General features: G+C 47.8%; 1 protein-coding gene and 1 long non-coding RNA gene across 2 annotated transcripts; one reads left to right on the top strand and one right to left on the bottom strand.

Moving 5' to 3' along the window:
* Positions 1–30,428: 30,428 nt before the first annotated feature.
* HLX (H2.0 like homeobox) lies at positions 30,429–35,425 on the top strand. Its single transcript, XM_077886648.1, has 4 exons — positions 30,429–31,161; positions 31,940–32,119; positions 32,915–33,099; positions 34,958–35,425. The coding sequence occupies exons 1-4, from the start codon at positions 30,570–30,572 to the stop codon at positions 35,408–35,410; spliced, it is 1,410 nt and encodes a 469-aa protein (XP_077742774.1). The 5' UTR covers positions 30,429–30,569; the 3' UTR covers positions 35,411–35,425.
* Positions 35,426–41,741: 6,316 nt separating this feature from the next.
* Positions 41,742–44,896, bottom strand: LOC144307202 (uncharacterized). The gene is made up of 3 exons (XR_013374135.1): positions 44,779–44,896; positions 43,781–44,003; positions 41,742–43,045 (listed from the first exon to the last, which is right to left on the bottom strand). It is a non-coding gene; the product is annotated as an uncharacterized LOC144307202 (long non-coding RNA).
* Between the last annotated feature and the right edge of the window lie 17,539 nt (positions 44,897–62,435).

Below are 62,435 nucleotides of genomic sequence, written 5' to 3'. Positions count from 1 at the left end.
CTGCACTCTTCAAAAATGTGTAGGTTGAGAAAAGGGCTGAAGAAATATTCCCAATAAGAGGAGATTAAAGAGGGAGGGCTTGGCTGGCTCCATTGGTGATGCATGCAACTTGATCTTGGGGTTGTGAGTTTGAACCCCATGTTGGGTGTAGAGAAGACTTAAAAAATAAAAGGAGGGGTTTCTGGGTGGCACAGTCTGTTAAGTGACCATCTCTTGGTTTCAGCTTGGGTCATGATCTCAGGGTTGTGGGACTGAGGGCCCCTCCCACCCCCAAGGGCTCCTCAAATAGCAAGGAGTCTACTTGGGACTTTGTCTCCCTCTCCCTCTGTCCCTCCACCCTGCGCTCATGCACTCTCTCTCAGATAAAATAAATAAACCTTTTTTTTCTTTTCTTTTTAAGGGAGCTTAAAGAGACACAAAATGCATCACACTGCATTGGGTACTGGATTGGGAAAGCACAATAGCTCTACGCCATTAGTGGGCCCACTGATGAAATATGAATATGCACTCTGAATTAGATAACTGCACGATATCAATGCTAATATTCTGATTTTGATCATAGAATAATGAAACCTAAGAGTATGTTCCTGCTCTTATTTTAGTATATATGCTGCCAAACAGAGCACTATACTCTTGCTGTTAAAGAAAAAGACACTACAATATTTAGGGATAAAGGGGTCTGATGACATCTCCAAACTTACTGTTAAATGCTTTAAAAGCCCCATACATATAGAGAAAATAGATAAAGCAAATGGGGCAAAATGTAAATAATTGGTGAATCTGGGTAGACTCTCTGAGAGTGCCTTGTGCTTCTCTTTCAATTTTTCTGTAAGTTTGAAATTATATCAAAATTAGAAATTAAAAACAAAATCAATAAGGAAAGAGTTGTTTAGTATGAGGAATTGAAATAGTGGAGAGCTAAAGGCAGTCATCTGTCCGTTCTTAAGGGAATGGGTGAGTCTAAGATGGTCTATATACACAAATAATGGAATACAGCATGGTAGTCAGAAATAAAAATACATATATATGTATAGCAATATGACTAGATCTTTATCACATACTATCACATGACAGGAGATCCACAGCCAAATACTATCCGTGTGAATTAAACACACATACCCAATAATACCATAATATTTACCAGCGTGCACATAAGTAAGAACATACATTAGATATCCTGGGTGGGTGAGGAGAGAGGAACGAGCGTCGGGCTGGAGGAGTAGGGGAAGAGTGATTAACGTAAAATTTAACTAAAGAAGGAAACTTTCAAAGACTGATGATGATGGTGGAACACAGACAGAGAAATAGGATTAATTTAAATATTTGCCACTGGTGTCTAAACAACAATAACAGCAAGAATAAATCAGGGAGTTGATGGAAAAAGGGAAAAGAGATGCTAAGGTACCTCTTAGACTCAGGTTTTTATTAATCAATTGATTCATACAACACATACTGTGCACCTGGCACCTTGCTGGGCTCTGGGTGAAGTTTTGACTCATGTAGGAACATTCCCGGCCCTCACTTTACCGTCCAGGACACTACGTACGCCAGATGAGTGAGTGTTGATCACATGCCAGTGGAGAAGGCCAAGGGTGGTGTTGGAGATGAAGAAAATCCGGAACAACCACATCTGGCTAAGTGGGCACTAGTCATTCTGCTTCTGTGAATGGATCTCAAAAGAACCAACATTATTCCCTCTCAACGTACGCTTCTTTGCCATCTGCAGTATTCTCTCTTCATTTCTGGTGTCTATAATGTATTGTCAGTTTTGTTTTGATGAATTTGCTCTGTGAAGCTAGCTGCATGTATGTTAAGAGCAATCTATGGAATTGTGAGGCTGGAATTGGGTCTAAAATCCACTTGAACTTCACACTCGTCCACACCATTCATTGGCCTCCATTACCGTCCATTTTTCTAGAGTCTGGTGGATATATCAGGCCCTTCCCATGAGAATCTAGGCTCTTTCCACTCTCCTCACACCAAACAACACTCAGTTATACTGAATTAATAATTAAACAAAGATGTTCTAACATTAAGTCTAGAATAATTTGCATGTGACCTCTGGCCCTTGGTCTCTACTGATGCCCGCAGTGAGGTCTAATCAGTGCTACCGTATGTTACAGTAGGAGAAAAAAAGAAGTTAAAGCCTTTTGACAAATCTTTTTTTTTTTTTTAATTTTTTATTTACTTATGATAGTCACACAGAGAGAGAGAGGCAGAGACATAGGCAGAGGGAGAAGCAGGCTCCATGCACCAGGATCTTACCATGAATTACTCTATCATTTTTGTCAGTCATAGTGGCTCAGGATGCAGCTAATGAGAATTACATTTTCCCACAGACGTTCTGGGATGCAAAACACATTGTTCATACTTTTGGGAAAAAAAAAAAGAAGAAATAATAAAAATAAGATCTTGTGAGAGCTTTGAAGTGCTTGGGGCACAATGGCAGGTTCCTTTGTGGAACAGCGGATTTTCCTAATGCCACTCGAGGAGATTCTTATCAAAGGTTTCTGAGCAGGAGACAATGAGAATGAGCCAGCGTGAATAAAAGAACAGATGAGGAATGTGCTGTGATAAAGGCAGAAAGGAGTCCAGCCTGGGTCCTCATTGAAAACAAATACCTCGAGGTGGGGAGAGAGGCACACTTTATCTTCAGCATTCTTTTTATAGCTCTGATCCAGAACTGTTTTGCCTTGAAAATGAATGGAGTGCTGGGGAGAGCTGCTCAGCCTCGTTCTCTGGCCTTTGTTTTGTACCCTACTGCCATTTTCATGAGTTATTTCTCAGAGTCACCCTACCAGGCAGGTCATCATCAATATCCCTGCTTTAGAAGCAGGGCTGAAGTGATGCAAGGGTTGAGGAGTGACTCAGTCATGGGGCCTTAAATATGTGAGGGTCATGTGGCTGAGGATGGGGAGCAGCTGTCCTGAGAGTCTCTCCTGAGTTCAGAGGAGAGGATGTGAGCAGAGCGTCAGCAGGGAGCCAGGAATAGAGAGGGCAAGAGTTTCCAGTCTAGAGGGTAGTGTTCTCTGTGATACCAAGAAGCTTTCTAGGGGCAGGGATCTGTCTCCTACCCCTTGGTTTGCACCACTACAGCATCTACGAGATGTATGTTCCCAGAAGCAGATGCTTGATTGGTTGATTTTTTTTTTCAATTGGTTGATTAATGAATGGTATGGACAGCTACTTATGTATGGATCGTTTAACCAGGACTGGAGACACATTGATCTTGGCTGACTCAGTCTACTAAGAAGAAGGATCAGATGATCCTACATGGTCACCACAGTTTCTTGGGTTCCATAATTAGCCCTATCTGATACTGACTCTGTTTAATTTAATTGAAAAGTTGATCGAGTCACTATTTCTTGATCATTTGCTAGGTGGAGGGCAATGGGCAAAGCTTTGTGTGTCTTGCAGAAATGAATTAGTCATGGCTCCTGTGCTCGAAAAAGCAAAAGCTAGAATGGGAGAGAAAGAAATGCGTATAAATTATTACAGGACATGTGTTGCAGAATGTGAGGAGTGCGATCTTAGCAATCAGAGTTCATGAGATCATGGAGCAGGACATGGTGCACTCCAGTTTGGGAACTGGGAAACGGGTGATAGAACACAAAGTAACATTACGGTGTGCTGGGCAGGTGATAAGGGCTTTACTTCGATTATTTTCCTGAATCCTTACAATAACCACGTACAACAAGTACTAGTGCTATTTTCATTTTACTCCTCATACCTTGGAAGCACAAAGCTAATTGATTTACCAGCGATCAGCAGAGGCAGTAATAAGCTGGTGATCCAACAGAGCTCAAGCTAAGTCTTGGTGAAAATTAACAAATTTAGCACCTGTGGTAGTCCAGTCTCCGGGCCAGGTGTTTCATCTAGATCATTCATTTACTACTTGAGATAACTCTGGAAATTATATTATCTTCTCCATTTTCCAAGTCCAAGACTCAATGAGATTAATCGAGTTGACCAAGTTACATGGCTAATTAATACCAGGCAGGACATTTAAACGCAGGTGAGTGTGGTCTCACAGTGTGCCATTTCCCCCACTAGCCACAATGGTGCCTCAAGAAAAAAAAAAGTGGCCAGTGGTCCCTCAGGGCCTCAGGAACTCCAAGAAGGCAGGCATGTGCCATTGAAGACAGTTGAGAGATCTCAGACCCTGAAATGAGACATAGGTACATCCCCATAGAGGAACCGCCACTGGTAGACCTGCAGCAATTGCAGATTTCCCAGGCAGAGCTTCTACCATTTAAGAACTGGTCAAGGAAAAAAAAAAAAAAAAAAGAACTGGTCAAGGGCAGCCCGGGTGGCACAGTGGTTTAGCGCCGCCTTCAGCCCAGGTCCTGATCCTGGAGACCCGGGATTGAGTCCTGCATCGGGCTCCCTGCATGGAGCCTGCTTCTCCCTCTGCCTGTGTCTCTGCCTCTCTCTCTCTCAATCTCTCTCTGTGTGTGTGTGTGTGTGTGTGTGTGTCTCATGAATAAATAAATAAAGACTTTAAAAAATAAATAAAAATAAAAACTGGTCAAGCGGTCCATATGGCAGTTGTATTAGTCATCTACTGCTGCGTAACAGATCACCACAAATTTTGTGGCTTAAAGCAATACCCATTACTATCTCACAGCTACTGTGTGTCAGGAGTTTGGACATGGGTTAGCTGGGTCCTCTGCTTGGGGTCTCACAATGCTACAAGCGAAGTATTGACCTATTGCATTATCATCTGGAGTTCAGGCTCATTCTTCCAAGCTCATTCAGGTTCTTGACAGAATTTGGCTCATTGTAGTCGTGGGCCTCCTCAGCTCCTAGATGCTGCCCTTCTCCATGGGCAGTTCACAGCATAGCTTTTTGCTTCTTCAAGGCCAGTAGGAGAATATCTCTTTTCTGAGGAAGGATTGAGGCTTCCTTTTATTTTTAATTTATTTATTAAGATTTTATTTATTTATTCACAAAGAGAGAGAGAGAGAGAGAGGCAGAAACATAGGCAGAGGGAGAGGCAGGCTTCCTGTGGGGACCCTGATGCAGGACTCAATCCCAGGACCCCGGGATCATGCCCTGAGCCAAAGGCAGATGCTCAACCACTGAGCCACCCAAGTGCCCCTGAGGCTTCCTTTTAAAAGGTGTTCTCTTGATAAGTCAGATCCACTTAAGATAATCTCCCTTTTGATTAACTCAAATTTGAGAATCTCAGTTACATTTGCAAAATCTCTTTATCTTTGCTAATATAATTACCTTAATGCCAAGAGTGATACCCCACCCTCCTTAACAGGTTCTGTCCACACTCAAGGGGAGGGGACTGTACTGGACACACACACCTAGGACACACACTCACCTTGTGTTGGCCTCCTTCAGGTTAAAACAGGATCCCATTCCATTGTGTAGGCAGCACCGGAGGAGAGTGAGTCTCTTTGTAAGCTACACACACTTTGGACTTCTGTGTGTCCATTTCCTCTTGTGTAGAGCTCACCTACCATCATTAGTCACTTTTGGTCACGAGTCAACATTTCCAATGAACGATTTCATGGGAAAACAGCGACATTTATATCTAAAGTTGATTTGGTGATTAGCTTTGGTCATTATCTTTTAATTATCTCTGCTTCCCCTCTTCCCCCATTGTTGTTGACAGTTGAGACTTATTGTACATATTATTTATTGAAAGAGCTAAAGAGGAAAAGGCCAAGGTTAAGTCCAAATAACTGAAAGGAAGCGAAATGTCTGAGGACATCTAAATGCCAATTGATAGAATCAGCTTCTAGACTTGAAGATTTTATCTTTAAACAGTCTTGGGAAACTGCTATTCAACCAAGGGACTCTTATAAATGAAACTGGATTGCCTTTCCAAAGGTTGTCTATTGAGACCCCACCTTAAGGTTGGGGTTTTTTTTTTTTTGGTTTTATTTTGTTTACCGATTTCATGTATTCCCGCTTAGCCTAAAAAAGGCTTGAGTAATGAAAGAAGGCCAAGACTGTGACAGTAAGCAAATATGTAAGAAAGCAATTTAGGGATTTCATTCCCCTTTAACAATGTCCAAGGCTTCAATATCCTTAGACAGTTAACGCAATAGTATTGCCAAAATAGGGAAGACTTCTGCTCCAAAGTCAACTCTGATGGTGAGCCAGCTTTTACTGAATGAAAGCAAAGACAAAAAACCCAAACAAAACCCCACCATTCTGATCAAAGGCTGATCCTTCGGATGCCCTCAAGACTGAAAAGGAGTTTATTCCTACCCATCCTCCATGGCTTCCATGGTGAAGTCTGCTCAGGACACAACTAGCTCTCAAAGGCTCAGTTCGTACAGCCGGGTGAGAAAGGTCTCACTGAGGAAGCAGGGCTGAGAGACTTTTGTGGACTTGACATCTAGGTCCACACTAGGACCAGGGTGAGCCTGGAATAGGCCTTCAGGCCCTGTCTCCTCCTCCTCATCCACCCATTCCAAGTTCAGCCTCAAAGGCCTGGTGACTTTAAATATCTTTCTGGGTCTGTAATGAAGATGCTTATAAATATTACAAGAGATTTATCACTTCAGTGTGAAATTCTCTGATACCAGCAGGGAGTTTTTAAACACAACTGGCAACAAGAAGCATATGGTCAGAGATTCAAGTTACAGCCCTTTTTTTTTTTTTATTGTTGTCTGCCAAGGACAATATATTTTTTTCCCTTCTTCAAAATAAACATTGTGCAGGAATGTGCCTCAGCAAATGGCTGGGGTTCTATTATATTTCATGCAGCTTTCTAAACAATTTCCAACCCTGGGCTGGCCTGGTGTCAAACAGAAGGCAACCAACAATAGCAAAATCCCATTAAAGCCGAGAAGGTTCCTTCCTGAGGTGAGCCTGGCCAGAAATAGTCATCTTGGCTCATTCTCCAGTTTGGCACCGGGGACTAATAATGCACGGTCTCCTAATGGAAATTATCTAATTTCATCCAAAAGCTCCTCCAGAGAGAGCCGGGCTGACGCACTAGCAGTCAATATAACAACATTCTTCTTGAAGTGCTGAACAATGGGCCTTTGGAGAGACCGTGATAAACCACGTCAGACTCCGGACAAACATGAGTGTAAAAATAGGCATCAGAGGCATTGACCCAGCCACCTAATTTCTCAGGAGGGAGGCCCACAGAGGAGGGTTTGTTCAGAGTGCTTGCTGGGAATACATCAGACCTGGAGGGAGAAGGATAGTGGGGAAAGAAAGGAAAAGGAGTGGGAGAGAGAGAGAGAAAGAAAAGATGGAAGGAGACTAAGAATGGGGGGGGGTGATTAAGAAAGTGGTAAATGAATGAAAGCAGAGTTACTTCTCCATCTGTGGTCCAAAGTATCAGCCACTGTATATGGTCGGTTAATATAAATCATGCTTTGGATGTGATTCCCATAAAAACCAGAGGGTTGTTTTTCAAATGCTATGTGCAAGGAATAGCCGGCAGGAAAAATGCTCCATTTAAAGATATATATTGGATTTCTGTGAAATATTTGTATATACACACATATACACACATAGGACTTCTATAATACTATATAATATATATTATATATAGAATGTACCTATAACTGTGTGTAACTAAACTCTATTATCTATCTATCTATCTATCTATCTATCTATCTATCTATCTATCTGTCATCTACCTATCAGTTATATAAACTATCCCAATAGCATTTTTCTCAAATCAACAAAGTCATCCTGAGGCATAGAGCATGTTTTTCATGTTATTTTTTGTTTCATGAGTATTTTTAGCTCCATGTAAATTTTAAGCTCCCCAAGGGAAGGAACTAGCTTGCATCTATAATGGTTATGTTTATCAAGACAATAAGCATCAAAACTGGTGGTTGATTGATCGGTTAATTATTGAGTCCCATAGTCTTGAAATATCAGAAAGTCTCTCATGTATGGGCATTTCAGGAAAAACTGGAAAACTTCAAGATGAGCTAAGTCAAGGCTCAAACCTATGTCAGCGTTTCCATATCCACTACCCCTTATTCTCTCTCCTGCCACCAACAAACTAAAAACAGTCTAGGTCCTAGAATATGGAAGGGGTGCCTTAGACCACCAAGCCCTGAGGTAGAGAGATCACAAGAAATTCTCTTTGTGTATGATGTGAGAATTTGCAACTCTAGACTTGATTCAGAGACTGAATCAAGATGGCAGGTTGAGCTTGAGAACTGGCCTTTCTGGCCCCTTCCTAAATCTGGGTATCTATAGTTAATAGACTGAGAACATTTGTGTCTGGGGAGAGAAACTCTGTGGCTAGGGAAAACCAGAGTGAAAAGGCAACCTCTTGGAATATGCTTTTGTTCCTGTTTGGAATATGTGAATAAAACACTATCAAAAAAAATTTTTTTTTAAGAGAGAGCATGATGTGGATGAGGGGCAAAGGGAGGGGGACAGAGAGAGGGAGAATCTCAAACAAGCTCCACACCCAGCGTGGAGCCTAACCCAGGGCTTAATCTCACAAGCCTGAGATCGCGATCTGAGCTGAAATCAGGAGTCAATACTTAACCCACTGAGCCACCCAGGTGCTCCTACACTATCAAAAATTTTTAATGAAGTTTAAATTAGAGTATTTCTATGGGATAAAATGGAATTTAGGACCAAAGTTTAAAGGAAAAGGAAATGGTTTTACATTGATTAAATGTACAGTCCACCAAGAAGTTATTAACCTCAGTATCTAACAACCTAAAAAACAAAAAAAAAAAAAAACAAAATAAAACTAATAGAAATGCAAGGAGAAACTGATGAAGATACACAAAAAATCAGATTAAATATACAAAAATAAGTAACAATATAATAATGGCTTTTGAATAACATGTACATACCTAATAGATACGTGTAAAACTTGGCGTTCACCAGAGTCAGATTATTTTTTAAAACATTACACAAATGAGAACATATGTTGAGTCACAGAGAAAATACCAACACGTCCCCAAATAAATGGAATCATACAGGTTGCATTTGCTGTGTGAAATGCAATGAAAATAAAGGTTAACAAAAATGACCATCACATAACATATTAATATTTCCATTTGGAAATTTTAAAATGTTTCTAAGTTTGGGGGGTTAAAAGTAAATCAAAACTATTTAGAAATAAGTGATAAGAAGAAAAAATATCAAAAAAATATTACAGCCAAAGCAAGATTCAGGAAGTTTTGGAGTTTTAAAATATTTTTTAGGAAATAAGAGATTAAAAAAAATAAAGCATTCAACTCAGGAATAAAAACAAACACAAGGTTAAGTATAAAAGAAGAAAATCATACAATAGAAAAATATTAATGTGCATATACATATTTGACCATTTTAAAAGGAACCTATTGTGTTTTGCAGGGATTTCTTCTGTTGACTATATTAAAATGGTTGCTGTCAAATATCTATTTAAAGAAAGTATCCATGATTTCTACTGAGAAATCAGTTATTTATTCTGAGAATTCCTTATGTGTTGAATACTTCCTCTTGCTGCTTTCCAGATTTTTGTCTGTCTTTCAACAGTCTTAGTATGATTGGTCTGGGTGTAGATCTCTTTACATGTATCCTACTTGGAATTGGGGGAGTTTTGGGGTGTGTAGATAATTGTGTTTTGATTTGTTTTTTAAAGCAAATTTGAGAAGTTTTCAAAGATTATTTCTTCAAATATCTTTTTTGCTGTTCCCTATTCTCCTTCTTGGACTCTCATTATGCGTATGCTGGTGCAGTTGGCCATGCCCCCTACGTCTCTGAGTTTCTGTTCATTTCCTCTGTTAATTTTTGTTTTTGTTCCTCAGACAGAACCTCAGATAGGTAACCTCAGTTGACCTATCGCCAAGTTCACTTTTATTTTACAACTCAAACCTGCTATTGAAACTCTGTAGTGAATTTTATCTTTTTATTATGTATTTATTTATTTTAATTAATTTTTTTTTTGAGAGAGAGATAGTGCAAGTGAGTGGGTGAAGTGCAGATGGAAAGAGAGAATTCCAAGCAGGCTCCACGGTCAGTGCAGAGCCCAACTCAGGGCTTGATCCCACAATCCTGAGATCATGACTTGAGTCAAAATCAAGAGTTGGACGCTGAACTGACTGAGCCACCCAGGCACCTCATAAAACTATGTAGTGAATTTTTAAAAAAAGTCAATTATTTTATTTTTCAACTTCAGAATTTACATTCAATTCTTTAAAATAATTTCAATTTTTTTATTGACATTCCTTATTTTTGTGACACCCATTTCTCATATTTTCCTTCTGTCCTTTAAACATGTCCTATAGTTCTTTAAACACATTCATAATCACCAGTTTTGAGTCTTTGTCTAGTAAGTCCAAAGTATGACAGTTTCTATTGACTACTTGTTTTGCTTGAGTATGAGATATACTTTTAAGTTCCTTTACATGTCTTATAATTTTTTTTTCAAAATTTTAATTTATTTATTTATGAGAGACACACAGAGAGAGGCAGAGACACAGGTAGAGGGAGAAGCAGGCTCCCTGTGGGGATCCCAATGTGGAATTCCATCCCAGGACCTCGAGATGCCTCAGGCATGCCCTGAGCAGAAGGCAGATGCTCAACCACTGAGCCACCCAGGCATCCTGTCTTACAATTTTTTTTTTAACTTGACACTGAAAAAAATATAATATGGCAACTCTGGATTTCAGATTCCACTCCTCAACAGGCTTTGCTGTCTTTTATGTTTGTTGTTGGAGTTGTTAGTATTTAGTGACTTTCCTGATTAATTATGTAAATTCTTTATTCTTCATCACGAATAGTCACTGAAGTTTCTGCTTGGTTAGCTTAGTGGTCAACTAACGATTGGACAGAGATTTCCTTATACGCCTTATACCAGTAAGTGTTCCTGCCTTTGCCAAGAGGCTCTGTGTATGTGTTGGGGTGCATCTTTAATGCCGTGGCAGGCAATTAACAATCATATCTTAGCCTTTATTTCCTGCCTTTGCACATCCTCAAGTTCAGCCAGAGATGAGAGATTAGGGCCTCAGATTTTCCTGAGCATGTGCCAGCCCTTGCATGTGCGCATGACCTTCCAGAATCTCAGGATTATGTCAGAGTTACAAAGCCCCCTGTAAACATCTCATTCCCCAACGTTTTTAAAACATTTTTTAGTCAGGTTCTTGTTTGCCCAGTCTGTTACTGCGGACTCAGATGGCTGTGATGTTAAACAATTGTTGTTGATTGTTTTAATAAATGCCCCCAGGAAAAGGCTGTTCATGCTGCTTAAACTCTGAATCAAGTATAATAATGTTATCCCCATAAGTGGAAGTTTTTAGAGAACTGCCAGAGAGGTCAAATAGTGACAATTCTCTGGGGATAGGACTTCTGGGGAATGCTACAGTTATTTAGCTTAGTCTAATGACTGCCAGGCTGCTGGTTTTCATGGTACTACAATTGCAAAGCTGTTGGTTTTCTCCATAACTGAGGGGAGGAGGATCAGAATGGGGCAAGCTGAAGTGTCATAAAGCTCACTATTATTAACAAGATTCAGCCCATTTCTTTTCTTTACTTTTTTCTCTTCTCTTCTCTTCTCTTCTTCTCCTCTCTTCTCCTCTCTTCTCCCCTCCCCTCCCCTCCCCTCCCCTCCCCTCCCCTCCCTTCCCTTCCCTTCCCTTCCCTTCCCTTCCCTTCCCTTCCCTTCCCTTCCCTTCCCTTCCCTTCCCCTCCAGTATTGTTAGCATAATGTTATATTAGTTTCAGGTGCATGATGTAGTGATTCAACAATTCTATACATCACCCAGTGCTCATCAGGACAAGTGCATGCCTTAATCCCCATTAGCTATTTCACTTCCCCCTCCCCTCTGATAAGCATCAGTGTGTTCTCTATAGTTAAGAGTCTGTCTTCTTCGTTTGTCTCTCTCCTTTTTCTTTCTTTTGCTCATTTGTTTCCTAAACTCCACATATGAGTGAAATCATACAGTATTTGTCTTTCTCTGACTGACTTATTTCACTTAGTATTATACTCTAGCTCCATCCAAGACTCAGTCAGTTTTCTCAAATAAATACTACTCAAATTGTTGTGAGGTTTTGGTTAATTTCTAGAGTTCTGAAAACATTGATTTTGACCATTTTTGACAATGTTCTTGTTGTTTTTTATAAAGGGGTGGTTTTGGAGGCACCTGGGTGGCTAACTCTTGATTTTGACTCAGGTCATGGTCTCAGGTCCTGGGATTGAGTCCCACTTTGGGCTCCTCAGCAGGGAGTCTGTTTGAGGATTCTTTCTCTCTTTCTGCCCCTCCTCCCACTTGTGCATGCACTTGACTTCTCTCTTTCTCTCTCTAAAATAAATAAATCTTTAACAAAAATAAAGGAGTGGATTTTCAGAGGTCGTTATACTATCATTTTGCTCTGTTTTTAATTTTTCCATCGGCTTCATCTGATAGTCCTTTTTAGCTTTTTCTGCACTGCATATTTGGTAAGGTGCCTTCTACATTTCCATCTAAATCATAGATACTGTGGATCAGGACTGGGCCAGGCATATTCCTCAGCCAACTTGAGTCTATGTCAACTATTGGATGTCAGAGTTGGAGACTTCAATCAACTAACATCAGATCAGTAATTCACATTTTAGTGTCTTGTCCTGAAGTATATCATGCAGCGGCTGCTGAATGTTCTGCTTATATCAAAATATAGTTTTACAGTGCTATTCCTCTTATTTATTATCCCTTTATTCTGCTAGATATTTCTCTATAACATTTATCACTATTAACATATGATAGATCTATTCACTTTTTTGCCAGCTTCACCTCTACAATGTGTGTTTCTAAAAAAGCAAGGACCTGGCTATTTTGTTCTGCTATGTTGTCTGCTAAAGTTATCTAGTTGTCTGGGAAAGTTCCTGGCACAAAGTACCTGACTTAATAGATATTTGTGAATGAATTGAATTAATTATTTATCAACTTAGGAAAAATAAATGTCATTAGTTTGACACAACTTATTCTTTAGAAAAAATCCATTTGCAAATCTTGCCATTTGCAACGATGTGGATGGAATTAGAGTGTATTTTGCTAAGTGAAATAAGTCAGTCAGAGAAGAACAAATACCATATGAATTTACTCATATGTGGAATTTAAGAAACAAAACAGATGAACTTAGGGGGAGGGAAGGAAAAATAAAATAAGACGAAAATAGAGATGGAAGCAAACCATAATAGACACTTAACTCTAGGAAACAAACTGAGGGTTGCTGGAGGGGAGGAGGGTGGGGGGTTGGGGTAACTGGGTGATGGGCATTAAGGAGGGCGCTTGAAGTAATGAGCACTGGGTATTACATGCAACTGATGATTCACTAAATTGCACCCCTGAAACTAATAATGCAGTATATGCTAACTAAATTGAAATTAAAGAAATAATTTTTAAAAATCCATTTGTTTCAAGGAACCCTATATGCTTTTCAAAAAATCAGACAGATTATCTGCTTAATATTCCAGTCTAGGATTTCTAGAGAGTAATATCACACTTAATAGTCTGAAATTTAAAAATCCTTTACCATTTGGCCTAGTTTTTGCCTCTTGGGTTTGGCACCTCTCCCATTTCTCACAAATTCCCAAAAATATCTTTAACAATGAATCTAAGATTATATATGAATACTTTTTAATATTTTGGGACATAGGGAATCTGAGCTCAAGGACTAAATGTATTTAAAGTAATTACTTTTTGTTTTAGTATCTTCAATACTATTGTTATTATTTTTTAAAGACTTTAAAAAAAAAACTTTATTTTTTCATTCATGAGAAACACAGAGAGGCAGAGACATAGGCAGAGGGAGAGGCAGGCTCCTTCCGGGGAGCCTAATGTGAGACTCAGTTCCAGGACCCCCGGGTCACAACCTGAGCCAAAGGCAGATGCTCAACCACTGAGGCACCTAGGTGCCCCGGTATCTTCAATATTAAAGGGGGTATAGAGGAGTGTATTGTATTGGAACTCCAAAATTTACATTAGCTACTTAAAAATTATTTGCAATTTGAAACCCATTCTTTCTTAGAAGACTTGAATAAAGAGTTGAATAACTCTGACTTCTCTGGTGTCTGCTGACATCATACAATTTTCATGGAAGCCTGGTGCTTTTCCACTTTTCTTTTTAGACATAGATTTAGAAGTCTTCTTTGCATTCTAGAAAGTTTCCATGGGCTTTAGGTATTATGCAGCTACACATAGAGGTTTCTGCCACTCTTTTGGATTTGATCTTGGTGACTTGATGTGATTTTTAAAAAAATCAAAGCCTATTGAAGAGCCCTCACCTCCCTGTTTAGCCATATTGGCTAAACTTCCTTTCTATCACTGAGGTTATGTACAGTTGTTAAGTTTGGAGTTTGCTTTGGGAATCTTCTCTCCTCTCTGAAACATATTCCTTCTTACAGTCTCTGTCTATATGATTGAAGTTACATTGCTCCCACAATAGTTCCATAAACACCTACATGCTTTTCTAGCTATTAGGTAATGTCCAAGTTAACAAAGCACTGAGATATTTCTGCTTCGAACAAAGAAACAAATAGCCCTCATCATGGAGCTTATATTGAGAGTATTAAGAAGGGGAATTTCTTGAGAGTAATTTGGTAAACAAATTAAGAATAACGTTACCACCAAATTCACTACACAATTATGCTAAACATATATTTCAAGGCAAACTATAATGAGCTGTGACCAGCAATCCCTGTTGATCATAGGATTGGCTGTAGATTTTTGGTTGGGTATATATTAAGTATCACCGCCTCTTCTCTCTTTTTTTACATTCTTGGTGTGTTTAGCCTTGAGAGGGTTAACTGAGAAGAGCTGAAACAGAAAGTAAGCAGTCTCAGCCACCGGGAAAGAGAGGTGGGCAAGGAGACTGGGCGGGCTGTTGCGGTGCGCAGAAGTTGTGACCTTGGACTACTGGTGGCGGCACAGGAAATCAGACGTCACTGGAGACAGTCTGACACGGAGGGAGGGAATTGTGTCCCAAGTGTAGGGAGTACAGCAGTGGCTGTAGGGGTGACATGGCACTTTAACATCCAGGCCTATAGAGCAAGGCCTCAAGTTCTCCTGGAAGTTTAGAGACAGAGCCCAAATAGGTCAAGGCAAGCCACAAACTGAGAAAAAAGAAATATGACCATAAGTCATAATACATCTTCAATATATAAAAGTTCACAGCCAGTAATAAGGAAAGCATTAAAATGTTATCAGAAAGAAATGAGTGAGGACCAAGAAAAGGTAATTTTGATAAAGGGAATTAAAAACAACCAAAACCATGTGAAGATGTCAATTGTATGCAGGGCCAAATACAGAATTAAAATAGTGACCTTGAGAAGCATCTTTACCCTAATAAGACATGTTTTGTTTTAAACCACTAAATTTGTGGTAATTTGTTACTCAGGATAGAGAACTAATATACCATAGATTCATGGCAAATCTCAAGTGGGTACTGAGGTAAATATAGGGAGAAAACCAGATCTGACTTCATTAGTTAATATTTATAATCTAAGAAATAACCATACCAAGTTAGAGAAGTACACTAGTAAGTCCTATAAAATTATTCTTATGTTGACACTGAGCCCAAGTATCTGTTGATACTAAGTTTGGTATAACCATTTACACAATCACCTCTCAGCTCTATACTTACAAATTTTCTCTGGGAAATACTGAAAGATTGTTTAACTGTTGAATATTTCTTGGTAAAATGATGAAACATGTTAGTGGAGCACAGCTATCTCCCCAGTGTTTCCTTTTTTTTTTAATTTTTATTTATTTATGATAGTCACAGAGAGAGAGAGAGAGAGAGGCAGAGACACAGGCAGAGGGAGAAGCAGGCTCCATGCACCGGGAGCCCGACGTGGGATTCGATCCCGGGTCTCCAGGATCGTGCCCTGGGCCAAAGGCAGGCGCCAGACCGCTGCGCCACCCAGGGATCCCTCCCCAGTGTTTCACTAACTCAATGTAATCCCTTAGATTTTGGAATTACCTGCTATTGACATTGGCTACAATGGAGGACCAGTGACATTGGGGCCTTCTGCATATTCTGAACATCCGCCACCAAAGACTGAGAATCAGACTTCATAGGAAGGAGGGGCACTGCGGGACCATTAGGATAAACTAATAACGTGTTAACTCATTTTTCAAATAAAGTGCTGAGACTGACAGTGTTTCTTGGAGTGTGGAATCAAAACTGTGGGCAAACTGCTTTGACGACTATACTTATATTTTCCTTTTAAACTGGTATGGCTCATCTCCTTGGAATATTGGAGAAAAAACTCCCACAGAAATAGAGTGCATGAGACAAACAGTGGCACATATGGAATAGCATCAGAAGAGCAATAAGACGTGAGGGATGTAGTTAGGTGTGAAATGAGAGAGTTTCTATAGATTTTTCAAAAAAGGACTCTGAGGGTACCTGGGTGGCTCAGTCGATTAGGTGTCCAACTCCTGATTTCAGCTCAGTCTCAGGGTCCTGGGATTGAGCCCTGGCTTGGGCTCCACGCTTACTACAGAGTCTTCTTCTCCCTCTTCCTCTGCTCCTGCCCCCACTCACTCTCTCTGTCTCTCTCAAATAGCTAAACTTTATTATAAATAACTTTATTTATAAATAAATAAATAAATAAATAAATAAATAAATAAATAAAATCTTTAAAAAAAGAAAAGGGGCACTGAACAGGTATCACAGGGAGGAACTAATCAAGATGACCTTCACAGCGTGAGCTTGGTTTGAATTGTGAAAGAAACAGCAAATGTGGATTTGGCAGGATAGAACTATTTCAGCAGGGATGACAAAATGAACAACAGGCTGAGATGCTTTCTGGTTCTCAGTCAAACCAACAAATGGTTATTGAACACTGATCATGTGCCTGGTGCAGTTTATGAGAGAGACAGTGGTGATCCTGCAGATGAAGACTTGATCTCAGAGAGTTTCCAGGCTGGTGGGGATAGACAGACAATAAACATGTGTGAAAAATTAATCCCATAGTTCCAGGTATCTATAAATGGTCTGAAGAAAGTAAAATAGGGTGGTGTTATAGAGAGTAACAAGTTGGTTTCAGGGATGGCCTCCTTTTTTTAAATTTTTTTTGAATTCTTTTTTTTAAATAATAAACTTATTTTTTATTGGTGTTCAATTTGCCAACATACAGAATAACACCCAGTGCTCAAGGGATGGCCTCTTTTGAAAAATAACATTTAAGTTGAACTCTGAGTGGCCCAAAGTAGATAGCCACACAAAATTCAGGGAAGGGTGTTCTAAGTAGAAGGAACAACAAGTGCAAAGCCACTGAGCTTAGTATGTTGTAGGGACAGGAAGAAGGCCAGTGAGGCCAAAGTGCAGCGAATGGTAGAGAATGGAGGGAAATGAAGTCAGAACACTAGATCATGCACACCACAGTATTCCCAGGCCGGAGAGCAGAGAACAGACTTGATGAAGTAGAGGGAATCAGACTCAGTCAATGAAGATGGAGGATTTCAGATACAAAAGGCTGGAAAAGACTCCTGATCTCTGGATACTACTGTTCAAGGGGCAATGGTGTCTGGGAGAGGAAATTCTGGCTCCTTCTTCAAAGAAAGAACAAGAGCAAGGATGGCTGGAGAAAGGATGAGCCAGGGCCCTAGTGACCGAAAAAGTAGTTTCAAATCCAGCACACATCCCTTTCTAACCGTGAAGGCTGGCAAGTTACTTAACTGTTTAAAATTCTGTTTTTCCAAGTAAATGGAAATACTAAGGAAAGCTCTTTTCTAGGGTTGTGTTTGAAATCAACTGGGGATAATGTCTTTTAGCTTAGCACAGTGTTGGGCTCTCGTACTCACTGTTTGTATCTATCTAGGCATGAAGCAAGGAGCCTCTGAACCAAAGAGGTTGGCAATAGGTTTGGAAACTTTTAAGAGCAATTTCAGCAGAGTCTCCAAGACCTTAATGACTAAATTGTATGTGTTACAGGGGAGGGGGAAGAAGGGCAAGGGGGAAAAAGGATAGCTAAAACCTTTTTACCTCCCAGCAGAGTGGGATCACTGGCCAGGCCATGTGTGTGCGGAACCTCCCTGCTGTCCAGGACGCCTGCTTCTGGGCATCTGCAGAAACCTCTTAAAATCCACTCCGCCTTCTTGGGCTCCTGCCCCTGGAGCATCTCAGATGCCCCCTGTCCTATGGGATTCTCCATTGGCTGCTGAGGAAAGAAGGGGTGGGGGGGTTAGGGGAGGGAGGGTGGGTACTAGAGAAAGGAAGACACATCTGAAGCTGAGAAGAATTTTTAGGTCCAGAGGGTCATGGAGGTCAAGTTGGGCACTTTGCCAGAAGTCAGAACTGACTCCACTCCCAAGCTGCAAAGGACAGAGGTGACCTGGATGTTAGGATTGAGGGCAACAGTGGAGGGTGAGCCAGTTGGGATAAATGCCTTCCGTGGCCTGTTTTCCAAACCGTACCTCATTGGTTGACTATTTTAAATATTCAGGGTGGTTCACTTTTCATAAGGCACAGACACCTGAAACTAAACAGAGGGATTTCTTTTCACTTGCACACATGAATTGGACAGTCTTGTGTCACTCATTGAATTCTGATCACAGACAGCCTGGATACAGAGGTGGTAGGTAGGTAGGCAAGGAAGTGTGTGCACTGAATGCTGGGGAGAGGAGATGTTTCAGGCTAGTGGGAGGAGCTGAAAACGGGAGAGCAATTGAAGAGTCATTGAGTCTTTATCACGCGGAGCAGCAAACGTTAAAGACTGTTAGAGAGCGGGAGAATCATGAAGTCTTGCCACAAGTCCGGGAAATGCAAGGTGAAATGATAATGAGATACCAATTTATGTCCATCAGATAAGCAGAAGTTAGAGGGATCAATGGGATCTATTGTTGGCAGGGATGTGGGGGAGAAGATGAATGTCATAATTGGCAGCAGAAGTATGATTTGTTACCGCCTTCTTAGCAATTTGACATCTCCTTAAATGTATATGTATGTATATACATATTTATTTATAGTATATATACATATATAGAGAGAAATTTACACACACACTATCTCTCCATATACATATAGAGAGATAGAGGGAGAGAGAAACCAGTATGTAAGGACCAGCACACAAGAGTGCTTATGGCAAAAAGATACCACAGATGATGGTGAAAAAACCCCTAAACCCCCCCCAAAATGACCATCAATATAGGAATGATATATTATCATACATTCACATTATGGAATATTATGCAAATACAAGCAATGGACAATGAAGGAAAAATTAAATTAGAGCCCATAATTTTCAGCAGGGAGGAACAAAGGCCTGGAAATAAATGGAACAGTAGTGAAGTTTGCAAGGTCATGAGCCTCAGCCGGGCATACGATGCCAGATGTTGATATCGGGACTCTCTCTCTCTCTCAGTTCTTCTTTGCTCTTCTCTTAGACAGGCTTTGTCCTCTTGAGGACAAGATGGGCACCCAGGCATATAATTTCCTCAGAACCAGTAATTCCAGGGAGAGGGAGAGATCCTCTCTCTCATTCACCTTCTCCACAAATCTTAGAAAAGGAGTCCGGTTGGTTTTGCTCTAGCCTCGTGCATCTGGTGGCATGTCTGCTTGTGACATACTCGTCCTGTGCAGGGTCCCATGATTTACCACCCACAGCTCTTGGGATGCAGTTGGGCCAGTTCCCGAGAGGAAAAGGTGTTGGGCAGGTCAACAAGATAACCTGTGTCCACAATTTCTCCCTAATCTTTTCTCTCTGCACGCGTATGTATAAACAATTCAGCTTAAATTGTTGATGAAAAGATTTTAACATGTAAAGCATATTCCTATACTATTCATAAAAGTTCTCACAACCTTCTATTTCTCATGATACTGATTGCATACAAAAAAGGGGGCCTTACCTATTGTTTTCCATTTTTTCTGCCTTATATCAATACTATTATCTAAAGCCAGATATCTTGAATAAGGGGAAGACCCTTGTGTGAGAAAGCAGGCTTTCCCAGTAAATAAACAGCCCCATTCAGAGGCTGGAATGAAGGAAATTATCAAATTACAAGTAAAAGGAATGGAGGGAACATTGTTCCTTTTCTCTATTGATTCAGTTCTTTGTGTGGCCCATGGAAGATAGACAAGAGGATATGAAGACATCAGATGGATCCTAAGACGAATCAACTTAGATATGAAAGCCATGAGCCAGTCTGTTATGTGAACCATTCGTTACTCTGGCACTTTACTAGCTTCACAAACACAGGCCCGGTCCTCACACAGTTTATTTATTTTATTTATTTTTTTTTAAGATTTTATTTTTTAATTCTTATTTATTTATGATAGTCACAGAGAGAGAGAGAGAGAGAGAGAGGCAGAGACATAGGCAGAGGGAGAAGCAGGCTCCATGCACCGGGAGCCCGACGTGGGATTCGATCCCGGGTCTCCAGGATCGCGCCCTGGGCCAAAGGCAGGCGCCAAACCGCTGCGCCACCCAGGGATCCCCCTCACACAGTTTAGAGTTTGTCGTGGATAGGTGGAGGACAGGTGGTAAACATGTGATGGGACCTAATTCAAAAAGGTGCTTAGAACTACAGGGGGCAGCCAAGAAGGTGCAGACCTCGCTTAGCTGGAATCAAGAGGGGCTGCTTTACAAAGTGTCCTGTACATCTGACGGCTGGAAGAGAAGTGAGAGTTGGCTAGATAGAAGGAATGAGAAGGAAGCCCTCTCCAGCATCAAAGGCTTCACAGCAGAGAGGGTGCTGTGTGCTCACGGAGTCTAGAGAAGGCCGACTCAGCTCTCATAGTGTAGAGGTGGAGTCAGATGGGGTTGCACAAAGGGACAGAGCCTTAATCATGTAGAACGTTTGTAGCTGATGTACAGGCTTAGGGCCTATGTGCTGAGGCTGGTGCAAAGCCACTGCAGGATTTTGGACACAGGAGTGCTATGGCTGGAAGTGAGTTGTTAATAGGACCATGGGTTTGTAGAATATGGAACAGATTGATGGGAGGCAAGAGTGGCTGCAGGGAGGCTGGTTAGGAGGCTGCTAGTTCAAAGGAGGGCTGAGGGTGGCCTGGACTGAGATGGTGACCAGGGGATAGAGAGAAATGGGAGGGTTCTAATGTCTTTGAGAGTTGGAAGACTGGTTGGATGTATGGAATGAGAGAAAGAGTCCAGGATGATGATCAGGTTTTGGTCTGAGAAAATCCAAACCAAACCAAACCAAAAAAAAAAAAAAAAAAAGTAAGAAAAGTGTCTCTGAGGGGCGTGGGTGGCTCAGTTGGTTCAGTGTCTGTTGATTTTGGCTCAGGTCATGATCTTGGGGTTGAGAGTCTGCTTCTCTCCATCTCCCCCTCCCCCAATGTGCACCTGCTCCCTCTCTCTCTCTCTCTCTCTCTATAAATAAATAAATAAATAAACAAACAAACAAATAAATAAATAAATAATTTCTTAAAAAGTGCCTTTACAGGGGCACTTGGGTAATTCAGTTGGTTAAGTGCTTGATTCTTGATTTTGGCTCAGGTCATGATCTCGGGGTCGTGTGATGGAGCCCGGAGGTAGGCTCCAAGCTCAGTGGAGAGTCTGCTTCTCTTCCTCTCCTCCTCCTGCAATGTGCAACTGTTCTCTCCCCCTGCCCCTCTCATATAAATAAATAAATAAATAAATAAATAAATAAAATAATTAAAAAAATTTCCTTTGCTGGGGCACCTGGGTGGCTCAGTTGGTTGAGCATCTGCCTTCAGCTCAGGTCATGATCCTAGGGTCCCAGGATCAAGCCCCACATCGGGCTCCCTGCTCAGTGGGGAGTCTGCTTCTCCCTCTCCCTCTGCCCCTCTCCCTGCTTGTGCTCTCTCTCTCTCTCTGAAATAAATAAATAAAAATCTTTAAAAAATAAAAAGAAGATGTGCCTTTACCAAGAACCCTGGAGGGGAAATAATTTGGAGTGGGAAATGGTGAACTCCACTTGGCACAAGTTCAATGTGAGGGACAGATGAGACCAACAGGTAGAAATTTTGAATAGGTAGATAGACATACGTGGAGAAGTCAGGGAATCATTCACATGAGCTTATCACACTAAATCAGTTCTTTCTGAGAGTTTGGGCTTGAATTACATGGATAATTGTCAACCATTCACCCTATTCCATGTGTGAAGAGTCACATGTTCATGTCAGCTTAATTTTTGTGTTTGCTCCTTCTCGCTCACGTGATTACTCAGCCAAGGTAAGTCTTCACTTAGTAATATAAGTCCTTATCTGAAATGTTAGTATTCTTATTTGAGAGATAGAGAGAGAGCGCGCGCACACAAGTGCACAAGTGGGAGGAGGGACAGAAGAAGAGAAAGACACACACAGCCTCCCTGCTGAACAGAGAGCCTGGATGTGGGGCTTGATTCCAGGATCCCAAGATCACGATCTAAGCCGAAGGCAGACACTTCAATGACTAAGCCACCCAGGCGCCCCTGAAATGTTAGTATTTTTGAAATAAAATTTCTTTCTTTTGGAGATGTTGAAAAACCCAATGAGCAAACAATCTAGTGAGGCCCATTAGGGGATTGAAACTAATCTAGAAACTAATGTCTTAAAATGGCAGTTGGTTTTGTGATGGTTTTCTTTTCCATCACCTAGAGGTCTCACATTCAGAGTGATGCGATTTCTCATTTTACTGGTAAAGTGCTATTAAAGCTAACCACTAAATGAGAAGTAAGGTCAACCCCCTGAAGATTAAATATACCCTACTTGTGTTTTATTTTCTAAAAAGCGAGGGTCTTGTGATACTATTATATTCCAAACTTTGTCTTCCTTAACAGGCTAACGGCCTTCCCAACTCACCAAATGGTGCTTTTGTAAATATTTCTGTTTAGTAAATACTTTCTGCGTTTTGTAAATACTTCTGAATCTAACAGCTTATTTAAGTGTGCCCGATGACAAATAAACACAACCATCAGCCCTGAGCTCAAAAGTACAAACTCCCACACAACTGATCACTTCGAAGAATCATGCGTATTTTGTTTGGCATCTCCCATGAAGGGAAGCAGCCCTGCAAGAGAAAAATCATAAAGCTTGGTGCTAACTTAGCATCAGCTTCTTCACCTACAAATTTATGATTGAGCATGGTTATATTTGTGGTTAATACAACCTGTTCTTTAACAGGAACTCTTTTTTTTTTTTTTTTAATGATAGTCACAGAGAGAGAGAGAGAGGCAGAGACATAGGCAGAGGGAGAAGCAAGCTCCATGCACCGGGAGCCTGATGTGGGATTCGATCCCGGGTCTCCAGGATCGCGCCCTGGGCCAAAGGCAGGCGCCAAACCGCTGCGCCACCCAGGGATCCCCTAACAGGAACTCTTTAAAGATGGTCTTTTCTATTTGTCCATTCTACCTCCTAAGCATCTTTAAATTCTTCTCCTGATCTCTAGCTGTACCCATCACCTCGGCTTTGGTTCAGGCTTTCCCTACGTGTGGTGGGACCAGAGCTCTTGGAGCCAGGGTGAGCTCGGGAGACACTCGTTAGTAGGCGGATCCCAGCTCCATTGACGCCTTCTGTAAACCCAGGCTTGCCTTTCTGCTTCTCTAAGACTCTGATTCTCTTTCAAGACCCATAGAGACTAGAATCATAAGCATTTGTAACAGCGATGACTCAGACAAAAGAGCTTTCAGCCAGAAATATGTGTATCTAAAAGAAATAACTATACAATGCAGTTATACTCCTATATAACTGTGGGCTTCAAAAGTGAAAGATTGGGGACGCCTGGATGGCTTAGTGGTTAAGCGATTGCCTTTTGGCTCAGGACGCCATCCTCGAGTCCACATTGGGCTTCCTGCGTGGAGCCTGCTTCTCCTCCCTCTGCCTGTGTCTCTGCTTCTCTCTCTCTGTGTGTCTCTCATGAATAAATAAATAAAATCTTTTTTTAAAAAGTGAAAGATTATTCTTATTGTGCAGTTCAACAGGGCATGGAAATCCCACAAAACTGTTTAGTGCTGGTGGGAGAAAATGAATGGCGAAGTTCCAGCCTGTGGAGCACCCATTTAGAGCATGTTTAGACAGAGGACAGACCCTAGACAAACTGAAATGCCATCCTCCCATCTCCCTCTTCCGTGCCCTGCAAGGAGCCCGTGTCCAACGCTCCCACGCTGCTCCCTGGGTGCCCCCCAAAGGCCTGTGTCCTTGCTTGAATCTCATGCTCAGAACCACCTCCTGGCTTCTCTTGGACAGAACAGCTCCTTGCCCTCAGGTATTCGCACGATGAGAAGGGTCAGAGACCTGCAGTCATAGAATGATGCCTCCTCTCCAAAGAAGGAATCCTCCAGAAGCAGAATTTCAGCTACTTCGAGAGGAAGGGGAGAAAAACATTGTGAACCCACGGTCTTCCTGACATGTGTTGTCACAAATCCACGATGCGTCACCGGTGTGCCCGTGCTTGACAGTGTTCCAGTGCCAGACTCCCGGTTAGACCTAGTTCTATCCTTCAGCCTCTGCCCGAAGCCAATGCACATTCTGATTGAGGGCAAGAGTATTTCCTCTAAAGGAACCGTTTCCCCTAAAGAAATTGGCTGATGAGTCAGAAAATGTAGCCTCTGCTCCCTGCAACACCATTTCCTAACGATGTAACCTCGGGCCAGCCACTTAACCTCTCTGAGGAGCAACATCCTAAACTCAAATCAGGATAATAATACCTCCTCTGCATCCTTACGACTGGTTATTTTAAAGAACGGGTGAGATAATAAATGAGAACTGGCCTTGAGATCTGTAAAATGTAAGATATTAGTACTGAAGGGTGACAGCTCCCCTCACCCCGTCCGGTTATTTTAAATATATAATACAGGATCTTTCCATATTGCTGGCAATATGGAAGGAAACAGCTGCTGGTCCGAGCCAATTTTAGAAACCCGTGTTTTCGGAAAAGGAAGAGTCAACTTTCATCACAACAACGTCGCTGGCATAGGACGGGCACTGCCAGACGATGTAGAGCTGGCCCAGCAGGTGTCAGCAGAGAACCAAGTTTTGGTGCTCTGCAGGCTCACCAAGGGGTGGAGGGGACCCTGGGACCTGGTGGGCCGAGGCGGGGCTGGCAGGAGTCACTGTCCCAATCCCGGCGGGGTGCAGGTGGCCAGACCTGGACCAAGAGCTGGAGACAAGCCTCCAGCTCTACCTAAGGAGCTCTCGTTGGCTTCTGAGGATCCTTCCCATTCCTGCCTCTTAGTTCCTCTCAGTCTTCAGAACCTGTGCTATAACTTGGAAAACTTGTCTCAAGGGAAAGAGAGGTTTTGTTTGTTTGTTTAGAGAAATATGACTTTGGGAGTGATTTCCTTTTTCCCTCTCAACACCAGACTTGTTTCAAGTGTATGATTTTCACCTACACCTCCTTCTCCTACCATATTATTACTCAGCTTACTCACTGGACGCCAAACCCCAGCTATTCGGATCTGATGATTCAGATAATCCCCCCAGCTTCCACAAGGCAAATGCCCTGAGAGTGGGCCAGTGCTGTTTCGGTTACCAGATACAACCTGTTGGAGGAAGCACCAAATCTTAGGTGTTAACAGATGGTTTCTCAGAGTTTACTCTTATGGGGACATGATTTCACTGCAAATATAGGTGAGTCTGCTACGGTGCACATGCTGAAATGGATTCTACTATTAGGTTTTATGAGATCCGAGATCTCTCTTGGTTGGGTGTGCAGAAGGTGACTTGGAGAAACAGCAAAGTAGCTCTTTGCAACAGGAGAAAACCCCAAACTGTTGGCTTGCTCTTCTGTTCAGTCTCTGAGATCCACAGTGAGCACATGAGTGTGTGTGTATATGTGCGTGAGGGGGGCATGGTACACGTGTGAGCAGTGGTATATCCTAGTAATGGAGGGAAGGACATATGTGAGAAACTCTGTGAGAGCCAAGGGCAAATGCGAGCAGACCCAGAAGGTCATCTGAGGCTCTGAAGCCACATCTGTGGGCAGGAGGTCAGGGGCACAGCCATGAGCACATAAAGAGTTGGCCACCTGCAAGTCTGTCACACCTGGGGGACGAGGAAAAGGCAGAAATCAGTGGCTATGGACCTGGTTTTCCTATTCCATTGTTATTTGTCTTTTCTAACCCGTATCAAAGTCTAACTATCTTCAGGAACATTCAGGGACTCTATTTAGTTCTGGAATAAGTAAAAGTCTCCAGGAAAAGGGAGTTGGGGCCTGCTTAGAATAATCCAAGGTGTGTGTGTGTGTGTGTGTGTGTGTGTGTAGTCTGTAGAGTCCTCAACTCCACAAGATACTCCAAAGTATCTAGCATCCACACAAGGAACAGAGGTCCCATACCTACCAGTAAATGTGAGCGCTGAGCCCCGCAGTCTATAAATCTTCGGCTGGCAGGCTGACAGCAGAGTATACGCAGATTCCAACACTACTGCAAGTCTCTCATATCCTTAGCTAGGGAAGTTGTTTCCTTCTCTTTCTGACTGCGAATATTTAATTATTTCCTTCTTTTTCTTTGAAACCAGGAGGTACTGCGATTGAAATAATATTCAAAATAAAGGTGTTGGGGGGAGTCCCAAGTCCACAGAGCCGCTGCCTTGCACATTATTTTGCCCAGTGTGTACAAGAAAACAAAACAAAACAAAACCAAAAAAAAAAAAAAAACCGCAGATAGCAGATCTGGGCAGCTTAAACCCTCGTGGAGTTATGTTACTGCAATAAACAACGGTAAGCATTCACTGTCTTTGACTTTTTCTGCTCTGTGGGTGTTTATCTGTGTCCCCAGGTTTAGGACAAAAATTTGCACTGGTGATTTCAGTATGGGGGCTGTAAAGACAGGGGCAACCAAAAAAGGGCTGCTTGGGTCCATGCATAAACCTCTGATTTTAGGCCCCGTCTTTCAATCCCAGATTCCCATAAACGAAATTGTTCTATTATAAAAGGGACCTTCTCTGGCATTATCCACTCGCAGTATAGTGAAATAGTTTTTGGCCGTGTCTACCCAGCAAAAGAGAAGGAGAGAGTTGAATGCATTAAAGGCATCCCTCAGAATTGATCAGAAACCCCTGCCATTGTGGCTTTAGGGTAGAAACAACCACCTCTGTTGCTCCATTGTCAATTGTGATTTGCCAGCACAGCTTTGCGGCCTCAGAAATTGTCTTTACACTCGAGCTTCCTCAAAGACAGCGGGGCCACATTTAAGCTCGAGGTGATTTGGTTACAGGAGGCCCTCTCGCTGCTCCTGGAGCCCGAGCCTCGTGGCTCCCAGGCCCCGGGAAGCCCTGGCCTCGGCCCCCAGGGCCTCCCCGCCCCGGCTCAATTGCTCTGGACCAGTTCATTTCGCCACAGCCCGGAGCCGCTCGGAAAGCAAAGATTAAAGGGGAAAGTCGCAGCTGTATATTTATATTTTCATTGCTAGAAGGGGATTGATTTCCGCGCATTTATTTTGGTGGTTGTAATACACAAGGGCGGATTTGCGTCACCCGAGCAACTTGTCGGTGGAGATAAAGTTGCACAAATATTGAAAGGGGAAGTGCTAGGAGTCATTATAGAGTTTTTCTCCGGAAGAAATAAGGATTTCTGCAGTATCCTAAAATACTAAGGCCGCTTCTATTTTGAGACCAATCTCGCAGGCACATCCGCTCATTTAGTACGGGTTGGAGCCCATCAAAAAACAGGAGATGACCTGAACTCCGGCGAGCCCGGGGTTTCCTGCTGCTTTCTTGGTTCTGAGGGGTGGGCAGTAAGGAAGAGGGGAGTCAGCGCGCCCAGGACAGGGCGAGGGGCCCGCGGCCGCGACACCTGATCCCGGGGAAGGGGTGTGAGCTGGCGGGAGGTCCGGGGAGCAGGGGGTCCTTGCAAAGGTTTCCTTTCCTGCGCTTCGCTCCAGGAGCTCGGGGTAGGCCGGGTGGCGCTGGTGCGGCCGCCCTGGAGCCGAGCGCCCGGGGAGCAGAGGGACGCGCGCGAAGTTGCGATCCACGTCCCAGGCGCGGGCCTTTCGGGGACACCGAGGAGCGCGCGGCGGGGCGCAGAGTCCGCGGGAAAACCGCCTCCCGGCCACCCCCCAACCCCCCCACGCCTGCCCCGCGCGCTCCCGGGCCTTGAAATGCAGCAGATGCGGGTTGGGGACGCCTCGGGACACCCCGAGGGCCCGCGCGTTCCGCCCCCTGTGCACCCTGCACCCCCCACCCTCCTAGGGACCTGTCTTATTTGGGGGCGGCTGGCAGCAGTGAGGCCTAAATACGCCTCCTTTAGAACCTTGCGTTTGAAAGTAGGACGCAAGTCGGGATGTTTGCAGTCAAATTGCAATTAGAAGGGACACTGGGAAAGGGGGTTTAGGGCCGTCCCTGCACGCACTGGGGCCGGCGATGGTCCCTGGGAGCTGTGCAGTTACAGAGGGGGCCGCGCCCTGCCAGCCCAGGCTCGCCACCGTCCCGGGCCTCTGCCCCGCAACACCTCCCCTGGAACACCTCAAGGAGGCTCCAACGCCCCAGGCCGCCTTATATCTGTCACTCTTTTGAGTGGCTAGAGGTCCGACTGGTCTTCCCTGTCTCTGTAGCCCCAGATGCCTGCCTCCCCAGGCGATCCAACACTCCATTCCATCTCTGGAAAGAACACCTCTGTCCTTGCTGCAAGGAGCAAGCTTTGGAACCCTTTAGTAAAAGGAGAGAGCGACCTAGAGAGGGAGAGAGAAAGACAGGGAGAAGGGGTAAGGGCAGGTGTAGGGGACGTTCTAGTGCTGCCTGGCGGGAAGTGATTGATCAGTGATTGATTACTTTCCAGGAGAAAGTCAAAAGCTTAAAATGACAGCATTGGCAACAAGAGGCTAGAAGCCACCAGAAATATATTTTAATTAGCCCAAATCCTGAATTTGACATAGGCATGGCAAGTTCAGTTGCCTTTCTGGGTTTATTTGGTAAGACCTGTTAGTTGGAATAAAAAATGTCACAGAAGATTTAATGCAACTGTATTCAAAGTTTTTTTTTTTTTTTTTTTTTTTTTTTTGAGGGGAGGGAGAAGTGCTGAAGAAGCACAGAAGTTCAATTAGGAGATGCTTATTAGGGCAATCGAAAACAAAAGATTTCGTGGTTTCATTATTGTTATTATTTTATTTTCTTCCTGAAAATGTGCAAGAAGAGCTCATCTGGGTGGCCTGTGGTTTGTTTGGGAGAGGGGTGGGGAAATCCATTCTGACTGTAATTTAAAAGAGAACGAATTCTTAAAATAGAGATGTTGATGTTGCAGAAAACCCCCACTACACCCACCCTGCGCTCTAAAGATCCAAAGCACCAATGGAAGAGGGTGGCCATCACTGCAGCTTCTTTTGCGACCAGGCCCAAGGGGTTCCTGGGGAAACAGTCACTGAATTGAAGTAGCATTTAACCCCAAGGAAATGTGCTCTTGAGGGCACTTGCAAAACAATGGCCCCCACGTGACGCGGGGATGTGGTGGAGCCGGGAGGGTGACATTTCCTACAAGGTGCAGCAGAGGAGCGCACGCTCGTGCCGCCTCCCCGGGTTTCGGACGGGGCGGCCTGTTTTGTTGTCGCCTGAGGTTCGGGGGAGGGTTCGGCCGCGTCCACGGGAGACGTTCGGAGACATCCATCTTATTTTGTTTGCAAGCTTACTCGTCCAAGTGTCACCGTGTGACAGCTCGGGGACTCAAGCTAATTTGCGACCGCCCCTCCTGTCTTCCCCGAGGGTGTCCGAGGCAGCGCGGCGGACGCGGTGCTAAAACGTTGGGCGGGGACTCTGGACCGCAGCTGCCCCGCGCCACGGCTTGGCGGCGGGAGCCCACGGGGGACGCGGACGCGGGCTTTCGGGATAAAGGCCGAGGGAAGACAAACCAGGCCCGAGCGAAGCCAGGAGGAGGGAACCCAGGGGGTCGCCCCCGGGTTCCAGGGGGAGGGCTCTGCACCCGTGAAACTACACCGGAGCGTCAGCGCCCCCGAGAAAGCAGGCCAGGAGCTCCGGGACCACCTCTGTGCGTCCGATGTCGCTTTGGAGCCGCAGAGGCTCCGCGAGGCTCCGCAGCCCCGGGAGCCGCCGCCCGGGCCCCTGCGCTCCGGCCCCTGCGCAGCCCACGCGGCAGCAGCAAACACTTTGGCGTGGCCGGGGCGTGGCCCGCCGCCCAGGCCCCGCCCACCTCCCAGGCCCCGCCCCCTTTCCCAATTCCCCTCCACTCCCCGCTCCCATTGGCCAGGAGGATGGCCAATGGGCGCTCGGATCGAGGTCCTACCCTGGGTCTGACTCCGAAGCTCCTGCCAAAACTTTGGGAGTTTTTAGAGAGGAGTTTTTTTTTTTTTTTCTTTTCTCTTATTACCTTTTTTTTTTTTTTTTTAAAACTAACGGATTATTATTGTTGTTGTTTTAAATTTAGCTCTTCGGGCTTAGCTGTTTGGGTTTTCTTTCGGCGGCCGGCCCCTGTCTCCCCGGCTTCCCCGCGGCCCCCGCCCGCCCGCCCGGCCGCCCCGGGCCCCTCGCTCGCCTCCAGCCCGCGGGGAGCGCGGGCGCCGCGCCGCCTTTAAAGTGAGGCCAGGGGCCGCGGCTGGACCGGCCGGGATCCGGGCCTCGCCTCCTCCCTCGGGGGCGCTAGGGCTCCCTGGCCTGTCTCCGGTGCGGACGGAGAAGCGAAAGCGGATCGTCCTCGGCTGCGCTGCCGCTGCCCCCGGGACCCCGCGCGCTCCCCTCCGCGCACCCATCCACCCGCCCGCTCGGCCGGGCCGGGCCGCGGCGGCAGCTCGGCGCTCCCAGCCAGAATGTTCGCCGCCGGGCTGGCTCCCTTCTACGCCTCCAACTTCAGCCTCTGGTCGGCCGCCTACTGCTCCTCGGCCGGCCCGGGCGGCTGCTCCTTCCCGCTGGACCCCGCCGCGGTCAAGAAGCCCTCCTTCTGCATCGCAGACATCCTGCACGCGGGCGTGGGGGAGCCGGGGGCGGCCCCGGACGGTCTGGCGGGGGCCTCGGCCGCCGCCCTCACCGCGCACTTGGGCTCGGCTCACCCGCACGCGTCGTTCCAAGCCGCCGCCAGATCCCCGCTCCGACCCACCCCGGTGGTGGCGCCCTCCGAGGTCCCGGCTGGCTTCCCGCAGCGGCTGTCTCCGCTCTCAGCCGCCTACCACCACCATCACCCACAGCAACAGCAGCAGCAACAGCCGCCGCCGCCGCAGCAGCCTCCGCCGCCACCCCGGGCTGGCGCCCTGCAGCCCCCGGTCTCCGCGGCGCGGGTGCTCCCCAACCCCCCGCATAGCGGCTCGGCCCCGGCCCCCTCTAGCAAGGACCTCAAATTTGGAATTGACCGCATTTTGTCTGCAGAATTTGACCCCAAAGTCAAGGAAGGCAACACGCTGAGAGGTAGGTCTTGGGCGGGCGAGAGGCTGCAGGCCTCTGACCAGGGCCTTGGCGCACTCCCCCGTCCCAGGGCCCTTTGGGATGCCTTTGCGTATTTGCGCAATTAAGGACAAACCGGTAAAACGAGGGAGAAGAAGGTGAATTGTAAGAAGACTGTGAAACGTTAGGTTTAAAACTCACCTGCTCCGCGTTTAAAAAAAAAAAAAAGGAATCCAGGGATGCTTTAAAAACACACGTCACAGAGTCATTATTCATAAAAATCGTTGGGGGTCAATATTTGCTGAAATGATTCTCATCTGTCTCTTGAATCCCGTATCTAGAGAGAGAGAACCATATTAATTTTGACAGGGGGGGAAAAAAACCCTCTGGGGGAACACTTTCCCTTCCATTTATCTGGTTTCTAGTGAAATTCCACTCGAGGAATGTAGATAAACAAAAATAGACCTTCGGCTCCCAGGAGACAGTGGAGTTGGGGCTCCTTCTCCGGGGAGGCGGTAAGTTTGTGGAATTCGAGGCAAGCACCTGAAAGTGCTTTTGCCCGTTTTCTATAAAGCCCTTCCTCGCTTGTATGTGTAGACGTGGACGTGTGGGCCACACACAGGAACATTTTGCGCATCACCCCTTGGCCACAGTCGGGAGAGAGGGGGTTTCGGCGGGGAGGCCAGGGTCTCTCCTCACTTTGCTCCAGGAAAACCGAATGGAGGAGGTGGGAAGGCACAACTCGGCCAGGGAGTGTGGGTTTGCCCGAGGTGTAACCAGCTCTTCTTTTCCCTGTCTGCAGACCTCACGTCGCTGCTGACCAGCGGGCGGCCCGCAGGGGTGCACCTCCCAGGCCTGCAGCCCTCCGCCGGCCAGTTCTTCGCGTCTCTAGATCCCATTAACGAGGCGTCTGCCATCCTGAGCCCCTTAAGCTCGAACCCGAGAAATTCAGTTCAGCATCAGTTTCAAGACACGTTTCCAGGTACAGAAACCCTCACCACCCCTCCACTCCCCGAGAGCGCCGGCCTAATGGGGGGCAGGTCTACTGATGCAAAACTCGGGACTGACGCTTCACGTGGCCACCTCGGTGCAGCGATCCCGGAGTTGGTGCGGGAGGCTACCAAGTGCAGAGACAGAAACCGAAAGAGTCCTCAGATAGCTAGCTCACTCTCCGGGCGGCTCCCGGGGGGGCAGGGGGTGGGGGACCCAGAGGGGGTGCCACAGAGAAAGCCTTTGCGTGGGCGCCTGGGCTGGGGTGAAGGGGCTTTCCCTAGTCTTTGCGCCAGAAAGTGGCTTGAAAATGCTGCAAGAAGTGTTGCTTTTTTAACATACACTCAGTTGGGAATGACCTCAAAGGCTTTGCCCAAGGAGGTTTTGTCTGTGCACACGCTTGCAGGAACGTGCACACACACACACACACACACACACACACAACAGGAGAGTCAAAGCTGTCATCTCTGCATCCTTCAGGCCCAAGGGGCATTTTCGCCTCCTTCTTGCGTGCCCGAAGGCCATGCATTAGGTTGAGGTTTCTGCTTTGGAATTAATGGTCGAACTGCCCGGGTGTCTCCACTCCACTCTCCTGTAGGCCTTATGCCTAAAGTCCTCGGAGATGTGGGATTCCTCCCTCGACAGGCCATTCGGCATGTGCGTCAAGGGCTTTTGGAATGGGGGCAGAGCCCACGGCTCACACAAAAACAGTTTCAAGCAGACCACGGGTGGGACACTAATGCAGCCCCCCTGTCTTTCTCTTGCTCCTGCTACTGCCCGGTGGCAGGTCCCTACGCGGTGCTCACGAAGGACACCATGCCGCAGACATACAAGAGGAAGCGCTCATGGTCGCGGGCGGTCTTCTCCAACCTGCAGAGGAAAGGCCTGGAGAAAAGGTTTGAGATTCAGAAGTATGTCACGAAGCCCGACCGAAAACAGCTGGCCGCGATGCTAGGCCTTACAGATGCGCAGGTAAAGCGGGATCCGGCTCGTGGCGGGGTAACGGGTTGGTGGGGGCACAGCGCGGCCTAGCCCCAGGTCTCCCTCCACCCAGGCCCACTGCCCGTTTGCAGGGGAAATGCCAAGTCCCGAATTTCTGGAGACCTTGTAGGCGTCGAAACTTGGGGCAGGCAGACAGGGTGGAGTGGGGTGGGTGGGGGTGGGGGAGAAGGATGGAAAGAAGAGCCCATCCCCAAAGATGTATGTCAACAAGCGCTGCGTGTTTATTTTGGCCAACAGGCCAAAGAACCGCGGAGAAAGCAAATAGGCCGCAGGAGATAATAATTATGTACTCCACTGTAGTGCAATTCGCTGTAGGAGGCAGTTTATTTCAGAAGAGATAAAAAATCCAAAGTCAAGAGATTGTTGTTGGGTTTTTTTTCCCCTCCTCCTCCGGTCCTTCCTCCCTCCTCCTCCTCCCGCTGCCGCTGGATTGTGAAATCCCCATTTGTGAGGAAGTGAAAACATCATTTCAAACGGAATGACTTAGCCCCAGCAGGGCGAGGAGTGCACTCAGCAGCAGTCAGAGTCAGGCCGATTTTCCAGCGGCATAAACTCTCATGAAAATCTCTGGGTGGGGAGGAGCGGGGAGGGGGAAAGAGAGAGAGAGAGAGAGGAAGAAAAGATTTTCTTGTAATACTCGAGGGCATTTCAGCAGCTTCTGCCTACTTGGATTTTATTCAAGACCCCGGTGGATCTATCGTGTTTGAATTCGATTTCTGAATTCAATTTTTTTTCTTTTCTCGGATTCAAGAACTGGACTTTCTCTGGACTTTCTGGGGTGGGGGTTTGAACATAGAAGAGTCACCCTTCGTCCACACCCCACAGCAGTGGCCTTTCCTCCCTGGGTTCTCTGTCTTCTGAGTAGGGCTTCTAGAAGCCAAGGCAGGCCACCTTTTGAGAGCTCTGTTAGGTGCACCCCTGCCCCTGCCTCTTGCTGTCCTCCATTACACAACTCCCCTCCCCAACACACACTGGAAGAGCCCAGCCGGTTTCCACCAGCTGTGGATGTTATTTTTAAAAGGGAAGCTGGAACTTGTGTGAACAGCATTGGGTCCCCCAGGGGATTGTATATATTTATATAGATTCTCCACCCCATCCCTACCCCCTTCCTCCACTTAGCACAGGTTTAATTCCAGCATTTTCTAAGCCTGCAGAAGGATTAGTTTATCCCTGGCAGGGGCAGGGTCCTTATCAGCTTCTGAGTACACACGCTGCCAAGGAGATGCTCTTTTTTACCATCGGTCCGGCAGTGCCCCCACCCCACTGGGATTAACTCTTTGAACCCTCTTGCCCCCCCTGTACTTCCCAGGGTTTCTCCTTAACAAGAGTTGCCTTTGTAGAAACTTGCCTTGGGTAATGGCAGTAGAGGAAGGGACCAGCTTAGCTTAGCAGAGATTCTTATTAACATTGGTTCTCCCAACCCTTGAAATCCGGGCTATATATATATTTTTCTGGGCCAGGGGTCCACAGTTAAATCAGATACTCGGGGAGTCCCGGCTCAGGTGGGGTTAAGAAACCTTGGTTTAGAGCAGAAATCGTCCTTGGCGTGAGGGCAAGGTGCAGGACTCCGCCTTGCAACAGGCATCTGGGTCATTTCTGGGTCAGGTCTGGAGGGCCACGTTTTGAGGAGCCGTCCTCGTGGGTTCCTAGGCCCGGGCTTCGCTGGGCCGCCGTGGGGCCCTGAGCCGAGCCCAGGGCCTGGAGGTGCTGGGGGGGGCCGCGGCTGCAGGCTGCGCGCGGGGCCCAGGGGCGCGCCCCCACCCTCCACCCTCCACCCCGGCTCATCTCGGCGTCCCCTCTTGTCTCCCCACGTGCTGCGGCGGCGCAGGTGAAGGTGTGGTTCCAGAACCGGAGGATGAAGTGGCGGCACTCCAAGGAGGCCCAGGCGCAGAAGGACAAGGACAAGGAGGCGGGCGAGAAGCCGTCGGGCGGGGCCGCGGCTGCGGACGGCGAGCAGGAGGAGCGGAGCCTCAGCCGCTCGGAGGGCGAGGCCGAGAGCGAGAGCAGCGACTCCGAGTCCCTGGACATGGTCCCCAGCGACACGGAGCGGACTGAGGGGGCCGAGCGGCCCCTGCACCAGACCACGGTCATCAAGGCCTCGGCCGCGGGCGCGCTGCTCCCGGCGGGCGGCGGCGGCAGCTTCAGCTTCGCCAGCATCGGCGGCGGCGGCGCGGGGAGCGGGGGCGGCGGCGCCTCGGAGCTGCCCCCCGCGCCCCAGCCCCCGCCCAGCGGCGCTGCGCAGAGCCCCGAGCCCGCCCCGGCGCCGCTGGGCGGCCTGTAGACTGCGCAACGCAAGGGGCCCGGGGCCCGCGTGCCGCCCGCAGCCTCCCAGGTGGGCCGGACTCTGCGCCTGCTTCGCGGCGGCGGCGGGGCCCCCTTCCCCGCGGTGCCACCCGCCGGTCGCCGCCGCGCCGCGCCCAGAGCCCGGGGGTGCGCAGGGCCCCCGCCCGAGGCCCCCCACCCCGCGCCGCCGGCCCAGCATCTTCTCCCGGGCCGCGAGCAGTTCACACTGTGACGTGTTGGACGAATCCGTTCCTCCCCGCACTCGGGGTCGTGGCGCAAAGACGAGCTGCACTTAGGACGCCACAAACTTGTAAATAAAATGTTTACTACGGTTTGTAAAGGCCGCTTGGCTTGCTGGGGGCCGTGCGGCCCTTAGGGCCGGGGATCCCCGCTCCCGGAGCGCCGCTGGAGGGGGTCTAGCGCTTTCGGGGAGGAGAGCGCTACGACCTCAGAGGCGCCTCGCTGCGGAGACGGAGATCGCGTCGGGGCTCAGCGTTCACAGGCCTCCTTGGCCACACAGCCTGCGCCCCGGGCGCCTGAACCCGTGCTCCGCTCCCCTGAGCGTGGCCAGGGGGCCGAGGTGGCCACAGAATCTGCTAGGCCCCTGGGGCAGACGGCCTCCCCACTCCCAGTCACAGTGCTCTGAGTGTGCCTGTGGCCTTGCTTCCCCTGGAGAGGGAGTTGGAAGTGGAGAGGATGGTGAATTCGGCAAGGTCTGTGGTCCCTTTCGCCACAGGCGGTATTTGAAGGCGGCCGCTCGCTAGATACATCGGGAGTGGAGGCTTTGAGGCAATTCCTACACAATCTGCCCCTTGCTCAGGGACGCCTAAGGGGGGGATGTCGTGTCCTAGAGGAAAAGACGGAGGAATGAATCACAGTGGTTTAGGTCGAAAGGCCTGGCCTGAGAAGGCTTTAAAGGTGCCCAAAAGGGCCACAGCCAGGTAGAGCCCAAACCAGAGCTCAGACCTCCTAGCTCTCCTTGGGCCAGTGATGGGTCTACAAAAAACAAAAAAACAAAAAAACAAACCAAAAAAAAAAAAAAAAAAAAAAAGGCGTCTTCCAACCCCACCCCCCACCCGCAGGCACACTCGCAGTTAGCAGTTAGGCCATGGCTGGGGCCCGGTGAGTCCACCCCCAAGCAGCCAGGAGTTGAGAGGCAGTTTCCCCATCACACTACAGCTGGAATACCTGTTTTGCCTCGACCCTGCAACTGGGACAGGCTATTTTGAGTTTTTTTTTTTGTTGTTGTTGTTGTTGTTCTGGCTTGGTTTTTTTGTTTCTTGAAAGGCTGAAGCGTCCAGCCTCTCTCCAAGACCTGGCCTCTCAAGGCTCTCCTTTCCTCAAAACGATGCAATGTCCAGAGTTTGCAGAGAGCCCTGTTGAGAGATTTTTAAACAGACTTCCGACAAAGCTGACCACGCGGGGCTGTTTGGCACCGAGCTCCTTACAGGCCTACTGTCCATGTCAAGAGCTGGTTTTCTGGGAGGATGCTCTGTAGAGAGTGGTGCAACCCTGGAGATGCTCAGGTCAACAAACCCAGGACACATCCCAGTCCCCTGGCTGGAGTGACAAGGCTCCTAGCAGCTCCCTGATTCGGTGTAGCTGCTTCTCCATTTTGACTCGTTGATTTGAGCACATTAAAAGACCTCCGTTGTGGAGTAGAGGCCCCAGATTCAGCCTTTGCTGGCCTGGTGCAGCGTAGGGGTGCCAGGCTGACCATTCTCCGCCCCCAGTCAACCTCCCAGCCTCCAAATGGAGCTGAACTTCTAGAGGAATGTGCACAGTGGGGAGGAGAGTGGGAGCAACGAGGGTGGTCCAGAGTAGGAAAGAGAAGAGAGGGGTAGAGGGCTCTAGGAGGGACTTCAAGCTAAATGGGAATGTGAGCCAGCTATTATCTTTAAATGTGCCCAGAGTTTCTGGGCACAGCAGTCTCCACACCTGCTTGGGTTCTAGCCCAGGGTGGGAGTGATCCCTCCACCCTTCCGCAGGCTCTGCTACCCAAATAGCATTTTCCCTGTACTTCAATTTTGCCTTCATTATCCAGATTAGTTTCGTCTGACCTCTGAAATATTGAAATTCTGTAACCAGAACATTCCAAGGACATGGGATTTTTGGAGGCAATTAAATCCAGTGCTGGCATTAGGGAGAACAACGTGGCAGCATGTATATCTAGAAGAGGAGCTCAGCTGGAGAGGACAACTGGGGAGGAGTTGGTGCTTTAGGCACAGGGCAGCTATTCCGTCTCTCGCCTCTCACAAGGCCCTTGAGGTGCCCGCTGCCCCAATCCCCCCCCCCCACCATTTCTTCCTTTAAAAAGTAAAGGAAATAATCACCCAGGGACTGTAATGATATGATTTCTGTACAGTTGGGCCTTAGCACGGCCAGGATCCGTTAGCCTGGAGGGCACAGCAAAACTGTGGTACTGGGATACTGGGAAGGAGAAGAGCTGGGCTGCGGGCCCCTGGGGTGGCATTGGGGATGCTCCTGGAGGGTTCCTAGGAGGCACCCCTTCCTGCGCCACCCACCTTCTCTCCTTGAATATTTCTCCCGGGAAACTATAGCAGGGCTCTGCCCTGGGCAGTGGAGTTCCTTCGCATTTCCAGCAGGAGCGAGGTGTCCCAAGCCCAGGAGAAGTTTAAAAGTTCGTTTGGAATAGGAGCAGCCGCAGGACAGAGAGTCCTTTCTAGGCCGGGCTGGTGCCGGGGAGCAAAAGTCGCATTGCGGGCCGGGTCGACTCGCGCCCGGACGGCTCCCTTGGGCCAGGGATCGCGTATTTTCCCGGTGGCGCCCGAGGCTTCCGAGAGCGGCGGGGGAGGCTAGGAATTCCCGAACGAAGACCGAGATTTCTAAGGCTCCGAAGAGCAGGCCGAGCGCGCTGAGCCGCACACGCCAGGCCCGCCGAGGCCCGCGGGGCCGGGGCTTGCAGGCGGCGGCGGGTGCGCGCGGGCCCCGGGGCCCAGTCCAGCCCCCCGCCCCCGCCCCCCGCTCTGGCCGCGCGCGGCCCGGGACTCGCGCTTCCCGAAAAGCAGCCAGAACTGGGCCGAGCCGGGCCCTGCCTCCCCGCCGCGGGGCTGCCCGCCGCGCCGAGCCCTCGGGGAGGCTACGAGCCCAGCCCGGCCGTGCCGACCGGTGGCGATCGCGCGTCTCGCGGGGGACCGGAGGGGTCGGCTCCCCCCTCGGGGGCACGCGCGCGCACACCACGGTTGCACACGTAGGATGCACAGCCACAGGCTCACAGAGGCGCCGGGAAACGCAGAGCCAGACGCACACAGGAGAGGCCCGCAGGCACTGGCCGTGTCCGCCTTTTCTGAGCAAAACTACGCAGAGGTCTCCCTTCTCCATCCCGCAGAGCGCCTTCTTCTATCAGGATGGGGGGTGGTGGTGGGGGGCGCTGGTCTCCAGAAGTTTCCTTGCGCCAAGCCTCGCCGACCCAAGCAGGGAAAGCCGGTGCAGCTGCACGCGTGGGCCCCGGTCCAGACTGCGCGGGCACCCGGAGGCCCGAGTTGCTGGGAGCGCATTGCCATCGCTGCCCTGTCCCCTGTCCACGCCGTCCCCCCATCCACCCCCCCACCCCAGGCCAAAGCTATCCTGGCCCCGACACCCTTCGAGGCGAAGTCTTCTCTTCTCACCCCACTACCCAGCAAGGATTCGTGGGTACCGCGCGCGTGGAGGGGGGAGCTTGCTCAGACTCTATGTGTCCCAAATCCCGCTGACTCCCTCGCACCTCAGAGGGCATCAGTGGCTCTGGATGTTTCCTGGGCCTGCTCCCTCTGGCTGGGGTCCCAAGCGGGGTGTGGTCAGGGGTTCTAGTTTGAAGCCCGCTCCCGAGCAGGTGAGCTCTGAGTGCCCCGCCCACTGGTCCCTTCTGTTCTGGGTACCCGAAGTCAATTCAATTGGAAGGCGACCCCAGATTCCCCTGCGGTCGCAGTCCCAGGCAATTTAAGTGTCCCCAGGGCAGGGCAGGAACCAGGACCTGCAGGGGGGGGATATTGGGAGGGGTTCAGACTTGAGCTTTATCCAGACAAGTTTTAATCTATCCTCCCACCAGAGCAGCAGAGCGCGGCTTCCCCTCCAGCACGTGCAGACCTCAAGCAGACACCCCCCCAGGGCGCGGGTGGGAAGGGGGGCTGGGGCAGCTCTGGAGCAGGACGTGGGGGAGAGAGGCAGGAGGCTGAGGTCTTGCACCCTCCTCCCGGTTCTGCCCCTGTCTCCTCCACCTTTGTCTTCCTTTGAGGAGGAAAGGCTGGTTCTCCCAAAGGACATGATGACCCTACTTTAAAGAGGTTGGGGGGGAGAGGACCCCCAACATGCAGGGCCCTGGCAATCCCCCTTCTTTAGCCTTTGGGGAAGAGGTTGAACACTCCGTGGTCTTTGTGAAGATCCAACTCTTGGGGTTCATGGAGAACTTTAACTGCAGGTATTCCAGCTAGGGGAGATACACCCCGATTTAACTGCTCATGCATGCATCTGGCTCGCAGTCTTCCTGTCGGGGTTGTGAGGGGTTTGGCTGGTGTCCTAAAGACAAATGAACAGTCTTCTCTGCGGGTTCTCCCCACGCATGTGGGTATTAAAACTTGCAGCTCATATCCCCCCCGTGAGCCGCTCCTTGGACTTCCTGGCTGCTATGCAGGGCAGGGTGCACTTTCTAGGCTGTTCCCTCCCCTCCTCCCGGACTCTAACAGGCACTGACTGCGCCTCTGATAGGTGAGCTCAGAGAATTGTTAGCCCTTGGGTCCCTTAAAGGTTCTGCCTTCGGCCATTTTATGAACAAGCACAGATGTTCTCCCAAGTGTGATAACTTCGGACTTCTTCATTTTAAGGATGGGGTGATGGAGTCTGGGTTCTTGACACTTGCCCAGCGTCCCCTGGAGAGCGAGGGCCAGGCCTTGGATAAGGCTGTGGGGTTAGTGCTTCTGGAGGAGCAAAAGGGGAGGGGTCCTCTGGAGCCAAGCTGGTTCCCATCTGGATGGTTACACTCATTTGCTTTCTAAAAAGGGCTTAAGAGATGCTGAGCCTTCCAGAACTGTGAGCTCCATTGGTCGGTCCTCTTGCTCTTCCTCTTCGTCGTCCTAGAGAGGTGTCCCTTCAAGGTTGATACTCTGCTCTTCAGCCTGTGCCCACCTCTAGCTTTACTAATATGTCTAAGGTTGAGACCACACCCTGCTCATGAGATAGGGCATCATCCTTGCTGTTTTTCCTCTCCCCTCGGTGGTTGCTGACACGTGGGGTTCTGGGCACCACAAGGGGTTCGAGGCTTCGTCCCTCTTCCCCCGCAGCCACTGCACTAGGTGCTCTCTCCCCCTGCCCTGGGACCTAGTCCCAGATACTGAGCCTACTGCTTTTGCACAGTTCTCTGTGGGTGACAGACCAGGAATAGAAGGCCGTGGAGGTGACAGCGGCTATACCATTTGACCCATGCCCAGAGGGCAATGCTTTGGTGACCCCAACGACTCCTTCTGGGGGCTAGGTATGAGAAGAGGCCGGCAGGTGGAGCTCAGAGGGCTTCCGAAGGAGCATGCAGGACCCTAACCCAGAGGAGCCCAAGAAGCATTCATTCGTTTGCCAATTACTAAATGTGAGACCTTGGAAAATGTAACCACTTGGCTTCAGTTTCGTCATCTCTATAATAAGAAATAACCAAAATCACCTAACTTAGAAACTGCCGTGAGAATCAACTGCATTGTAAAATGTGAAATGAGAAAGCAGATGGCATACAAGCAGGACCACACACTTATTATATTCCTCCTTCCTTCATTCATTAATTGCAGCATGTATTACCTTATTAGTATTTGCACAGTTGAAAAAAATGCAGGAAAAGCCTTACTCTCTCCAAAATTAAATCCTTAGATGGAGGCTCATGAATTCAGGGCAGTCACAATGTCCCTAGGGAAACCTTTCGAAGAATACACCAGAGTGTTTGGAAAGCGCATCCACAGAGGTTGAGCTCAGACCCACGGACTCCATGAGATGCCCCATGGCACTCCTTCCTCTTGGTCCTCCAGGCACTGCATCCAGTGCCCTGTGCACACAGCAGGTGCTCGGGATGGTGCTTGTAGCTATGGCTCAGAGTTTTCCTTGGGAGTTGGAAGGAGAAGGAGCTAGAGTTTTCCAATCTTTCAGGCTTGAGGAAAACTTAGGCAAGTATCTGGGGTCCAAGGAGGGAAAAATATGTGCCCACTGCTGAGATCATGTCAGGACAAATGGCATTTCGGGAGTTTTATTAAGTTCTTAACTAATCGCCTAGAGGGAAAATCTTCAAAACGGAAACAGAATATCAACTGGCCATTTAGCTGGGAAAAGGCACCCTCTGCTTCTTGAGGGCAGAGTTGGGCTCTGCTTCATGGTGAGATTAATTCTAGCACCAAGCACAGCGCTTGGTACAGGGAAGGTGCCTCAAGAAGTGTTTATTGAATAAATGAGTAACACATTATTGTGGTCCTTGGGGTTATTGATAGTCCCAGGGAATCCTCAGGAAGGGTGTGATGGGGTGGTAAGCGCTGCGAACATAGGAGGAAGCCGAGCAACAAGGCACCGGAGCTACTGAGGGGTGACACCTGGGGGGAGACGACCTGGAAGTCCCAGATCATCTGGATGAGGATACACACAAGGGTCCTTGATACTAAGTCCACTGCAGAGCAAGAAAGTGGGTTCACAAGCAATGCCCCACACAGATGACGGGCACACTCGTTCACGCACGTGCATCTGTACGATGTCGCCCGCAGCGGATCTCGTGACTGTCCACAGTCATTTCGGAGCAGTCGACGTAAGGACCAGAAAAGCAGCCAGAAACTTCCTGTGCTTCCCTGATGACCGGCTTGGGGTGTTAAGATCAGCATGAGGGTATCTCGGCACAGGGGACAGTGGGGAGCTGGCTGCTGAGTCCGCACCTTGCCTTCTCTGCTGCACAAAAGCCTTGGGTAGTTTTGCCGAGTTCCCGAGCTACCCTTGCCTCCCACCCCCACTCGCCTCCCGTGATTTCAGGGTCAGCAAATTTCAGCAGGGCTTTGATTCTTTGATTCATCAGGGCTGTTTATTTTTGTTTGTCGGAATGGGGTGAAGAGTGCACCCCGCACTTTACAGCACGTGAGACGAGCTCAAGAAAAGAGCTAATGAATGAACGAAGGAACGAATGACTTAATGACCGAGTAGGATTCCTTATCTCGCAATCCCCACAGGCATCTGTTGATCATCTGGCCATTTTCTGGATCCGTCTATGGAGAGACTCACAGGCCGTGCTTGCGCTCCAAAGAAGCGTCCCTGAGACTCGGTGTGGCTGGGCTCTGGGCTCCCAGCTCAGGCCGTGCTTGAAGCCTCAAGCCTTTAGGGGGACGCCCACCCCTCACCCTGTTCACCGCTCCTTTGGGTGGTGGAGGGTCCCGAGTCCTCCGTCTTCTCGGATCCCCAGCGGGTGGCCCAGAGCCCAGTCCAAGGTCAGCGAGGGCCCGCAGGTCGCGACCTCGCTCTGGTTGATCCCAACATCAGCCCCCCCGCGGGTGCGCAGCACCCAGAAAAATCGTCCCATAAGGTGCCTGGGGTCCTTCGCGGGTGATCTAAGCCAAATCCCTTTGTTCTCGTCTCCTGCAAGGTCGCTGCCTCCTCTGTTGACTTCTCTCTTTCAGAGTGCAGTTTCGTGCTTGAAGAAATAGGCAAAAAAATAGAAAAGAGTCAAACCCAAGACGTTTCTGTGGCACACAATTTTAAAATGGAATGTCGACTGGAATGTACATGTTGGGACTTCCTTGGGTCTGGACTCTCCCCTGTCTTCCTTCCCGATTTGGGCATCCCTATCCCTTCCCATTTTTTGTTTCCCCCTCCACTCCCTGAGCCCGGCTCTCCCTTTCCCTTCGCGATTGTGCAAGCTTCCACTTAGGATTTTAAGGGGAGCTGGGCCACGGTGGCGGGATTCGGGGCAGCCAGGGCAGGCGATGTGGATGCGGTGCCCCTAAGGTGTGTGACTTGAGCTCTCCGGCAGCCAGCCAGGCTGCTCTAGAGGTGGTGGCCTCCAGTCTCCTCTACCACCCAAAATGAAATGAAAGGCAGTTATTTAATAATTATTTAATTATTATTTAAAAAGTGAATGGCCTCGTAAGATTAAAATTTAAAAAAAAGAAAAAAGAAGAAGAGCCGGAAAGATGCCATCCTCATCAGAAACATTGTTCAGGAGCCAAGCGAGATGTGCCGGTGCACAGGGGCCCCCAGAGCCTCGTGTCACCCATCAGCACACGCATACACCCTTTGAGCCCCTACTGCGTGCTGGCGGGTTCCGGGTTAGAGACCATCCGCGGCTGCTGGCGGGAGCCAGAGGAAGGTACCCTGAGGCGCGTGGTCTGAACCCACAGTTTTAGCCACCAGAACCTTTCTTTCTCACCTCTTTCCCCCTCTTTGGGTTTTCCCATCGCAGAGGAATGGTTGAGAGGAAACCCGTGGCTGCCTTCTGAGTCCTCTCCAGCTCTCCCACCAAGCCTTGCCTTTTGCGTCCCGGTGGGTTTGCGCAGCAACCTGCAGGCAGCTCAGCCTCCGGTCTGCAGAGGTTGGGGGACCTGATACCGCGCACAAGCACGGGTGCAGGCACGGTCTGGGGCACGCGCACCCTGGCAAACAGAAGGCGCTCACTAAGCGAGAATTGTTTAACTGTCACCACTATTACCACCATTACCTCGCTAATTTCTTCCGTCCCGGACGCGTCTTTGCTTGGAAAGCACCCAAGCTGGGGGCGGGGTGGGGGAGGCGTGCAAGGGAAAACGGAGGAAACAAACTCAGTCCCTTCCCACTTTGAAAGCAAGAATCGAAAATCCTGTATCTCATTTAACCTTCCCTGCACCCGGGGCGCGAAGATCCCATTTTTCCAGACGTACAGTCGCAGGAGCAGCGGGGTGGGGTAATCGGATCCGGGTACTGGCTGGCAAGGGGCGTGGCTAAGCCTCTGACCCCCCAAGCCCTGGGGTCTCTGGTCCCAATCCTGAACTGGTGGGTTTCCCCGACTCTCCCTCTTCAAAGAAAAGATCAAAGTTTGAAGAACAGCTCTGCTCTCTCTCTCTCTCTCTCTCTTTGTGAATCACTCCATTCCTTATTTCAGATATCCACTTAACGTTGTGAGAGGAGACACCCCCACAGAGACATCCACGGAGAATCCTCTGGCTGCACCCCCAGGGAGAGCGCATTCCCGGTGCGCCCTGGCTGGTGCACAAGGTTGACGAGCGAAGGCGGGGAGAGCTCGCTACAAACACATCTGTAAGGGAATGGTGGCCGCGAACACTTGCTGTCCTCCTCCACCCCAACGTGGAAAGATCTGAGGGTTCTAGAAGGCTCAGAGGCTCCCCCCCCTCCCTTGTGCTCCTAATCGCTCCTTTCTCTTTCCATCCTCACCTGGCCTCCCGACGTGCGCATCCCTACAGGCCTCGCCTGCTTCCCGCTCCGCCCCCCCTCCCCGCCTCCTCCTCCTCCTCTTCCTCCTCCTCCTCCTCCTCCTCCCCCGCCGCTGCCGGGGAGCCTGTGACCCGAGTCCCCAGGCTGCCGGGGGTGCCCCTGCAGCGGCGGGACGGATGCGACCGGCCTGGAGCTGCGGCGGGTCCCAGCAGCGCTTTGCAGCCGGCCGCAGCTCCCAGGGCCGGAGCGAGGGGCCCGGCGCCGGGCGGGGCAGGAGATTTATGGTCTGTGTACACTTTCTGGCTCCAGAGCCCCGCGCACCAGCAGGACGGGGCCCCGCGCGCCCCGGGGCCGCGGCCTAGTGTGGTGCCCACGAGTCTCTCCTCTCCGCAGCGCCCAGCCCGTAAACCTCCCCGGGAGGGCGCGGCTGGAAATCAAAGTCCTGGGGGGGTGGGGGGGGGGGGAGGCGGGGGCCGCGACCCAGCTCCGCGAGTCTAGCCTCCCCGCTCCGGGGCCTGCGTTCCGACGCGCGGTGAGCCAGGCGTGTCTATACCGCCAGCGCGGCCTCGGTGCGGAGTGGGATTGGAGGCCCCGAGTGTGGACAGGTGCCCCCGTGCGCCCACCGCGCCGTCTCCTCCCAGCTTCGCGGTCGGGGCCAGGGCTCGGTCCTCCGCCCGTGCGCCCGGGCTTCATTCTGTTCTCCAGGCTGCCGGCGGCCGGGTTAAGGACCCATCAGGAAGTCGGGGCGAAGGGACACAGTTCCCTGGGCCTGGGGTCCTGGAGGGGGCGCGGGCAGCGGCCGGAGCAGAGCAGGAGCTGAGGTTCCAGTGCTCTTGCTTCAATCCTGCTGGCTTAGCACCAGGCGGGTCCACACGGTCTTTCCGGGGGCCGGGGAGCTGTGAGTTAAGCCAGGCACCCATACATAGCAAGCAGGTCCCTTTATTTTTTTTAAATTTTAAATTTTTATTTTTTGCAAGTCCCTTTATTTATGTTGTCACCAGCACTGGTGTCGTCGTGGAGTAACCACCTAGCCCTGGAAGGCGGGTTCAGCCTAACTCAGTTTAATTAAATAATAGCGGGGAACACCTGTAAACCCCACTTAGCGGTTGGTGGGGTGCCTATGTGCCAGGCACTGTGGCAAAAACTTTCTATATCTTGACTTGCTTGCTTTTTTCCCCCAAATTCCAGTTAGGTGATTGCTGACATTATCCCCATTTTACAGATGAATAAGCCTCGGCAAAGAAAGGTTAGTTAAGTACCTGAAGGACAGGTAGCTGGCAAGCGGAGTTTACATCTCCCTCCCTCCGCGGCCTACAGTCATGGAACTAATGAAACCACTAGTTATTTCCGATAACCACGTTATTTCCAGAGCGGCTGAATTCCCGCAGAAAGCCCCGGGTGGGTGGGTTTACCCCCTCTTAATCCTCCTGGGAAGGATCGGCCCCTGGCCCCCTTCCCTAGGAGCCCGAGCTGTCCAGGTCCTCACCTCGGTGGCCCAGCCCTTAGAGACGGGCCATTCAGCGATCCCCCCTCCCTGGGGCGGTAAGTGCTGGGTGGCAGTCACTGTGAGTCTCTCTGACACCCACTTCATGCCCTTGGGCCCGGGTGCTGCTCTGGGTGCGCTCCTCGGGAGGCTTGGCCAAAACGCGTCTGGGGCGCACCGGGCCCCTTTGGGCAAGCAGCGCGGTGCCTGGGCCCTTAGGGCTTCTCTCCAGGGACCTCAAATGACTTCTGTGGGTGTCCTCCCTTTGCACGGGGGAGGTGGGCAGTCGTGTCTCCGAAGCGTTAGCACCTCTCCGTGGGGTGCATCCAACCATGGAGGTGGTGATGCATTTGAAAATAGCAGAAGAGGTGGTGGGGGGCGAAGAAAATGGAGCAGGGTGGATTACGAAAGAATGGGGTGAATAAAGAGGAAGAAGAAGTAGGAGAGGGAAGATGGGGATCATGAAAATGAGTGGAATTTTGAAACATTTCTCACATTTTTTTTTTAAAGGCGGTGGGCGGGGTTGACACAACCGGTTTGGGGCTGGGCCATAAATTAATAGATTTATTCCTCAATCAGGAAAAAGCCATTAAGATATTCTTGGCTTCGTCTGTGGGAAAATAATTTCTTTGATTGAGTTGCCCCAGAAGACCCTCTGAAGCCCTCTCCTCTCCCCCTCCAACGGCCTCCTCTTTCCTGCCTGCCGGAAGGAGGGGAGAAGCGGGAGACCCCAGGGAGAAGAGGCCTTTCCATCTTTTCCAGCATCTTGAATTTCACTTTGCAAGTTTCTTTCTACTTCTTGATTTGATCCCCGCTGCCTTGGAGGCTTGGAACCTCTGAGCAGAAATGCTCCCGCAGCAAAGCTGTGCCACCATCTATGTTCTCCTTACTGCCAGCTCCCCCTCCTCCGCTTTGGGGGTGACAGGGCGCTTCACCCCTGGCCAGCCCCAGCACACCCCGAGCCTGGGTCTGTCAGGGAGAGAAGTCAAGCTGCGGGGCAGGCAGGACTGCCCCCAAATGTGGGGAAGGAGCCCAGGGCAGAGTGGGTGAAGAATGGATCCTCCTGAGCAGGAAGGAGCTGAGCGCCTGTCGGGCCCCCTTAAGACTCTGAGTGTGGTTCTGGGACCCCTCCGGGTCTCTAGGACTCGTTCAGAGGATCCGGGAAGTCAAAACCATTCTCACAATAAAGGGTCATTGACTTTTCCACAAGGGTGCAATGGAGTTTCCCAAAGGTCACATTAGGCGTGGTGATGTCATGGCTCTAATGGCTGATGCAGTGTGTGCATATTCTAGTAGATTCCAAAAATACGTTTTGGCTGTCCATGTGTATCTGTGCAGTGTGGTTATTTACATTGAAATTAATTAGAATGAAATGAAATGCTGATTTCTTCAGCCACACTAGCCACATCGCATTGTTCAATAGCCACGTGTGGCCAGCGGCTGTCACACTGGACAGTACAGATGTGCTGATGTTCCTTCATCATAGGAAGTTCTCCTGGATAGTGCTAATCTGAGGTAAATGTAAATGGACATGATCACACAAATAAATGTCCTTTAGCTCCCTCAATACTTTTTAAGGTTGTTAAGGAGTTGTTTTTTTTTTAATCAATTTATTTTTTATTGGTGTTCAATTTGCCAACGTATAGACCATCACCCAGTGCTCATCCCGTCTGTTAAGGAGTTTTGAGGCCAATAATGTTTGAGATTCTCTCCTGAGAGCATTTTCAAGGTTACACCTTGGACATAGACAATGGACGTAGAGAGGCTAAATTTGTGTCGGACTCTGCCCTTGTTATCTTCATGATGGTGGACCATTTTCTTAATCTGTGTCAATTTCTGCTTCTGCAAATGAGTGTGATAATTTCTGACAATAAACTATGGACAAGCAGTATGGCTGGTGGTGGGGAGCTTACGCTCAGGAGAAACTGAATGGGCTCATATCTCAACTTAGCCTAGAGGACTCTGGGTTAGTGTTGCAAGTTCTTCATGGCTCAGTTTCCTTATCAGGAAATTGGAATAATAATAATAATGATGATAACAACACCTTCTTTATATGGTTACTGTGAGAATTAAATTCGATCATAAGTGAAAAATGCTTGAGTACTTAAGTACTGGCATGTTGAAACTGCTAACTACTATATGCATTACATACTGTACATATGTATGATTATTATTATTGTTATTATTATTACATATACAAATACAAACCTTACTGGGTGAGAAGAAAATTTAATTCCCCTCCCCTTTCAGATATTTATCTGTATCTATCAGTTTGTCTACAAAATTGTGGGTGAAATAAACAAAACATTAATTTTTTTTTCAAAACATAAAATTTATCATCTTAAGCATTTTAAGTGCACACAGCTCGATAGTGTTAAGATACCCAATCTCCAGAACTTTTTTCATCTTACAACACTGAAATTCTGTAGCCATTAAATAATAACTCCCCTTCAGTAATATTTTTATGTTGATGGGAATGGGATTCCAGGAGTTAGAATTTTAGTCCATACTTTTGTCTCCTGTTAACCATTCCAGTTAAGAAATCAATTAGTCAGTCATTCAAAATAGCTGAACTGGTTGGGAAAAGACAGCCGGAGTCCTCAAGATGTAACCAGGCTCCACCACATATGCCATTTCCACTGATGCCTCTGTCTCTAACCCTTTGGGTTCCAACAGCTGGCTGCTGCCTAAGCGCTGGATGTCCCCTGGGGTTGAAGATGATGTGATGTCCCCTAAATGCATGCTCATCATACATTTAGGGAGTTAATGATGGCTGGTGGGTTAAGTCACTGCATCTTTGAAATGTTTCCAGTGTCTGAACAGTTGTTACAATAGCAGATAAAGAAAGATAAGCTACAGATTAGTCTCTGGTTTCATCTAAAACCCTGTGTTGGGCAGCTATCATGAAGAAAACAAAAAAGTCAGAATTTTTAGTAATGTTTTTGGCACAGTGCAGCAGGAAGAGAGAAAACATATTCCCTAAAATAATTGTAGTTACCAAAAAAAAAAAAATCAAATGCTTCCTTTTGGTGAAGTTTATCTATCTCCAAGAATTTAGTTTTTTTTTTTTGTCATTTTTAATTGAAAAAAATCATCCATTGGAAATATGAGGTAAATACAATAGGTATACTACATATGCGTTCAGAGGTAAGTAAAAGAACTCAACGTAAGATGGCACATCTGATGAAGAAAACTTTATTGCTTTGCAAGATCAAAAAAGTATAGTGGTGGTGTGAGTTTCAGGCATGGTTTGATCAGGGCTCTGGCTCTGTTTTGTGTGGGTTTCTCACCTCTGTGTATCCGCTTCATGTTCAGCCTGGCCTCCCTCCTGGTATTAAGGCCTCCCTCGCATCTGCGTATGCTAGTATAGAAGATAGTGCCTGGCCATAGCTGGAAAGATATTCCCTTGGAGATTTTGTTAGGTCTTGAGATGATGGCTTTCTTCTTACATCGTTAACACTGTTGCCCTTGTCTACAATTCCCATATTGTGTTCCTATCTTACAGATTCTGTGAGCGGTCTAATTCCTCTTGGATATTCATTAAAATCCAGGTTTGGACGGCTCTTCTACTAGGTTTCGCTTCAGTCGGTCTTGGATGAGGTAATGACTGGATATTTGGATGTTTGATAAGATATCCAGGAGATTCCTGCTGTCAGGCTGGTTTAGGAACTAGGAATCTAAAATTGGTCATGCCTTTCTCTGCATTGGATGCTGGGGAGCTCTGCAGGCCAGTTTCTGAAAAGTGTTCAAGGCTGTATGTATACTTGGTGTGGATTTTTTTTTTTAAGATTTTTTTATTCATTCATGAGAGACAGAGAGAGAGAGAGAAAGAGAGAGAGAGAGAGAGAGACAGGCAGAGGGAGAAGCAGGCTCCATGGAGGGAGCCGATGTGGGACTCCATCCCGGTACTCTGGGATCATGCCCTGAGCCGAAGACAGAGGCTGACCCTGAGCCACCCAGGTGTCCCCTTGCTGTGGATTTTGAATACTAATACTCATCCAGGCATCATATTTTTTTTGCCCTTATTTTCTTTTCCTCCCAAATTTTCTCATTAAATAAAACCTTCATGCCTTTTATATTTTTTGATATTCTATCTAAACTCTTTTTGAGTGAAATAGAATATATTGGATAGCATTCTGGCAGGAAACAGAAGGCACATTCAGCAGATTTTTGAAGACTTTTTCAAGAAGGACTATTCAGTGAGTTTTGGACAGGATTCAGAGGACCCACAAGAGATGTAGAAGGACCGGCGACAGTTGGAGATCAGCATCCCAGCTCTAAGGCGCTGGGGAAATGCATTCATTTCCTAAGGTTACTGTCACAAATGACTACAAACTTGGTGACTTAAACAATAGAAATGTATCCGCTTACAGTTCCGTAGGCCAGAAGTCCAGAATGAGTTTCCCTGGGCTAAAGTCAGGGGTTCCTTCAGGACGCTGCAGGGGAAAATCTTGCCTCTTGCAGCTCTGGTTGATGCTGGCATTCCTTGGCTTATGTTTGTGTCGCTCTAATCTCTGCTCTTCTGGTCACGTAGCGTTTCCTTCTAGGTCAGATATCTCTCTGCCTCCCTCTTACAAGCATACTGTGTTGCACTGAGCGCTCACCCAGATAATCCAGATAACCCTCCATTTCAAGATCCTTAATCATATCTGCAATGTCTCTATGGCCATAGAAGGTAACAGTCACAGGTTCTGATGATTAGGGACTGGTTATGGTTGGGGGGTCTTTATTCTGTCTCCCACACATGGAGCAGAGCTGCTGGAGGCTGCAGTTGGGGAAGAGAGGGCATAGCTGTTGACATCATGGTGTCCCCTATCCCTGTAAGGAGGGAATAGGAGGGAAAAAGGCTTTTTACCTCTCTGGGTTCCCCCCACCACGCTCCCTGCCCTCATCTCCTACCAGTGTGTCCCATGAACTAAGTCGGCCTCCTGGGAACAGAGCAGAGCATGGATGTGGAGAACAGCCAGCATGAAGGTGCCCAGAAATACCGGAGCACTGCTGAGCGATGGGCACCAGTGTAGTCCTGGACTCAGCTGTGTTTCTCAGGGGAGGGTCTTGGGCTATAGTTAGGGGCTCATGTTCTGGTTACACACATGCTCCAGCGTTTTCATGGGGGCCTGGGTCTGGGTCCTGCCAGTTTAGAGGACATGGTCTGAGAGATTTGAGGCTGAGTTTCAGCCCAGGTTTTGGATTTCAATTCATATCCCCAGCGCCCTAGTCTAAGGTGGAAGAGGGCTGTTTTGGTTGACTTTAAAGGGACCGGAGCAGTAATGGGATCCCAGGCACTCAGGAAACCATGCTCTGAAATGCACATAGTTCCCTCTCATCCAAAGGTTCCAGCCCAAGGCATTTATGCTGCATATCTTGTCTTCAGGAACCCCATGCTGTTCTGGAGACTTGCAGTGGAACTGTGATACCTTGCATACCGTAGCTGCCATCTCCATATGGAAATTTAAAACCGGGCTTGGATCAGCAAGAGGCTGGGGCCAGGCCTGGGTTATGGTGAGCCGGCCCCAGGGGCTGCAAAGGCCCAGCCATCTGCTCCTGCTCCACAGCTCCTGGCCCACACACTTCACAGCTTCTCTTCCCCATCTGCCACTTCCAAAGGGTACCCCCTTCCCATCCTCCTTTGGACCCACCTATCCTCTGTGCCCACCACCTTTCTGCTCCGCCTCTCTCCCCAGTGAGACTTGAGCCACCCATCCTGGCAGACCGGCTGGGATTGACATCAGGTGTGTTGGGAAGGTCCCATGGACAAATTCCTGCCTTCTAATGGTTGCCCTGATTTTTTCTTTTCTTTCTTTTTTTTGTTTTTGTATCGACATTTGAAACTAAAGACAAAACCAGCTGCTTCTTGAAGCGAAAAAAACAAAACATGAAAAGAATCTCCAGTATAACCCATTGCCCCCCAAAGCCCAAACCAATAAAATGAGTCTAACTAATAATTCAATCTCCTTGCCTGGTTCCCTGTGAGTAAAGCCAGCAGAGGCAGCACAGCAGGGAACCCTCATTGAATAGAAATTTATCATTGGTAATTTTATTAGGTTTAATGTAGCCAACAGGGGCTACTGATAGTTTCGGTATACTTTTTCCTGAGGGATATTTTTTCCCCCCAGAAGGACAACTGTTCTATAGTACTGACATTTGATTGTCTTTATAATTTAGCGTAGCTTGGTTGAATGGCAAACTTTTCAAAATGCTATCCCTGAGAAAAGCTTCCATAGTTTGTGATTTACACAAATTTACCACTTATGTCTTTCTTTTAAAAATTTCTCAGGGCTCAGAGGCATATCTACCACAATTATTATAATAATCCTCTAAAGGAGACATTCATCTGTCATGGTTGAAAGCAATTTCTTTTTAGTGGGAATGCTTTAACATATCTTGTTTGGACAGAAATGGCCATCCATTCGTTGGTAATTTAAGCAAGTGACTTAGAGTCAGACAATTAGGTTAATGAGACAGTTGGCCTTTTGAAGTTGAATGGGATCAGGGATGAGCTCACCACTCGTGGAGAAGACGTTAAATCTATTCGGAGTAAAAGGTGGAGGGACATAGCTGCCTCCTGCAGTTTCAAGGAAAGATCATGCACACACAGATTTAGTTCCAAGCATGGAAATCAGATGGTGGGCCCCTTAGACTTTCTGGCAACCACCATGCTATGGAGGAAGAAATAGCAGCTGCTCCAGCTATCACTGGGAAGGATGACAGGCCTGGATTAGGCCTTTCGTGGAGGCCAGAAACTCTTGAGGGAGCAGCCCCGGGCCCTGACATTACAGAACCAAGGACACATGGAATGCCCCAAACTGAAGCAGATGGAATTGCTGATAAATGAGTTGAAATGGTAGAGGTCCCTCCAGTGAGAGCTGGTGGGATTTACTGAGAGCTGCTCCATGGAGGGGCAATTTCAGGGCGGCCAGGCTCCCTTTAGATGTTAATCAGAGGCATTCATATATTCCTTCGTTTGTCCTTCAAAGGAAGGTGTCAAATGTCTTGATGAAATGCCTCTCCTGCTTACTCAGACATGGGGAGTCAGCCACCCTGTTGATAAATGACTCAGGGCGAATCGATAGCGTGAGGGTCAGGCTTGGCTAGACCCACGGTCACAGGGCAGGAGTAATTATGTCATAATCGGCCTGTGGGGCAAGAGCGCAGGCAAGGCCATGGTCCATGTGGAACTGGGGGGTTGGGGATTATAAGGGGTGGGAGCCAGGAGCTTAGGACAACTGCGCTCTGATAGCTAGCCCCTGGCCAATCATCTTACTGGGCCATTGGGGGGGTTGGGCACACATGGCCCTTTGGATGTTAAGAAGTGGAGAGTTGCAAAATTGTAGTGGTGCTTGCAGAGGAGGAGTGATCTAACAGTTTGGGAGGTCTCCTGGTCGAGATGGGCGCCTAAACCACATGTAGCCCAAGAGCCGCATATGACCTATGGACAGAAAAATGTGGGTGCTGTGATGTGGAAGCGAGGTTGCTGAGTCCACTGCGGGCGAAGCCACTATTCTGAGACTGACCTTTCTGTTGCACACTTTCCCCGCCGCCTCTGCCCCTACCTGGGACCTTTTATGCACCACAAGACTGATCAGAACAGAGGCACCATCATGCATCCTCAAGATTCGGGGAGATAGAACCTTTTTTCTTCCTGATGCTGATAAGAGGGAACCGTGGGTGGAGACACAGAAAAACCCCTGCATTCAGGATGTTTCTGGAGCACCACTATAGACCAAGCTTGGTCCTCGTGCTGCTGCCAAGGGGCAGCCATAGGAAGAGAGGAGGAGGTTCCTTTGGCAACTGGTGCTAGAAATGCCTGGGGTCATATCCAAGTGGTTGGCTGATGCTGCTTGCCCTTCATGGTTGGGCATGCATCTCTCCCCGCTTTCATTGCTTCTTCTTTCCAAGAGCTGCCCATGTGTGTCTTCTTTCCCACTCCAGAGCTGTCCAGATGTTTCTTTTGACCCGATGTCACCTGGAACATATGGAAGTACCCATTGTGACTGTCTAGGTCTCTGGGTTCTGGGTTGTCCTCGGGTTAGTCCTTCCTGCCTGATACCTTTGTAATTTTGTCTCTTTTTTTGTTGGAGTTAGAAAATCTGATTTAGAAAAAAATCAAGTCTCTGAGACAATTGTGCATGGTCTGTTTTGACCAGCCTCGTGGTTGAAACACCACACCCAGTTCAGTGGCCAAGGTGGTTCAACACCTTGGCATTATACTCAGAATATACTGCAGGAAGTGGGGCAGGGTGACTTGTATTCCCCAAAGCCTAGGTGAGATGTGTGTGTAGGGCAGGGCGGGTGATACTGGCCAAAGTCAGCCTTCTGAGGTGGTACTGGCCTGAGCACGGGCCAGGACCCAAGTAGTATGAGAAGCAAACTTCAGGGCAGCTGAGATGGATGCTTCTAGGTCCCTCCTGTCCTGAGTTCCTTCATTTCTGGGCTACTCAGAACCAACTGAGTGGGGGTTTGTGGACGTTCTTAAATCTTTATCAAGGACCTTAATGTGCCAGGCACTATACTAGGTCCTGGGGAAACAGCAACGGGCAAGAAAAACATTCCTTCTCGGGACTTAGAGTGAAATGTAGTTTCACTACATTTCAACAAGAGGGAACAAGAAGGACAAGTAAACAAGAGGACAAGAAATTATGACACAACGTAACAATCCATGCTAAGATAAGGGGGTTTTGGGGTGTTGGAGTGGGATCAGAGAAGTCTTCTTGGAAAATATCATCTTTCAGCTAGGACCCTTGAAGTGTTTTTCAGGCAGAAGGAGGATTGTCTTCAAAGATCTAGAAGAAAGAGGGCACAGCGCACTTCATCATGGGTGTGGCCAGAATGTGGAGTAAGGGGTGCAGAACAGGGAGCCAGGTTAGAAACCTACCTGCCTCTGCTCCCTGCTTTGTGGGAATATTTAATATTTAATATTTAAGGAGAAGCACATCTCCACCCTTTTCTGAGGCTCTTTGTCACAATGGTCCTCCATGGCTGCTTCCAGCACCTTCTGCCCCTGGAAGCAGGTTCTGACCAAGGGAAGGACATCCATGGGTTAGAGATGTTGACCTTAGAGTCTATCAGCTGCCTGTCCAGGAGGGTGGCCTGTAGTGGGGTGACTGACATCAAGCCATTCGGGTTATTTCATTTTCTTCTGTGATCAAAGGGCCTAAAGGCTCAATAGGCTGGATTGGACTTCATTGGACTAGTGGCTCCAGTTGACAGAATTTGCCACCCCGAGGCCTCCAAGACCTTCCTCTTTTGCTTCCAAGATCCCCCCTTCTGCCCACCTGACCAACTTGGCACAGGAAAGTATTCCTTCTTTTCAATCAGCCCACATCTTTTCTCCTTTATCTCTCACATTTCAAAATAAGGTGTACCTCTTCCGGGAAGTTTGCCTGGATCTGTTCTACCCACCAGGCTAGCATCTCCAGGGGCCTCTATCCCACATATAGAATTGATAGTATTTTAAGGACAGAGCTTTTTTGGTCTTTTCTGAACTTTGGTTTTTCAGAGTTTCAGCTATTTCCTGAGTGGAGGTTGTATTTTCACCTTTGCTGCTGCTTATGCAGTTTTGAGACCCGTACACCAGGTGGTGGTAGTTTCCTCATGCTCTGATTACACATTCTGAATAATTTGCAGAGGAGGAGGACAGAAGGGGAGAACTAGTTTCTGATCGAGTCCCTACTATGTGCCAGGCCCCGTGTCACAGCTGATTTAATCTGAAGAAATATTCTGTATGAGGGAGATATTATTGTTTTCACTTTCCGGTTAAGGAAACTGAATTTTGGGAGAGGTAAAGTAACTTCCCCAAACTCACACCATCCTTCATGGCGAGCCTGGGCTTGGGTCTGAGCTCTCCAGCATTGTTGAAGATGAAACATGCAGATTTTCTCTATTTGGTTACGAACACAATAACGAAATCAACCACCATTTCAAAGTAACTCTTCCAACCACCTCTGGGATGATTTGGTATCGTCCTCACTAATTCTCATATGGTAATAGTCCAGGATATTTGTAGATGGGCAAAAAAACTGGCTTGGAGAATTTTTCTTAGCACTGGCCACTTTTTGCCCCCTCCCCGGTTGCCTACTTAGGTGTTTGGATGATTCACCGGGATCTCTAGGAAGGCCTATAGGTGCTACTGAGACATGGCGAGGTTGGGAGTCAGGATCTAGACTCAGGATGACTCTAGGGATCAGAGATAGTGAGAGGCTCGGGGCTAGAATGTGAATGGGATGGGGGTTCCAAGTCTCATGGGCAAATCTGGGGTTTCAGGATTGGCATTCCAGGCAGAAGAAAGAAATCCGTCTCCAAGGTCAAAGAGGAGATTCTAGGAGGCTGGGCAGAGCAAAGGGGGACACTGAACCTTTGCTCTCAGAGTAGGAAGGGCTTTCTTTCTTTTTTTTTTTTAAGGCTTTGACTTTCACCTTGAGGTCCAGGGGGTTGACTTTCTTTCTTTCTTTTCTTTCTTTCTTTCTTTCTTTCTTTCTTTCTTTCTTTCTTTCTTTCTTTCTTTCTTTCTTTCTTTCTTTCTTTCTTTCTTTCTTTCTTTCTTTCTTTCTTTCTTTCTTTTTTTTTTTTAAGGCTTTGACTTTCACCTTGAGGTCCAGGGGGTTGTGAAAGGTCCTTGTAGCTCTCTGTGGATTGGATCCATTTCAGCTGCCAGTGAGCTCAGACCTTTTGGGGCTGGGTCCAGGGCAGAAAGAAGAGTAGAAGCAAGGCTGTGTGCTTTTTACCTTTCCCAACTGATTGCTCCTTTCCCCTTCCCCTTCACCTACACAGACCAGATAAAAAGCTGCAGTAGCAGCAGGAAAAAAAAAGAAAAAAAAAAAAAAGAAAAAAAAAGAAAGAAAAAAAAGCTTTTAAGCATCTCATACCAAAAGTGAATGTTTCCCCATGACCGAGTTCTCTGAAATTTCCAAATTATTTTTTGCTAATTTGCCCTGTTGCTTTTACTCTGCGGGAGGACATCCCTGTCCAATGACTGGAGAGCTGAGACACTTGGGTTCTAGACCCAGCTCTCCAGGTAAATGAGAAATATTTCTTGAAATGTGTCTCCTCTCCTCTCCGGGTTCCGATTCTGACATGTGTGCAGCGTGGGGGTTAGAATCAAGGCCGTTTCTTTCCTGTTCGGTGGTCTGGCTGTTTATTTGGCTGTGCCGTGGCCTCCATCCAACAAATGTGGAAACATGCCACCACCAGGCACTGCCCTTTCCGAGTTGGTTCATGTAATCATCAATAATGTTATATAATTATTCAGTAATGACGATAACTCAATAACCCAAATAATCCAGCTTCTTAGCAGAACTTGCCTCACAGTTAATTTTCTGGGTATCCTGCTCACGTCATCTGGGCCACCCCAGGTTTCCAGGAACCAACTGTGTCATTTGTCTGGTGAACATTTTCCTCATGTCTTTGGTCCTTTCCAGATTAAGGAGATGCTGTGTGTGTGTGTGTGTGTGTGTGTATAGGTGTGTATGTATTTGTTAGTTTTTCACAGTTATATTCTCCATCTCACAGCAGAAGTGTCTGTAATTCTCATTTCTTTCTTGTCATTTGGCTGCGAGTTCCAATTCGTTGGCTTTTTTACGGAGATTCCAGAGAGTACTGACGAGGAGCACCTCCCTCCCTGGAGCACCCTGCTGACCATGTATGGGCCTCTGTGCCGGACACCGAGGGAATGGGGTGAGTGAGGCATGGTGCTCAGGACACAGTGGAGGAGATGGGTGAGCAGACAGAGGGTCATGGGATGATCAGTAAGTGCCTTGCGGGGTGTGCAGTGGATACCTGCCCCCAGAGCAGGGATGAGGGCCAGTGCAATGGCTTGGGCTGTGGGGAAGCAAACAGGACATGGGTGGCCTCTGGCTGATGACGTTGGCTCTGGCCTCAGGGGACGCCAGGCACTACTGACTGGGTGGGTGATATGCGGAAAGGCGCATGGGTTTCCTTGGAAGCATGACTAAAGGCCTGGGGCTTACAGTTCAGGTGTGTCTGTCATGCTAGTAGACGGGGCAAAAATAGATCTGATCATGAACCTCTTTTATTTTCTATCAAAATGGGTTCCTGAGCTCATCCTCAGGAGCTTCTTAGGACCAGCCTTATTACTGATGTAACAGGATAGCAGTCAGAGAAGGAGTAGCTGTCCCACGTGGAATAGCTGGATTTTCAGGTCCCTTTGCTGACGGATCCCTGGCTTGAGGTTCAGAAGGGCTCCCACCCAGGTAGGGCACCTGGCTGTGGGTGGGGGAGTGCTCAGTCGGTTGGGCTTCCGACTCTTGATTTGGCTTGGGTCCTGATCTCAGGGTGGTGAGACAGAGCCTTGCGTGGCTCTGCCCTGGGCCTGGAGACTGCTTGAGATGCTCTCTTTCCCTCTGCCCTCTGCTCCCCTCCCCGCCGCTGTGCATGTGCGCTCTCTCTCTCTCTAAAAAAAAAAAAAAAAAAGAGACAAGACATGATGAGATGAGCACTGGGTTTATATATTGGCAAATTGGATTTAAATAAAATTTAAGGGCAGCCTGGGTGGCTCAGCGGTTTAGTGCCACCTGCAGCCAGGGTGTCATTCTGGAGACCCAGGATCGAGTCCCACGTGGGGCTCCCCGCATGGAGCCTGCTTCTCCCTCTTCCTGTGTCTCTGCCTCTCTCTCTCTCTGTGTCTCTCATTAATTAAGAAATAAAATAAAATTAAATTAAATTAAAAAATCTTACAATAAAGAACTTTACCAATTTTCAACTAAAAAAAAAAAAAAAAAAAAAAAGAAGAGAAGAAATAAAAAAGAAAAGGAAAGGGCTCCCAGGCCATGACTTGGGAGTAATGGCTGAGCCATGGTCTTCCTCTTGACCTGACTCTCAGTAAGGCTTCGGGTGTGACCAGCACAGCCCTGCCCCATTCCCGGCCCCCAGCAGGTGCTGCTCAGAGGGCCCAGCCTCGTAAGGCCGAGAAGGGGAGGCTGAGACTTGCCCCCCGACCCTGTAGCTGCAGCGCAGAGGCAGCCAGGGAGCAGAAGAGCACTTCGGGGCACCAGCGATGCCGGGAGTTAGGGGCCAGACAGTGGGTGGGATGAGTTGTCAGGCTCCTGGCTCCCAGGGTCACAGCACTGGGGAGCCACGCAGTTGATGCAACTCCCAGGTATGAGCATCACGCTTAGTCAGTGCGAAGCGCCGAAGTGTGGGGTGGAGCCCGAGGCCCCGCACCTGTAGTTCCCTCCCTTGGAGAAACCACTCTGACCTTCCAGCCTCAGTTTGCCCATCCCTCCCTCAGAGAGTTCTTGTAGGGTCATACAAGATAGTGTCTGTAAAGGGCTGTAGTTGTGGAGATTTTTTTTCTTTTTTTTTCTTTTAATAAATTTATTTTTTATTGGTGTTCAATTTGCCAACATATAGTAGTTGTGGAGATTTTGCCATTTTTATTACCAGTATTTACTCAGAGGGGTTTATTACTGATGCATATTATCATTTTTTTTATTGTTTTGTTAGTGCTGTATCTTTGTTAGGTGTGTGTGTGTGTCAATACTGTAAAAAGTCTAGGAACTGATGTGTTATGACTTGAAATACTACTGGGAACAGGATGCCACTAGGATTGTGATACTGGGACAAGGGAGGTTGTGATTATTTTTCCTACGTAAAAATAACTTTTTGTTTATAAAAACAATACACGTGATTCACAGAAAAATTAGGAAACTTCAGAAGAGGCAAAAAAATTCTGTGTGGTTATCTCACTACCACCTTCCATCTTATAACTAGATGCTTTTTCTGTTTCATGACTTGCTTGCTTTGCTTGCTTCTCCTAACACTGTGTGGGGGGCCTTTCCTGCTAACGGTATTTGCTCTGTACACATATGCTATCATTTCACACACGTTTACGTTCATTCCAATTTTAATTCTTATACATAATGCTATAGTGAGCATATTTATGGGTGAATCTTCGTATTTCCTTAGGATACATTTCCTTAGGATAAATCTTTCCGCAGGATAAATTTGTAAAATAATATTAGGGATCAATGGTTTACTTTTTTTATTCTTTCTTTTTTTTCCTCTGTCAATTTTTATTTTCTGTTTTCTAGTACCAACAGGCACTTATGGGTACCACAGTTTTCTAACTTCTTTCAAACACTTGATATGATCCTGAAAAACATTTTTGTCTATAAGATAGGCAGAAAATGGCAAAGGGGGTCTCATTTTAATCTGAATATCTTTCGTTACCAGTGAAATTCTACATTTTTAAAAAAGATTTTATTTATTTATTCATGAGAGAGAGAGAGAGAGAGAGGCAGAGGGAGAAGCAGGCTCCATGCAGGGAGCCTGACGTGGGACTGGATCGTGGATCTCCAGGATCATGCCCTGGGCCGAAGTCAGCGCTAAACCACTGAGCCACCCGGGCTGCCCAGAAATTCTACATTTTCATATGTTTCTTGATTGTCAATATTTCTTCTTTAGGCAATTTTGAATTAATAGCCTTTGCACATTTTTTTATTGGGGTGTTTTTTTTCTTTGCATAATTGCTTCCAAGATTTCTATATAGTTTAAGGCATTAATGCTTTGCATGCAAATACTTTTTTTCAATGTTATTTCTCAATTTTGTTTTTTGGTGGTTTTCTTGGGTTCAGAAAACGTGTGGTTTTTTAATTTAATTTTTAATTTTAATTTATTTTTTCAAAGATTTTATTTATTTATTTCAGAGAGAAAGAGAGAGAGTGCGAGTGAGGGATGGAGCAAATGGAAGGAGCAGTGAGGGGGGAGGAGGAGGGGAAAGATCTCAAACAGATTCTAGGCTAAGTGCTGAGCCCACCTGGGGCTCCATCTCACGGCCTTGATCATGACCTGAGCTGGAACCAGGAGTCAGGCAGGTGCCCCATATATTTTAAAAAGATTTTTTTAGAGGGGGAGAGAGAGAATCCTAAGTAGGCTCCATGCCCAGCACAGAATCTGAGGTTGGGCTCAATCTCACAACTCTGAGATCATGATCTGAGCCGAAATCAAGAGTCAGACCCTTAACTGAGTGAGCCACCCAGGTACCCCCAGAAAATGTGAATTTCATGTGATCAAGCATTTATTTCCTTTGTGGTTTCTGCCTTACAAAGTTATTCCAAAGGTGACATGATATGAATATATCCCGTAGATCTTTTTATGGATTCTTTTTTATTTTCTATTTTTCTATTTTTTATTTTTTAAAAGATTTTATTTATTTATTCATGAGAGAGAGAGAAAGAGAGAGAGAGAGAGGCAGAGACACAGGCAGAGGGAGAAGCAGGCCCCATGCAGGGAGCCCGACGTGGGACCCGATCTGGGGTCCCCAGGATCATGCCCTGGGCCGAAGGCGGCACTAAACCACTGAGCCACTCGGGCTGCCCCTTTTTATGGACTCAATAATTATTTACCTTGCAATATAGGGGACAGTAATTCACCTGAAATTTATTTTGGTGTGTAGTACCAAGGATCTTTTTATTTTCTTTTCAAATAATTATTAGATTGTTTCATCATTTATTTTCCTCACTGACTTGGAAATATCACCTCTAAGTGATTCTATTTTTAAATCAGAAAAATACCTTCATTGCAGACATGCATTACTGACTTGTTCAGTCTTATGAAAAAACAAATTTTTAGTTGTCGCGGTGTACGGAGGCGGTGAGAAGAGCTCTGGGAAAGGAGGCAGAGGAATGGTGGCAGTTAACAGCCATAGGAATGTAGGACTGAGTGGTTGCCAGCAAGTGAAGATTTAATTTTTTCTTCATTGGTTTTGTTAAGTTCATCACATTGGGATATATCTGTTAAGAGAACACTCTTTTCTTTCTTCTAGCAAACATTTGTTAAGTGACTATTTCTGGACTAGATTCCAAAGGGGGCTCAAACATAAATATGGCCTCTGTCCTTGAGCTGCTCATCATCTGGTCCAGGAGCATATTAGCTGGGAATGCTTTTAGCTCCAGTAAACAAAATACTCAACTAAAAATGGCTTAAACTGGAAGTGTGGTGCTCTGCACATTACCAAGGGTAGTTTCGTAGCTTAATGATGTCAAAACTCTGGGTTGTCATCCCTTTGATGTTCTTGGCCTTCTTCCTCATTGTCACCAAAAAGCTGCAGCTGCTCTAGCATTTTGCCCTCCCCTGTCCATGTTCGCTAGCAGAGAAGATGGGCAACGTGGGGCAAGAGAGCTTCCCCTCATGGCGCCTCCCTCTTAATCAGGAAGGA

Source organism: Canis aureus, chromosome 38, assembly GCF_053574225.1.
Source record: "Canis aureus isolate CA01 chromosome 38, VMU_Caureus_v.1.0, whole genome shotgun sequence".
Classification (NCBI taxonomy): domain Eukaryota; kingdom Metazoa; phylum Chordata; class Mammalia; order Carnivora; family Canidae; genus Canis; species Canis aureus.
The sequence above is the reverse complement of the archived record's forward strand: the minus strand, read 5'-3'. Positions and strand labels throughout refer to the sequence as shown.

Coding starts and splice junctions, on each gene's coding strand:
- HLX (XM_077886648.1), top strand. CDS start 30,570: ATGTTCGCCGCCGGGCTGGCTCCCTTCTACGCCTCCAACTTCAGCCTC. Junction 31,162..31,939: donor GGAAGGCAACACGCTGAGAG/GTAGGTCTTGGG, acceptor CCCTGTCTGCAG/ACCTCACGTCGCTGCTGACC. Junction 32,120..32,914: donor GTTTCAAGACACGTTTCCAG/GTACAGAAACCC, acceptor GCCCGGTGGCAG/GTCCCTACGCGGTGCTCACG.